The sequence below is a fragment of the Haliotis rufescens genome, unplaced genomic scaffold (genome assembly GCF_023055435.1).
Source record: "Haliotis rufescens isolate VD_foot unplaced genomic scaffold, xgHalRufe1.0.p SCAF_146, whole genome shotgun sequence".
NCBI classification, from domain to species: Eukaryota; Metazoa; Mollusca; class Gastropoda; order Lepetellida; family Haliotidae; genus Haliotis; species Haliotis rufescens.
The window spans coordinates 334,750-398,372 of record NW_025963831.1 but is presented as its reverse complement, the minus strand read 5'-3'; the positions used below and the strand labels follow the sequence as shown (position 1 = coordinate 398,372).

The 63,623-nt window shown below is 42.9% G+C and overlaps 3 protein-coding genes across 6 annotated transcripts; 2 read left to right on the top strand and 1 right to left on the bottom strand.

Annotated features, from left to right (window-relative positions):
• Window positions 1-3,435: 3,435 nt before the first annotated feature.
• LOC124148520 (nucleoporin NUP35-like) lies at window positions 3,436-46,069 on the top strand. Of its 2 annotated transcripts, none has more exons than XM_048395800.1 (11): window positions 3,436-3,454; window positions 32,575-32,663; window positions 33,383-33,480; window positions 34,053-34,152; window positions 34,789-34,867; window positions 36,788-36,896; window positions 41,587-41,640; window positions 42,129-42,198; window positions 42,837-42,965; window positions 43,781-43,930; window positions 45,001-46,069. In XM_048395800.1, the coding sequence occupies exons 2-11, from the start codon at window positions 32,580-32,582 to the stop codon at window positions 45,076-45,078; spliced, it is 951 nt and encodes a 316-aa protein (XP_048251757.1). In that variant the 5' UTR covers window positions 3,436-3,454; window positions 32,575-32,579; the 3' UTR covers window positions 45,079-46,069. The 2 variants fall into 2 exon arrangements, with proteins under 2 accessions (XP_048251757.1, XP_048251756.1); XM_048395799.1 differs by lacking the exon at window positions 3,436-3,454 and adding an exon at window positions 31,535-31,676.
• Window positions 22,158-31,270, bottom strand: LOC124148521. 3 transcript variants are annotated; one of them, XM_046519634.2, is made up of 3 exons: window positions 31,134-31,270; window positions 24,937-28,626; window positions 22,158-22,471 (listed from the first exon to the last, which is right to left on the bottom strand). In XM_046519634.2, the coding sequence occupies exon 2, from the start codon at window positions 28,593-28,595 to the stop codon at window positions 24,969-24,971; it is 3,627 nt and encodes a 1,208-aa protein (XP_046375590.2). In that variant the 5' UTR covers window positions 28,596-28,626; window positions 31,134-31,270; the 3' UTR covers window positions 22,158-22,471; window positions 24,937-24,968. The 3 variants fall into 3 exon arrangements, with proteins under 3 accessions (XP_046375590.2, XP_046375588.2, XP_046375587.2); XM_046519632.2 differs by having other exon boundaries at window positions 22,158-28,626; window positions 31,130-31,270; XM_046519631.2 differs by having other exon boundaries at window positions 22,158-28,626.
• A 6,049-nt stretch (window positions 46,070-52,118) lies between the features above and the next one.
• LOC125379755 (mucin-6-like) lies at window positions 52,119-61,966 on the top strand. The gene is made up of 6 exons (XM_048395797.1): window positions 52,119-52,402; window positions 52,485-53,961; window positions 54,161-54,271; window positions 59,370-59,473; window positions 59,696-60,202; window positions 60,343-61,966. Exons 1-6 carry the CDS (start codon window positions 52,119-52,121, stop codon window positions 61,964-61,966), a joined length of 4,107 nt encoding a protein of 1,368 aa, XP_048251754.1.
• Window positions 61,967-63,623: the final 1,657 nt, after the last annotated feature.

Below are 63,623 nucleotides of genomic sequence, written 5' to 3'. Positions count from 1 at the left end.
TTGACCTTTTATAGACGTATCATTTGACCTTTTATAGATGTATCACTTGACCTTTTATAGATGTATCACTTGACCTTTTATAGATGTATCACTTGACCTTTTATAGACGTATCACTTGACCTTTTATAGATGTATCACTTGACCTTTTATAGATGTATCACTTGGCCTTTTATAGATGTATCACATGTGTTATCAATATGCCTTCCATTTTGGATTTACGAGTGATCGTAATAGAGTTGTACACACTTGATTTGTATATACGTGTATCACGTGACCTTTGTACACCTGTATCACGTGACCTTTGTACACTTGTATCACGTGACCTTTGTACACTTGTATCACGTGACCTTTGTTCACTTGTATCACGTGACCTTTGTAAACTTGTATCACGTGACCTTTGTACACTTGTATCACGTCACCTTTGTACACTTGTATCACGTGACATTTATACACGTGTATCACTTGGCCAGTATATATTTGTATCAGTAAAAACGTCTTTATACTTGTATCACTTGACATCATCGTCATTGTTTATAAATCCGTGTCCCTTGACCTGCATACACTTGAACCTTCAGAACATTCGTCACGCGAGGACTGTTTATATGTGTGTGACTTGATGGTACGGGGCTGTATGACTCCGTGTCACTTGAACTTGATATATTGTGACCACCAGGTGTTCTGACCGACAGTGCTCTCCGCCCGTGTTTACGCAATGCACCGTGTTATTACAACCACAGACGTTCTGTCTGACACTCCCGCGTAGCGTCAATACGAAACACAGGATTGCATAAATATGAAAAGTCTTCAGCTCGGTATTCACATGATGTGAATACAAAACTATTCACGTAAACCCTCCTCCTCCTTACAACACAGTCTGTACATGTATCAACTTCTATAAACACATCACTTGTATCCAGCCAGGTCTTCCCACATCCCCACTCTCGTCACATATATTCTAGTGTCTCTACAATGTCACAATATCCTGTCTTTATCAGATTTAATCCGCTATATAATCCTTGATGCAGCAGGGAAATGGCGATCAACATCTGCTAGTCCGACTAACCTGTTGTGATGTTATTGCTATGTTAAATGTACACACTGATTTCGATTGCACATATGTCACAACAGTCACGTCACTAATCACGTTAATTACACGCAGTATGTCAAGCGTTCGTACTAGCTGTCTTCTTCCTGTATCTACGCTTCTACGTACTTACACGAAAACACTCACATACTTCCTCAAACACTTGCTCATCCTTCTTCATTATCCATCCTCATGTCACCACATTTCCATGTCATTGCCTCGTGCATGTCAATATCACACGGCCATGTGTATATAAGAAATGAACAACGTCCTTCCTGACTTTGGTTCAACGGCACATCTATTCTAAATCCACCGCCACGTAATCGGACACAATGCTCGGCCCAAAGCCGTCGCCTCCCAGTGAATCACCGCTCGATGTCTATAGCATGTACATTGCCCATGCGACAACGGGGAAATGTTATGTACAACACTACATATCCAATGTCCTACTTACGCTGTCAGTAATCCAAGCGAGAGTTGACTTTTTTCCTCGATTGTTTACATCAATGACAAAACCGAATACCGCTATGGGACGGTTGGTGTTATTTCCAGTCGCGTAGCACTCTGACCGAATTCGCTTGCCGGGAATAAGAATGAACCCGCTCGAGCTGCGGTGAGGGGCTCAATCGTTCTCTGATGCCATCCACGTGTATTGCCGATAGCTCTCTTCCAACATTGTGCTTTACCATAGGTATAAACGATTGGATCCTCCTTAACTCATTTCAGATCTTGGAACGAGCAACTGCTGCGATTAGATAACCCAGGTAAACTGCTCGAGTTGCTGATGCGCTGGTAATTGCATAATATGAAAAAGACATTGAAAAGACATTTGGGAAAATGTGTTATAGATGTATGTTTGTGAGATGTGAATGCGAGGATCTGACACATGGTATTTTACATTTGCATTTGTTTGTTGTTTAATGCCGCACTCAGCAATATTCCAGCTATATGACGGCGGTCTGTAAATAATCGAGTCTGGACCAGGCAATTCGGTGATTGACATCATGAGCATCGATCCACGCAATTTGGATACGATGACATGCATCAACCAAGTCAGCGAGTCTGACCATCCGATTCCGTTAGTCGCCTCTTACGACAAGCATAGTCGCCTTTTACGACAAGAATGGGTTACTGAAGACCTATTCTACCCTGGATCTTTACGGGTTTGGGTGACATTGTTGGCCAGTCACTGATGCTGCAGTCTGTTGCAATATTTATCTTTTTAACCACCCTACGGGATACAAAGGAGTGAAAGGACACAGTGTTGTCGAGTGAGTGAGTGAGTAAGTGAGTGAGTGAGTGAGTATGGTTTCACGGCGCTTTTAGCAATATTCCAGCAATATCACAGCGGGAGACACCAGAAATGACCTTCACTCCTTGCACCCATGTGGGGAATCGAACCGGGCATTCGGCTTGACGAGCGAACGCTTTAACCACATGGCTACCCCAGTGCCCCTCATTCTTATTCGACTGGTTATGATCGGAGGCATGACATGGCTGGATGTCATGAGGTAAACCGGCGTCGTGCTCAACCACATGATTGCCTGGCCCGAAATCGATAACTTACTGGCTTCCTCGGCCAGTATTTAACGTGTTGTTTCACTATATTACATTTTAAACCATTTACTAGTAAATATGCCATGAACATGTTTAAAGTTAATTTGAACTACATCGATGGGGCGATTTCCGGTACACTACAGATTCAACAAACACTCATGATCGTTGCTGGGTAGCTGCTCGTCGCTCTTACGACAGCATAACCCAAGAGGTATGTGTGCGTGTGCGTGCGTTCGCACGGGGGAGTGGAATGGAGAGGGGCGGCTGGTGGTGGTGGTGGTGGTGTGTGTGTGTGTGTGTGTGTGTGTGTGTGTGTGTGTGTGTGTGTGTGTTTAGGTGCAGAGGCGCGCACCTCCCCTTTTTCAAGCACATAAAAATGTATACGTGTAAAAGAAACTTAAATTATTAGGTGATATGTTTAATAACAATATTTTAATTGACTATTACTTGGAAAACAAACGCAACATGTTTCCCGTATTATGTGCTGGCATTCTCATATCTTACGCTGTGTTCTCAATGGGGTTACTGGGGACCTGTTCTCTCCGAACTCCGGGACTCGCTAACAACATTCACCCCGGCCACTCTGTTACCAGTTATGATGAGAAAATTGGTGATGGTAAAACTGCCAAGTTATCGAAGTGCATAGCGTACAATAAAAAACCACAAATACCATATGCCAAACAACGAAATTGCAACCCTCACCCACACCCGTAGCAGTCACTGGTTTGTTTCAAACGCACAGCATCTAATCCGACTGATGAAGGCTCCAGATCCCGGCTGTCGGTGCTGTTGTCGACTGTGTATATCAGGCAGGTATGTATCGTAGCTGTGTTATCCGTCCACGTGCTCAAGAACAGACAAAAACAAGGGCAGGGGCAGATCTTGCATCTGTGATATTAATGCGAGCTAAACGTCAGCTGTCAGTACTTTGTATCGTGATGGGATATTTAACGGGATCCAGATCATAGGTTCGTATAAGACATACATGACATGGTTTGTAATCTTTCTGGTAAACGGTAAAAAATTAGTAGTTGTCGATTCTTTTAGGGGAGCTGGGAGAGCGATTGTGGGTAATGGTAGGTTTGTCTGACGAATGTTACAGTTCAGTGACAGACGAGAGTGGATTGTGTGGATAAACCTATCTGTATGTCTAGAATAGTCTACGTGAAGCAGATAACTACCTACTGCAGTTGTTGATATATTTGGTTAATTAGGAATCGTTTTGCTTGTTTCTTTGAAAGAGAGAAAAAGCGACAATGTCCATTCTGAAATTCCATAACTATTTGTGAGTGAAATGTGAACTATGGACGTGATGACACGAAATGCCTTTGTGTTTCGAGGGGAGGATGGGTAGGCTTGTGATTAAAGTTTAAAATGCCAAGGTCATATATTTGACATAAAATAAAATTAGTTGATTAACTGCAATGGGAAGTTGACAAACATGCCACATCGCACACAACGCTTTGAATGTCTAGTGTAATAACTTTAAACTCGTTAAGGGCGCTAGGATAGCCTTAGCCCATGAAAATATTATGATTCTGGTCTTTTGGTTTTGCCTAAAATGACGCGACGGCGGGTCCTATTTTGAATGATTGTTTTTTGACAAGCTTATTTGCATGACGAAAAAACTTAGAATGTCCTCTTCGCTTTAAATTAATAAAAGTTTAGTAGTGTGATGCAAGGGCGGAACCAGCTTTTTTAAAAGGGAGGCTGGCCAAAATAACAAAATCCTCACTCAGTGTGCGTGTGTGTGTGTGTGTGTGTGTGTGTGTGTGTGTGTGTGTGTGTGTGTGTGTGTGTGTGACATACCGCAACAAGGGGCGGGGGGTGGTGGGATGGTGCTCCTCCCCCCTCTGGATGCGCCTAAGCTGCACTCGACAAGCCCAAAGGGTCTTATATATAGTCTTCCCGACACACACAACGGACACAAACACGAGATGGCCGCTGTGACGTGTGCAGTTTGTACGTTCGTTTGGTGGAAAGTAGGTTAGAGTTATCTGTCCTTGGTTAAAAACCGGAAATTGAAAAGCTAGATGCAGGGCTTTGAAAATGACGCAGGTGGGAACCAGAAACATAATACTTACTTTTCGGCCTTATGATTTAACTTTTGCTCTTCACTTCAAAGACCCTGTTTCGTTTTCCTCACGAGTACAATGTGTGAAGTCATTTCTGGTTTGCCCCGCCGTGATATTGTTGCTGAGAGCTGCGTTAAACCCCACTCGCTCACTCACTCACTCACTCTGCCTTTGACCTCATATGGTGTGGTGAGAATTAATATCAGAAGCGGGATTTGCTCACATCCTGCTGATGTTCTGATCGGGGGGGGGGGGGGGGGGGGGGCGGCACTGCTTCCTGGTCGATTCAGACAGAGCTTTGTCTGTGGTCAGACATACTCGTGGACCAGTGTGTTAATGATGCTTTACTGTGGAAACATCGCTCAGACTCAGTTGTCTAGACATTCATTTATCTGGACATTTACTGGAAACCGACCCAGCCAGTTACACAGGGTTCTGTAGACATGCAGTCCCTGAATTAAAGTTATTCTTTACTATATATATCCACAACATAGAACATCAAATCCAAATGGTGCCCAGAACAATACGTTACTTCCATGTGTGACCAACTCGTCCCCTTCCGTGTTGTAGGTTACGGAAACATGCGAGTGGGAACGAAAGCTGAGGCAATCTGGACTTGCCAAATGATTCATTTTATAATTCATTATCTTGGGACTGGGAGTCTGCGGATTCTGCAGATACTCGTTCAACTATATGTAATGACAAGAAAGGATAACCGCTTATCGTATGTAAATAATTATAAAACTCATTTTAGAGCTTTGTGGGTATGTTTCTTACATTTAAACATAACCAACATTTGACCCATTCCGATTTTGGTCGTAGATGCAGATAACGATATTGCCATAACACATAATACAATCCAGTGATCTGATTGGTCAATCGCCTTCTTGCAACCCCCCCCCCAAAAAAAAACAACAACAAAAAAACAACAACAAAAAAAACCCAACAAAACCATGCAAGTCTGTCTGTCGGAGGGTGCGGACATCATGACGTCATAATCTTTTAAATGACATGACTGCTTATCACGTCATAACTGACCTCGTAAACATGTTGATGAATTATACCGAACCTACCTGCGGTTGGAGGGTAGATTTAATATTGTCACACATATATAATTCACCGAGAATAAGTAAGAAAACATACAACTTTATGGATAACAACTTCTGGTTTATTGCATATAGCAACGTTTCAATGTAGATTCTAACACCGTTATCAAGCTGGAGTGACTACAACCAAGTGATGCCAAAGTGGTGAAACCTCCCACCCAGTAGATACCCGCATCGTAGAACATAAGGCCTCAACAGCCAAAGCAGACAGCAAGTCAGCTCCCTCAGACCACCAGCAAAAATTCCCTAGCCACCAAATTCAGTGTGACAAAGTCCAAATCCCCTTAACCGACCATCAGGATTTCACTACAAGAAAACTCTCCGCCGACACAAAACTTTGATCAACAGAGATCAAGGGTATACATCTCGTCTGCCTATGAAGATCTAATCAAGCAATAGATTTTTTTTAATTAGTATCCAATCAGCTTGTCACAACTCTTTCGTCCTCATCCTTACTGTACATCTGGCTTCATTACCCGTGTGCTATTTGTTATTCTTACTGTACATCTGGCTTCATTACCCGTGTGCTTTTTGTTATTCTTACTGTACATCTGGCTTCATTACCCGTGTGCTTTTTGTTATTCTTACTGTACATCTGGCTTCATTACCCGTGTGCTTTTTGTTATTCTTACTGTACATCTGGCTTCATTACCCGTGTGCTTTTTGTTATTCTTACTGTATATCTGGCTTCATTACCCGTGTGCTTTTTGTTATTCTTACTGTACATCTGGCTTTAATTTATTTCAACAAAACTTATCTTTGTCGTTGACCTACTCATTTGCTAGTCTCTCCGAAAATTTGAAAAATCACCCCTTTTCACTCATTTTAGAAGTACTAAGGTGCATGTACTTGATTACGTTTTAAGTCCAATACTTGCAAGCGTAAAAAAGAAAGGAGGCTAATTGTCACCCATAGGGACATTTCGTATAATTTTCATAACATTTTTTAAAACCTTTCTGAAACTCTAAATTTGACTCAGTGTGACAAAAAGAGCCCTAGCTTATCCCCTTGTATTTTGGTAAAACGAAACCAAATACTTTAACCTATCATATTTAAGACATCACCAGTTTATTGAACTAAAATATATTTTTAGTTCCACAAGATGTTTTATGTATTTGTAAAAAATATTATTATTAGTATGCTATTTCAGGAATGAGAAGGATAACGAAAAAGGGTAATTACTCCCGGGCGATCCGTGGCTTGCCGTGAAGTTTATAACTTCTCGTAGATAATGATATCATCACGAGAACGGGTAATCTTGATTTTCCCAACAAATAAACATGCGAACTTAAAAATAGAAGATTTTAATCGAATTTATGATCCTCTTATGCACTCTTTAAAACGTTTGCGATAACTTTTCAAAGAACTGATGGGCGTGATTGCTTGTGAAACGTGTTCTGTTGATATTGAAATATAAGTGCTGATTTGAATCATAAATCTTTTTAAGAATGCGCGTGATCTCGGAATACAGGAACGCTGCCAAGAATAAATATAGGTTATAGAGTGAGTGAGTGGGTGAGTGAGTATGGATTTACGCCGCTTTTAGCAATATTCCAGCAATATCACGGCGGGGACACCAGAAAATGGCTTCACACATTGTATCCATGTCGGGATTGAACCCGGGTCTTCGGTCTGACAAGGGAACACTTTAACCACTAGGCTACCTGACCGCCCCCTATAGGTTATAGAAGGGTGGTGTTATGACTACCCATCACAGAGGAGCTAGGTGAGTACCGTACAAGTAGCTGGGGTTACCGTAACCCCGCATCCTTTGTTTGGTTAGTTTTGTTAGTTTGTTGTTTAACGCCTCACTCAGCAATATTCCAGCTATATGAAGGCGATCTGTAAATAATCGAGTCTGGAACAGGCAATCCAGTGATTGACATCATGAGCATCACTCTTCGCAATTGGGATACGATGACATGCATCAACCAAGTCAGCAAGCCTAACCACCAGATCCCGTTAGTAGCCTCTTACAACAAGCATAGTCACCTTTTACGGCAAGCGTGGGTTGCTGAATACCTATTCTACCCCGATCCTTTGTTTGGTATTAGTTTGTCTACATGTCAGTACTAGTGAGACGAGGACAACTGATAATATCAACGATCAACCACCTCAAAATTTAGACAGAAAATAATATGAGAAAAGGCTTATCTCCCTCAGAGGACATGAACGGATGAGGACACCAAGACCACAGCAGAACGCGCTATACAGGAGTTGTGTCCCTTGACCTCGTCCGCGGTCTGGTGGACTGAGCTTCTGCCTAGAGAGCGAAAAGGTTGGTTGTTCAATCCCCGACATACACCGCTTTAATACATTTGGACTATATGTCTTTATACTAGTTTCAAGGCTTCTCATCCGTAACCTATGAATGTTTACGCCAGCAAACACCACGTGTCTACTATGATGATATCAATATCAACTGCCATATCACTTTCCACAGAACGCTCAGTACGTGCCGATCTCTACACGTGCATGACTTCAAAAGATAACTCATCGGTCAATACACGACCATCCTCTGGTCGCGTCATACTTAAAGTGGGGGGCACGGGTGGCCCAGTCGTCTGAGGCGCCGCGATTCGCTGTGCAGAGTTGCGTCCCTTGGGCACGCCAGAAACCTATGATTGTGGGCTCGAATCCCGGTTCTCTCCGATTATGTTTCTAGGTTTGTCAGCACCATACCCGTGCTCGTGGGTTTCAACGAAGTGGTAAACGTCTGAGACCTGCATCACTTCGGGCCTTCCTCCCACATTAAGCTGACACGCCGTGATATAACTGGAATACTGTTAAAAGAGGCGTTAAACTTAACTCACTCACTCATATTTAAAGACGTTAAAATATTGTAATTGTTTTTACCCTGCCGGGGTAAAACGGGGATAAAACGGCTCGGAGCCAGTGTACTGTTTCTGAGGGGTATCAATGGGATTTCCGTGCGCTAGCACAATTAAGCCGGCATTAATCTGGACCAGTACCAGTACCAGTACGAGCATCGGTGAACACACAGATAAGTGCAATAATCTTGAACGCGGGGTTATACCCCACTTCACCTCGCCTCGCTGGTCGTATGTAATACCATGGGCGGATACAGCTTTTTTTTAAAGGGGGGGGGGGGGGGGGGGGGGGGGGGGGGGTGCACAATTAAGATCTATTTATTGTCTTTAGTGGTAATTTATACAGAAATAAAGATTTTTAGGGCAGACCGTCTATCCTCTATCCTCTAGAGGGTCCTCTAGACCCTCTATCCTCTAGACCACGGAGGTGGCCAGGCATCGAACCACCGACCTTCCGCTCTCCCGGCAGACACTCTATCCTCTAGATCACGGAGGTGGCCAGGCATCGAACCACCGACCTTCCGCTCTCCCGGCAGACACTCTATCCTCTAGATCACGGAGGTGACCAGACATCGAACCACCGACCTTCCGCTCTCCCGGCAGACACTCTATCCTCTAGACCACGGAGGTGGCCGGGCATCGAACCAACGACCTTACGCTCTCCCGGCAGACACTCTATCCTCTAGACCACGGAGGTGGCCGGGCATCGAACCACCGACCTTCCGCTCTCCCGGCAGACACTCTATCCACTAGATCACGAATGCGGTCACGATCACTGGAAAGAAGACGTGACTCTGTGATGTGGTTGTGACATTGCGGGTTCCAGAGCTCCTTGTTCAGAGAGGATACTAGATTTGGTCAGGCTGGGTGACATGACGGCTTGGGGCGTTGCTCATTATGTCGACCACTGGTTTGTAGCCCCAGATTCGTGGCAGCTGTAATATAGCTGGAATATTATAAAAACCATTGTTCTAACACCATAGTGAAATATTTGGAATAATGCCGACTGCTGTGTAAAAAACAACGAAGACGATGCCGTTTACAATTAGTGAAGTTCTTACATCGACTCAACAGCGCAACGTTTTGCAAGTTCTATCACTTATACACCTGCTTGTCTAGTCTCGTTACTTGCCACAGTTGCAGTCTTAATTCGTTGTGCAGATTTGCGTCCCTTGCACAAGCCAACAACTTATGATTGCGGGTTCGAATCTCGGTTCGCCCCGATTATGTCTCTGGGTTTGTCAGCACAATGTAAGTGTTATTGGGTTTAAAGGGGTAAACGTCTGAGACGTGCATCGCTTCGGGCTTTCCTCCCACATGAGCTCACACGGCGTGATATAGCTTGAATACTGTTAAAAGCGGTGTCACAGCTAACCCAACTCGCTCACTCGCTCGCTCACTCACTCCCATTTCTTTGACCTAGACGATTGCAATATGTGTCAGCTGTATGAGCTGTCAGAGTGTGACGTTTTGATTGATAACATTCACAAAAAAAAATTCAAATGTGTTTTTTGTGTTAAACTCCAGATCAGATAGTTGTCAAATAAGGGTCACACCCTTCTGCATTTTGACGCCAGGACCTAATTTCCATGCTGTTTTTATCCGCAAAGGGAATCCGAAGTTTAGATTGTTTGTTTGTTTGTTGTTTAACACCGCACTAAGCAGTTTTCCAGTATATGGCGGCGGTCTGTAATTGACCCACTGATTGACATCATGAGCATCGATCCACGCAATTGGGAAACGATGACATGCATCAACCAAGTCAGCGAGCCTGACCACCCGATCCCTATAGTCGCCTCTCACGACTAGCATAATAAAATAATGAAAATTTATATCGTTTTCACTGTCAAGTTTACTTGCCCCACTCTATATAAATATACCAAGAATGAAATGCGACCACGAACAAGTATTCACCTCCCGAATACCCAGTGCATTATGTCTCCATTTGAAAAATACCCAAGATCCATCCGCCAGCACTGATTTGTGGCGGAAGTGACGTCACTATCTCCATTCATCGTATCACTAAATTATCGTAGAATTTCTCTCCCTCTTTAGATGTCTTTGATTGGGGTGCTATTTTTAGCGTCCTGCTGAAAAAGTTGTTCACGGTCGCACGACAGTGAAGGTAATTGGTGAAATCATTTTGGTAAAGACCAAATTTACCACAAATGTCGTGAGTATTTACTAACGGTTCTGACGCGCAAAGCACAAATCACTCGCAACTTCGTTTTGTTTATTAGCTTGTTGTATACCGCCGCACTCAGCATCGCAACTTGGTAAAACGCGCAATCAGACGACGGTTAATCAAAGCACAATGTGAAATTAGTCTTAATTGCAGTCATATGTTTTGTTTCGCGTGGCTTGTAGGAAATTGATTATTTGGCGTCGAAAGGCGGCTAATAATAGGCACTGCTCACTCAGGAATGTCCCACAAAGTTGTTGATCGCCAGCTCGGTTAAAACCATTCGGTTATAATAAGCTGATTAGCACAGAAACATCGGCAAAATAATGAGGTAAAGACCGTCGTGTGACGTAAGTACCGTATTTCCTCTATTAGACGCCGGGACTCTAATAGAAGCCGGGTCAATTGTTCAGTGCAAAAAATAGAAGCCGGGCCTCTAATAGACGCCGGGTCGATCAATTGATACAATTAATGATCCCTTTTGGGGACCTAAATTACATTCGTGGTCATAGTGAAATGGGGGTATTAATAGAAGCCGGGCCTCCAATAGATGCCGGGCCTCTAATTGACGCCGGGTCAAAGGCTTGTCCGAAATACATAGAAGCCCGGGCGTGTAATAGAGGAAATACGGTATGCGAAGATCGCAAGGACAAGGATTGTGATCCTATTCTGTGAGATGGTCATCGCGGGAACCATCTGGCATGGCGTTATGACTGGGACCTGAGGACATGGAGGAGGATCGATTGGCTGGGTGAGAGCAGGTTCTCGATTAAGCTGGTTCCCGGCTCCCTTTGAGCGTCGTCAACTTGCGCCATTTTGGGATATAGGAGACGGGGCCGATCTCAGTTCTTGTGTCACGGATACACGGTAAACTGTAAAAAAATGTGTTTTGACTGTCACAGACAAGACATGTTTAGATCTAAACAGGAATGGGTTTAAATCCTCAACGGAATACACAGTTGGTGTGTTCTGTCTAAACGCATCAAGGTCTTAACAGTAACATGAAATGTGCTATCGTCTCACAGCCTAAACACCCACCTAAACACAACATGCCCATAATCTAAACATGTAAGAATTTAAACACGTTAAAACGTGTTAAGATTTTACATGTTTGATCATGTTTAGAATTTACACATGTGTAAACGTGTGTAGAATTTAACCTGATTCAATAAAGCGCATATCATTAGGCAATAAATCAAATATGGATGAGATGTATAATATATATTGAAATTAAATGTGCAAATCAGATTCACAGGCATTTGCATAACACATATATATCCCCCTTACAACGAACTTGGCACATTATTAACAAAACAAATGTACAAATGTACCAAACTCGGTGAATGGTGACTAGGTTGGTTGGTTGGTTGGTTGGTTTGTTGTTTTTCGCCGCACTCAGCAATATTGCAGCTATTGACGGCGGTCTGTAAATAATCGAGTCTGGACAAGACAATCCAGTGACTGACATCATGAGATCCGGGGTAGAATAGGTCTTCAGCAATCCATGCTTGCCGTAAAAAGCGACTATGCTTGTCGTACGAGGCGACTAACGGGATCGGGTGGTCAGACTCGCTGACTTGGTTGATGCATGTCATCGATCCCAATTGCGTGGATCGATGCTCATGATATCAATCACTGGATTGTCTGGTCGATTGCAATATTGCTGAGTGCGGCGTTAAACAACAAACCAATCAAACAAACTCAGTGTTGCCAGTTCTCTCCTTTCCATTTTCAGGTATCTACCATTGACATTGTCCAACACATGCCTGTGGTCTGGACTATTATGTAAGCACGATAGCCCGAAATTAAAACTCCATGTTGCTGAAAATGCATCCATGAATCCTGTTTTAAAAATTCGTTACAAAAGCACCACCCCACGTCACCTGCGTACTTCGCTTATGGAAAAAGAAAATATAATATCTTACACACAAAACTGAGATACATGTGCAGTCAGTTGAATTATGATTTATATAGAATTGGTATAAAAGATCACCCGAACTGTACATGTTCGAATACATGTGAAAATGCATATCATTATCTCATGGAATGTCCATTGTTCATTCAATTCTCTCTCTCTCTCTCTCTCTCTCTCTCTCTCTCTCTCTCTCTCTCTCTCTCTCTCTCTCTCTCTCTCTCTCTCTCTCTCTCTCTCTCGTGTTTTATGTTTTATGCATATATATTGAATTTGAAATTGTGATTTTTTTGTAAATACCGGGGAGAGGGCATTCTAAGTTGGAAGAACTTGTCCCCCAATCCCGTTCACTCCTTGTGAATAAATATGTTTAAATCAAATGCATCCATGCTCTGATTAGACGTTGTCCTCAACTTCCCTTGGTACGGGGGGCAGTCAAGTGATATAACGTTAGTACGTCACGCCGAACACCAATACACAGTATCAATACACAGGTCACCATGGTGACGATATGAATATCCTACACGTGATCCTACAAATTGTACAGTCAATATCAGGCCGCCGTGATGCTTGGATGAATATTGTTTAAAGCCGCAGTCAATATTCCAGCTCCAATCACTTCGGCCTGTAAATAATCGAAATTGAAAGTTTGAGCTTATAGCTGGGATATTGCCGGGCGTGATGTTAAACAAAAAACAATACACAGAGCACAGATACTAAACACGTGTGAATTTAATAGCTTAAGAAACTTTAGAAAAGGGCGGAACCTTGCCCCAGCTAGGTGCTATAGCACCATCCTTTCACTCATTTCAGAGGACAAAAAAGAGACGACTGAAAATCAGGGTTTGGTGGGATACATAACAGACCGTTTCAGATAATCTTGACTTTCTTTTCCCAAGCAAATAAATATGCCAGCTCAAAGATACCTGTAATCAAGTATATGATTTAAGGACGGAAGTTTCAGATAACTGTTCTAAAGCTAGAACTAATGACATTATATCGAAGAGTAGATCTTGGCCCCAATGCAAGAGGAAAGCATGGTGTCTGCTCATCAGTATTTAAACCCAGCACGTTTATCATTCTCGAGCTTACGTCCTATATCGAATTCGGAACTAAAAAGCATGTTTTTGTTCAGGGCGATACTAAATGCCCCAGCAATCCTCGCAAACATTTGTGTACGTTACCACTTTGAAACCAATGGCTACAAATCGCTCAACACAATCAGTTGGGTCTGCTTCAAAACAACGTAAATTCTCACGAGAGATAAACCTGGAACGTTTCTGATCAGGAGTCAGAAGCCATGGAACCCATCGTGCTGCAACCTTTGTGATGCCAAGTTCCTTCCTCAGAATGTTCCTCTCTCTCTCATGACAGATGCCTGCTGTATTGTCTACGTGACGCGTGGGGAGTCGTCGATCACCCATAATCATCTCATGTATTTTGTCAACATTTTCCTTACTGCTGCCATTTGAAGATCTTCCTGATCATGGATCATCTCCGAGGCTCTCTCTTCCCCTCTTGAACTCCGCTGATCCCCTCTTAACTGTGGCAAAGGAAGGCGCACGATCCCCTAAAGTTGACACCATGTGGATCTTGGATCATCTTCAAGGCTCTCTCTTCCCCTCTTTTACTCCGCTAACCCCTCTTAACAGTGGCAAAGGAAGGCGCACGATCCCCTAAAGTTGACACAATGTGGATCTTGGATCATCTTCGAGGCTCTCTCTTCCCCTCTTTAACTCCGCTAACCCCCTCTTAACAGTGGCAAAGGAAGGCGCACGATCCCCTAAAGTTGACACCATGTGGATCTTGGATCATCTTCGAGGCTCTCTCTTCCCCTCTTTAACTCCGCTAACCCCCTCTTAACAGTGGCAAAGGAAGGCGCACGATCCCCTAAAGTTGACACCATGTGGATCTTGGATCATCTTCGAGGCTCTCTCTTTCCCTCTTTAACTCCGCTAACCCCCTCTTAACAGTGGCAAAGGAAGGCGCACGATCCCCTAAAGTTGACACAATGTGGATCTTGGATCATCTTCGAGGCTCTCTCTTTCCCTCTTTAACTCCGCTAACCCCCTCTTAACAGTGGCAAAGGAAGGCGCACGATCCCCTAAAGTTGACACAATGTGGATCTTGGATCATCTTCGAGGCTCTCTCTTTCCCTCTTTAACTCCGCTAACCCCCTCTTAACAGTGGCAAAGGAAGGCGCACGATCCCCTAAAGTTGACACCATGTGGATCTTGGATCATCTTCGAGGCTCTCTCTTTCCCTCTTTAACTCCGCTAACCCCCTCTTAACAGTGGCAAAGGAAGGCGCACGATCCCCTAAAGTTGACACCATGTGGATCTTGGATCATCTTCGAGGCTCTCTCTTTCCCTCTTTAACTCCGCTAACCCCCTCTTAACAGTGGCAAAGGAAGGCGCACGATCCCCTAAAGTTGACACCATGTGGATTTTGGATTATCTTCAAGGCTATCTCTTCCCCTCTTTAACTCCGCTGATCCCCTCTTAACAGTGGCAAAGGAAGGCGCACGATCCCCTAAAGTTGACACCATGTGGATTTTGGATTATCTTCAAGGCTATCTCTTCCCCTCTTTAACTCCGCTGATCCCCTCTTAACAGTGGCAAAGGAAGGCGCACGATCCCCTAAAGTTGACACCATGTGGATTTTGGATTATCTTCAAGGCTATCTCTTCCCCTCTTTAACTCCGCTGTCCACCTCTTAACAGTGGCAAAGGAAGGGGCACGATCCCCTAAAGTTGACACCATGTGGGCAAGGACGGCTGTGTGAGTGAGCCCTTTCAGTTGGAGATACTTGATGACATCGCAGTAGCCATCTTCATCAACAAAGAAAACCTAGTAACTTTGATGCAAGCAGAAAAAATGCTTATTTTGGTTCAATGCAGATTGTTAACATGGGCGCTTTTGTACTAATTCATGCAAACTGTTAAGGGTGTACTATATACCACAGTCGAACACGTAGAAATCTGAGTTATCCCTGGTTCGAGACAACCAAGAAAGCGTATTTTCGAAAACCAAACAGGTAATGAGAGATTATGACCAGTTAGGATGCAGCGCTAGATTTCAGTGCTCAGGCTGCTGGTAGTGAAGGGGGAGGCAACTCAGGCGCACCATCGACCCCACTGCCTGATCTGGATTGACGTCATTCTTTCAGTTATATCTCGATTAATACATTCACTAACATACTCTTAATCCGTTTTACTTATTTCTCAATTTCCATGTGCCATCGGTGTAAGCAGCTAGGACCGGATGATGCTAGCGCTGAATGTAAGAGCTTACGGTTACAACATAGATGACGGTTGCAACTTGCCGTAAACAGTAGTGGCGGATGTGATGCCTTCTTGGCGGCTACAACGCATTTTTAACATGACCCCCAAGCGGAAATAAGAAACAGTTTTTTTTTCGTCCTCTGTAATCAGCCCTGTGAACAAACTGAGTGAAGTGCCAGCGAATTAAGCTTATCTAGAAACCAGAAACATGCTTGTGATTATGGTAAATGTTCATTATTTTACAATAAAAGTGTTCAGACACGGTGACTCTATTTCCATTTGTTTATTTTCAGACATAATGACGGCAATTACTTGTGTGTCAAATGAGACGCACTGACTTCATTTACCACTTGGGTACGATGGTGTAGTCAAGTTGTTGAAGCGTGTGTTCGCTAGGCTGAAGGTGAGGTGAAATAGTATTACGTCGCTTTAAAGATAAAAACACTGAAAACAGCGCCATGCATGCATACCACTCTGACACAGTATGCTGACTCCGAGCCGACCAGTCCTTCTTTTAGCCCCCTTATGCGAGAGTCAGGCAGGGTAACAACAAGTACCATCTTATTATATGTATATGAAGGTATGACGCGGGCGAAGACCTGACGGTTTACGACTTACTTGAGTGAGTGAGTTTGGTTTTACGCCGCTTTTAGCAATATCCCAGCAATATCACGGCGGGGGACACCAGAAATGGGCTTCACACATTGTACCCATGTCGGGAATCGAACCCGGGTCTTCGGCGTGACGAGCGAATCGACGAACTTGAGTTCGATTTCTAACATGGCTACAATGTGTGAAGCCCGTTCTTGCCGTCCTCCTCTAGCTGATACATGGGTGGAATATTGCTGAAAGTTGCGGGGGATGGTAGGCCCAGTTGTCTTAGAAGCAGCAATTCGCTGTGCAGAGTTGCGTCCCTTAGGCGTGACAGAAACCTGTGATCTTGAATTCGAATGCCCGATTCGCCCCGATTATGTTTCTTGGTCGTCAAAATACCCGTTCGCATGGGTGTCACCAAAGTGGTAAACGTCTAATACCGGCATCACTTTGGGCTTCCCAACAAGCTGACACACCGACATATAAATGAAATACTGAAGAACTACCTCACTCATCCAATAACTCGCTAACATAATTCCATTTGCATAGTTAGACATGATGCCGGCACGTTTGTTATTAGTCGGATTTGGCACTGTGCGTTCCTTCGTCTCGGAACCAAATCTTTCATTCATGCAAGGGCATTTGAAACTGAGAAACGCCATGCCAGTGACCTGGACATATTACAATCGAACCTCTTTGTATCGAACTTGGATGTGGCGAAGTAGCTGTTTATGTCAAGGTTTTAGCTGTGAACTGTAACCTACGACCCTAGCTGTTTAAGTCAAGGCTGTAGTCGTGAAGTGTAACATCCGACCTAGCTGTTTAAGCCAAGGTTTTAGTCGTGAAATGTAACATCCGACCTTAGCTGTTTAAGCCAAGGTTTTAGTCGTGAACTGTAACATCCGGCCCTAGCTGTTTAAGTCAAGGTTTTAGTCGTGAAATGTAACATCCCACCTTAGCTGTTTAAGCCAAGGTTTTAGTCGTGAACTGTAACATCCGGCCCTAGCTGTTTAAGTCAAGGCTGTAGTCGTGAAATGTAACATCCCACCTTAGCTGGTTAAGTCAAGGTTTTAGTCGTGAACTGTAACATCCGGCTCTAGCTGTTTAAGTCAAGGTTTTAGTCGTGAACTGTAACATCCGGCTCTAGCTGGTTAAGTCAAGGTTTTAGTCGTGAACTGTAACATCCGGCCTGAGCTGTTTAAGTCAAGGTTTTAGTCGTGAACTGTAACATCCGGCTCTAGCTGTTTAAGTCAAGGTTTTAGTCGTGAACTGTAACATCCGGCTCTAGCTGTTTAAGCCAAGGCTGTAGTCGTGAACTGTAACCTACGACCCTAGCTGTTTAAGTCAAGGTTTTAGTCGTGAAATGTAACATCCGGCCCTAGCTGTTTAAGTCAAGGCTGTAGTCGTGAACTGTAACATCCGGCCCTAGCTGTTTAAGCCAAGGTTTTAGTCGTGAAATGTAACATCCCACCTTAGCTGTTTAAGCCAAGGTTTTAGTCGTGAACTGTAACATCCGGCTCTAGCTGTTTAAGTCAAGGTTTTAGTGGTGAACTGTAACATCCGGCTCTAGCTGTTTTAAGTCAAGGTTTTAGTCGTGAAATGTAACATCCCACCTTAGCTGTTTAAGCCAAGGTTTTAGTCGTGAACTGTAACATCCGACCTAGCTGTTTAAGCCAAGGTTTTAGTCGTGAACTGTAACATCCGGCTCTAGCTGTTTAAGTCAAGGCTGTAGTCGTGAACTGTAACATCCGGCCCTAGCTGTTTAAGCCAAGGTTTTAGTCGTGAAATGTAACATCCCACCTTAGCTGTTTAAGCCAAGGTTTTAGTCGTGAACTGTAACATCCGGCCCTAGCTGTTTAAGCCAAGGTTTTAGTCGTGAAATGTAACATCCGGCCCTAGCTGTTTAAGCCAAGGCTGTAGTCGTGAACTGTAACCTACGACCCTAGCTGTTTAAGTCAAGGCTGTAGTCGTGAAGTGTAACATCCGGCCCTAGCTGTTTAAGCCAAGGTTTTAGTCGTGAAATGTAACATCCGGCCCTAGCTGTTTAAGCCAAGGCTGTAGTCGTGAACTGTAACCTACGACCCTAGCTGTTTAAGTCAAGGCTGTAGTCGTGAACTGTAACATCCGGCCCTAGCTGTTTAAGCCAAGGCTGTAGTCGTGAAGTGTAACATCCGGCCCTAGCTGGTTAAGTCAAGGTTTTAGTCGTGAAATGTAACATCCCACCTTAGCTGTTTAAGCCAAGGCTGTAGTCGTGAACTGTAACCTACGACCCTAGCTGTTTAAGTCAAGGCTGTAGTCGTGAACTGTAACATCCGGCCCTAGCTGTTTAAGCCAAGGCTGTAGTCGTGAAGTGTAACATCCGGCCCTAGCTGGTTAAGTCAAGGTTTTAGTCGTGAAATGTAACATCCCACCTTAGCTGTTTAAGTCAAGGCCGTAGTCGTGAAGTGTAACATTCTCTAGTAGTATTTACCCATCACTGTATGATGGTTTAGGTGAAGACATGTGTGCCATGTGATTAAATGGTGATGAGACGTTGTTTCTATGTAATTAGGTCATTAGTCAGTTATTACTGTCGATTGAGCCATATAATCAAACATGGGTTAATAGAAGATTGAGCTAATTCTCACTTCCATGGACAGCAAATTAGTCATCCTCATGCACGTAATAAGGCAATGGCGATAATCTGGAATTGCCCAAGCTGACGACGTAACGCTTTTTTTGTTGCCGTTGATTCTGCCAGGAGTTATCTGGCCATGCATCTTGTGCAAGGTGGGGTGAAATGGAGTTTAACGTCGCGTCCAAGATTATTGCACTTATATAGCGACGTGCATGCACGTGTGTGTGTCTGCATGTTCTAGTCCGGACTGATGCCTATTTGTAGTGCAAGCTCACTGAGATACCATGCCGCAGTTTAACATAAATACCCCACTCAGACACAGCATACTGACTCCGAGCCGACCAGTCCTTGTTTTAGCCCCTTACTGCCGAGCGCCAGACAGGGTAACAACAAGTACCATCTTTAAACGTCTTTTGGTATGACGCGGCCGGGGATCGAACCCGGACCTTCCGCTTTACGGGTGGACGCTCTACCACTAAACCACGGAGGCGGTCTCTTGTGCAAGGATTAGAACTGACGCAATTATAGGACTTAAAGCAAAACTATACCGAAATTATTTAAGTCGGAGAAATCACTCGAACCCCTTGATTTCTCATGATTTCTCCATTGCGGATACAATACCCGAAAACTGGTAACGAGCAAACTCTTCACATCTTTGTATGCTTCGGTTTTGTTTTTAGTAATAATTGTACGCATTCGTGTATGCATCGATTCAAGATTAACTGCTTTTGTGAGGATTACTAAGTACTAAGGATTACTAAGTACTAACTACCCGTGAAGGTCCAGATTAGAATAGGTCTTCAGCAACCCATGCTTGTTAAAGGCGACTAAGCTTGTCAAGGCGACTAACGGGATCGGGGTCAGGCTTGCTGACTTGGTTGAAGCATGTCATCGTATCCCAATGCGTGGATCGATGCACATAATATCAGTCACTGGATTGTCTGGTCCAGGCTCGATTATTTACAGACCTCCGTCATATAGCTGGACTATTGCCGATTGCGGCGTCAAACAAAGTACTAACGAACTAGGGTTACCATGGAGACAATCTGAAGATCCGTGATCCTACAAACGGTACAGTCAAAATATCAGCCCGACGAAATGATTGGGTGAATGGGTGTGTGAATGTTTATCAAAGCCGCAGTCAGCGCGTACCAGCGTATTCCAGCTTCAATTACAGCTGTAAATACTCGTCATGAACAACAATCCACGCCATCGGGATACGATGACAAACAATCAGCAAAGTCACAGAGCATGGCCACCCGATCCCCACTTTCAGCTGTTTCTTGAGACAAGAATGAGTAAATGGGCCTCATTCTGATACACTGATTGAAACGTAGCTGACGCTGGGACACCCCCCGTCATAATACAATGCTATTCACGTCAATAGTTATGTTTTTATTATAAGTGGGGCGGTGGGTTAGCCTAGTGGTTAAAGAGTTCACCGGGTTCGATTCCACACATAGGTACAATGTGTGAAGCCAATCTCTATTGTCCCCCGCCGTGACATTGCTAGAATATTGCTAAAAGCGGCGTAAAACCATACTCTCACTCACTTGTAATATAAGATACTGGTGATAATTTGTTCGCGAACAAACGTGTAATATCACGTCTCCACGAGTATTTTACGTCCGTTTCTCTTACCCCCCTCTCTTTTATTGAAGTGTCATACATGTCGGTGGTGAGGTGAAATGGCGTTTAGCCCAGCGTTCACTGGTATTTCATTCATACCACGTGTGTGTGGCAGCCTTTTCAGTCCGGATTTATAGCACTAGCCCATTGAGATTCCAAGTCATAGTTTAATATGGATAACACCCCTACAGAAATCGGCATGCTTTGGAGTGTTCTGCAGAAAGCATGTATACGAGTGAATGAGTATGGTTTTACACCGCTTTTAGCAATATTCCAGCAATATCACGGCGTACCCCTGTCAGCAATCTAACCCGGGTCTTCGGCGTGACGAGCGAACGCTTTAACCACAGGACTACCCGACCGCCCCGCATGTATACAGTATAGTTAGAGAACGTCATGTTTTTGAGGCGAACCGAAATGGGAGTTACGTCGCGTTCAAGATTATTGCAGTTCTATAGCGACATGCATATGCGTGTGTGCGTGCGTGCGTGCGTGTGTGCGTGCGTGTGGCTGGCTGCTTGTACTATTCCATACTAATGTCGACTTTATAGTGCTGTGTCACTGAGATACCATGCCGCAGTTTAACATGGATACCCCACTCAGACACAGTATACCGACTAGGAGCCAACCAGTCCTTGTTTCAGCCCCTTAATGTCGAACGTGATAAGGGGCAGACAAGAAGAGTTGAGATTGAGATGGATATTATTATGGTGGGCACATAGTGATATATGCTGGCGTATTCCTGTTCAGGTAAACAACCTGTCACCTGTCACCATGGGAGTTACGAATCCCAGATTTGCAGAGATTATGCATAGGCGCATCCAGCACTCCCCCACCCTTTTGGAAACCAATTGTAGTAAATGTAGTATGTTGTAGGCAGTAAAATTATCTGAGAGGATTTTGATATTTTGGACCCCTCCCTTTTAAAATGCTGGATCCACCCTTGCTATGATCCTTTTCCTGGTTGTGACAACATCTTAACCTTCATCTCATAGACTCTGGGTATCCGACTCCAGATATTGTTTATTTGAACAACTGAGTGATTGTTGTTTTCCACAAAATCAGCAATATTCCAGCCATATCACGGTGGCATGTAAATATCTGTGCCTGGTCAGGCAAACAAGTGGTTGACAGCATGAGCAACTATGAAACACAAGCTCACTCTTCAGTAAGTTATGGGGTACTGGGGACATATTCTATCCTCCAAGGGACAACTAGGACATAGACTGGACAACTAAAATGATTGTATGCATGTTAGCAGTGCAAACAATGAACACAACATCATGGTCACTTTATCTATATTTATTGGCACTGAGGTATGTGTTTCACAAAAAGGCACATCATCATCATCATCATCATCATCATATCGGTTCAGAAAGAGCATCAACTACAAAACTTGTTCAGTAGCACCTGTTGATCATAGGGCCACATTTACCCAAACAGATATTGAGAAGAACAGTGTGAAAGGCAGAATTCTAGGGAATGAGACCTAAGAAAAATATAAATAAGTACAACAAATGTTGTTCATTTACATGTAAATTTACCCTGTTCAAATACTGTAGAAGGGTCAACCCTCAGTACAAATAACACTTCTTCTTTATCTGCAAATGAAGATTAAAGGAAACATTAAAATATTAGAGATCAACAAGAGAGATCTCTCAAGCTCCTCACAGCGATAGTACGTTCCCGGAGCTCTCTATACCGAAAATGTAACGAAGGTGTCACGCGCTGGGAAGGAGCTTGGAGATCTCTGAGGAAAGGGATGTAACTCCTGATTTTAAACCAAGGGAGGTAACTTCAAAATACTAAAACATGGTCTGATTGTTTCCATGTACAGTGTAGTCTTGAGACTCCCATGGACCATAATTATGATCTATTCTCTCAACTAAATCAACTTAACCATGATAACAGGCTTAATTAATATACTAATCCATTATGCCTACACATTAAATATGTTTGTTCATAGTTGAGATTCAACACACGGTAGATAAATATTCCTGCATTTACTATTATTATGACAGCAACACACCACACATATTGAATACTGCAATTCAAAGGTCATAATTTGATACAATCTTGATTCAGGACAACATGCATTCACACCCACACATGAAAACAGTATGATCAGAACCTGTCAAACATATTAACACAAAGAATCAATCTCATCAGAATCAGATCTTTACTCCGACATGAATACCGATCTGCATGAAGATCTTGGGACACCTCCACCCTTAGGAACATTAATAAAATCGGGAACTCCTGACTGCAAAAAAATAAAGCCAAGCTATAAAATTGTTGCTATTTGATACACTCCCTGTCATTTCTGAGCACCATGACATCTCCGCTTTTAGCAATATTCCAGCAATATCACAGTTGGGGACACCAGAAATGGGCTTCACACATTGTACCCATGTCGGGAATCGAACCCAGGTCTTCGGCGTGACGATCGAACGCTTTAACCACAAGGCTACCCGACCACCCCCACACCAAAAAGGACGTACTATCGTGGATATATTTATGTTCTGTGGCAGTCTTCTTTTCAAATCAAAATTTAAATGTTTGAACTGTTTTCAAAAGCTGACATCCAGAACCTAGGATTGCTTCATTTGACAGGGAGGTCAAAGTTCGATCAGGGATCCCTGACACGATGGAGGTGTCATCCGATCTTCACGCAGAGAGGTAGTATATCAAAGTAAAAGATATGATTTTAGTGAGAGTGCACAATGAGTATGGAAGAGCTGTGGTCAAATCACTATGATCACACATAAAAGAAACAATCCTTGGAGCACATAGTTGACTGCAAAATAACACAATGAAATTACACATGAAAACAAAATACTAGTATTGCACGAACATGAAATAGCATTATCAGTACTTTTACGAATATTGTGAAAATGTTGATGCTGTTGTTCCTGCCATGTGTAAATTCATACATTTGATATAAAAGATCTTTCATTGACAAAAAATATAATACATGTATAACATTCAGACTAAAATAGTCTTAGTCTTTAAGTGTTTTAGGCACTGTTGGATTTGTATTTACTACGGCAGACTTGTTTGAACGAACTTTTACACACAAACTACTCGAATTAATTTCTTAAGACCACACCATGTACTTATTTTAAAAATTCCATTGATGAACTATTGATGTGTGTGGTAGGTCAGTAGGCAGTGATTATATCTATGATAATATTTAATCTAGCAAATAACTAATCTACATATTCAAACCTAACCACAAATACCAGCTTTGTGGGAAAATAACTTAAACAACATGTTTAAATACATCTATGTACAAAAAGAATTCTTAATAAATAATTCTTGTGAAAATCTTGTAAATGTGTACATGAAAGTAACATTTGCTGAGGCTCTAACATGACATCGTAGAGAAGATGGCCTCATGTACATTAGCTAGTTCTATCATCAGCATTAGGTTAGGTGAAATGGGACTTTAAGTCACATTCAATATTATTGCACTTTATATATAGCAACTTGCATGCATACACGTCTGTGTATTCCAGTTCTAGTCCTGACTAATGTTGGTTTTCTAGTGTTAGCCCCCTATAGCATGTATAGCTGACGGTTAACATGATACCCAATTCAGCCACAGTATACTGACTCCGAGCCAGCCAATCCTTGTTTTATCCACATAAGGATCAGAGTGCTAAGTCGAACTATGAGTGTTGTGATCATCTTAGCATTAAGATCACTTTATTGAATGGGGCCCTTTAAAACAAAATTCAAGGATTATCATCATCTCAAATGGGTCCTATGGACCGGTGCTTATCATAAATGAGTTCGGGTGACTCTCCTCACTAGTCAGCAATAGTGTCACAACAATGCGAGACTATATACCTTTACATTTCTCTGCTAATGACCCTCCCAAAAATATATACCCGGGATACTATTGAAAAGAAGTTAAAGACGATCCGATCCTTACTATGGAAAATCTGTCATGTCATGAAAGAATCAGGAGTTCTTTAATTTCTTTTGAGTAGTATATATTTATAATAAGTTTGCAATCTCATCAAGATATTTGGTAGGTTGCCAACTGAAACTTCCCACCTACCCAGATAACAATGACCCAACCATATACTGAGTCTAGGTTGGTCTGAGGTTTCGTCTCTCTCCCATCATGAGCTCCTGCTCATCCTCATCCGGTTCATCCACCACCTGGCAGTTTCCCATGCTTGCATAGCACTGCTTGATGGCCTCCTGGCAGTCATTGTAGTCCTTCCAAGGCCGAAATAGGAGGGTGTCGATCAGCTTGAGATGATCAACAAGGAACGGTAATGCCACCTCCCTCTCATCTCCCTTCAGGACCTTCTCCAGGCTGCCCTGATAGAACTGCTCAGACTTTGACAGATGGAGCAGGTCTGGTGTAATGTCCAACACCTCTCTGCAGTCAGAGCATATGGCTCGAGTTGTGTGGTTGTCTGGTGGGATTCTGATTCTACCGATCTTACATTTCTTACATTTCAATACTGGATCTTCTTTTCTGATTTTGTTATACATTGGCCAGTTGCATACACAGGCATAGCAGTTGCAGCTGAAGTAATACTGTGCCTGTAGCTTCTCCTGGCGCATCTGCTTACTTGTGACTGGATACAGGACACCGTAATTGTCCAATATTTCTCCGCCTTTGGGTATGTTCCGTATTGCCCGTACGACACATTCATTTCCATATGAATGCCGGACAACTGATGGATCACAGGAGTGGTTGATCAAGCTCAATGTTGAATAGATGGCTGATCCAATTTCTACTGGCTCAGACATTTCAACACTGTATGTTTTGTACAGAAGCTCGGACACTTCATGAGCATTGCAAGGAAGCATCTGTGTATGTCTAAGGATATGTCCACCAACATAAACCTTCTCCTCATCAACATCAAAATCATCAGCCCCTTCTGCAGCAGTGAAGAATCCAGACTTCTCAATACATTTCACTAAGAACACAGCACAAAGAGCTCTTCGGAACAAATCAGGATTTGACCTGTCCTCAGCATGGTTCACAAGATTATACACCGAATGATAATCATTGGAATCATAGACGCCATCCTTATTGCAGCCAAGGAGAAGAGGGTCACTTGTCTTCTCTTCTGCTTTCTTCTGGTAATCTCGGAGGGACTTCTGTCCAGGTTTCAACACCATTCTCAGGGCTAAGTGAGCCATACCAATCTCAGATCTCTGGATAAGATCATGATACTTGCACTCTGCATAGTGGTAGGATTTCATTGCTGTGTCCAAACACTCTTCACTACAGAAGACCACACCACTGCACGTGTCACATGGCAATGGGCAGTACACTTTGTTGCAGCAGTGATGGCAATGTGTGAGGTTGTAATCTCTGAGGGTGATAGATGCGAATGGTTTCTCTACTATCAACACCTCTCCTACTTCTATGTCTCTGGTTGCAAACAGACCTCTTCCTTGACCATCTGAAGATTTCATGACAAGAGATTTCATCATACATGGGATGTGGGGACTTCGACCTTCTTGTATCATTGGGATGTCGATGTGGTTGTGGTTGTAATCACGAGCATTCTTAATCTTTCCTCCTGGAATAATTTTACTACACTTTTCCAACTGCTTCATCAAATCAGATTTCAAAGTGGCAACTTTCTTTTGATCTAGTTGGGTCTTGTCCAGAACATTAAGAGAATCGTTAAATGCACAGATCGCCTCCTCTTTCAATCGTAGTGAGTAGCAAGCTTTTCCTCTGCGTTCATACAGCTTATACTGTAAATGGTCTGGATAACTATGCTTGAAAGCTTGTCTGATGTCTTGCAAACAAAGAACATAGTTGTGCAAATGGTACATCACAGCTGATCTGTTGCCAAGCGCCAATGCTAGTTCAGTGCTTCCTTTTGAAGGGGCATTGATAATACAGTCAGAATACAGCTTGAGAGCAGCGTCATAGTCCTTCTTTTGGAAAGCCAGGTTTCCTTGGATTCTCAGATCCTTTGCTTCATCTTCACTTTTAGCCTTGTAGGTCTCTTTAACATTCAGAACCTCATGGACTTCTTCAATGTTGTACAAACAAGCAACCCTTTCTTCGTCTGTCTTACAATTTTGAAAGCTATTCAGGATTTTATCAAGCTGGCCTCGCCGACTAAGTTTTTCACGAACATTTTTCACCCATGTTGTTAAAGTAGGGGCCATAAGAGATGAGGAGAAACTGGAATATGTTGGCTTGGGCTTCTTCTTTACTTGTGGATTCTCAGATGCTGCACTCTCTGCTTCTGTAGTCGCAGCCACTGCTTCCTTAGTCTCAGTAACCTTAGATGTTTCAACTTTGGACTCAGCACACTCAGTGTCCTTCTGACCAGCAGTGTCCAGTGGCTGTTGTTTCTGTTCACTCTTTGCGTCTTCTGTCACTGGGTTCTTGGATGCAGGAGTACCCTCTGCTGCTAATTTTGATGGCATCTCTTGGGAAGATTGTAACTCATTCTTCTGTGTCTCCTTACTGCTAGACTCAGGGGTTGGTGATACTTTGTTTGATGCTTCAGTTGACTCTTTAGGAATCGTTGGGTCAGTGTCTTTAGTTGAAGATTTCACTTTCTCCTTAATGCTAGACTCTGGTGGTGATACTGGATTAGGTGCTTTAGCTGAAGATTTCTCTTCACCCTTACTGCTCAACTCTGGGGGTGATACTGGGTTCACAGGTGTTTTTACAGAAGATTTCTCTTCACCCTTACTGCTAGACTCCGGGGATGATATTGGGTGTACAGGTGCTTTAGCTGAAGATTTATCTTGACCCTTACTGCTCGACTTGGAGGGTGATACTGGATTAGGTGCTTTAGCTGAAGATTTCTCCCTCCCCTTCTTTTCTGCAGTATCTTTCTTTGAGGCAGTCACGACATTTGATGCCTGAGATTGTGAATTGGCTTCTTTTCCTTTTGAAGCAGGCTTGTTAGTAGACAAAGCACCTTTTGTCTTGCTTTCAACAGTATCTTTGCTTTTCGACCCAGGTTTATCTGCACCAGCCGATTTTGATGGTTGTGGTGTACTCTTGGTTGTATTGGTACCATTACCTTTTGAAGCAGCTTTATCAGTTTCCGGTGATGGTTGTGGCTTACCTTTGCTACTGTTTGCATCATTTCCTTTGGAAGAAACCTTTTCAGCATCTAAACTTTTTGCTTGTTGCTGCTTACCCTTACTTCCATTGGCATTATTACCTTTGGAAGCCTGCTTGTCAGTATCTGTCGAACTTTTGGCTGATTGTGTCTTCGTCTTGCTCCCATCAGCAACTTTGTCTTTAGAACTAGAGGCTGGTGTTCCTATAGCTTCACTTTTGGCTCCAGCAGAATCTTTATCTGCTGATGGAGTGGCTTTAGAAGTTTCAACTTTTGAATCTTTTCCTTCCTTGCCATCTCTTCCTTTAGGGGGGATAGATCCAGCTGGTGGCTTAGACTTGGAGTCTTTTACAGTATCCTCTTTCTTTTTGGTATCAGGACCAGTGGACTTCTGGGTTGGTGAAGATTCTATTACACCAGCTGATGCTCCCGCTCCACCAGCAGTACCTGGCTTTCCTTTGCTATCCTGAGGTTCTGCTGGCACAGACTGCGACTTCTTTCCTGATTTTCCATTCTCATCACCTCCAGGTTGACCTGAGCCGTTGCTGTTTGGTGAAGCTGTAGTAGCTGCCTGTTTTGCCGCTGCAGCTGCGGCTGTGGCTTCTGCAGCCTTCTTTGCCTCCTCTTCCTCTAAGTCGATGACTATAACCATCTTAACAGCCGGATCGTCTCCAAGCCTGTTCCTAAACCAACAGAAGGAATTAACTGTGTTAATTGAGAATAATGAGTGAGTGAGTATGGTTTTACGTCGCATTTAGAAATATTCCAGCAATATCACAGTGGGGGGTACCAGAAATGGGCTTCACACATTGTACCCATGTAGGGAATCGAACCAGGGTCTTCGGCATGACAAGCGAATGCTTTAACCACGAGGCTACCCGACTGCCCCTGACATAAATATTCACATAAAATGTAAGATACTTTTTTTTGACATAATCATGATTCAGCCATTACACATCAAAGTTTAACATGATAAATATCATGATTGTAAAGTTTTGATGTGTTACATATGAAACAAGGACAACACATTCAACATGTTCTGTGTTGGTACTGACCAAGCTGACCTTACTAGATAAAAGAAAATTTAACTAGGGTCTTGCTCTGTCTAAGATGCGTCTATTATGGCAGTTTGTGCCAAATACTTTTAAGTTTCTAGCCCAAACTTGTACCATGGCCTTATTTTCAGTAGATATTAGCCTTAATCCTCAGTCTTAGGACTAGAATACATTGATTTTACAAGAACAGAAGAGATGTTACTAGACTTGGGCTTCGGACTACTGTTTAAACAGCCTGTTATGGTGAAACTTGTACCAAAATAACAATTGCAACACTTTAGCCAGGAAATGTGCAAAACATGCCAACCACTGGCAACCACTATCTTAAAGAATTCATTATCAGAGTTGTTCAAACTTCCAATCTGCAGGAATATATACAAAACACTCTCACTGCTCATCATGATCATTATAACGTGACATTTATATGAAATTATTAATTATTAAAATGTAATTACTATGTTCAGTCAAACAGAAAAAAAATCAATTTAATCTTGACATTCACTTTATATAACCATGATAATCAGTTGGTGCTACTATTTTTGGAGCTGTGAACTAGTTGTGTATAACCAAAGGTACCCTGAACGTGCAGTTTTGAAGAAAGTATACATGTTCCAATATGTTATAGCAAACAAGTATGCGTTGGTGTGCCTGAGAAAGTCCAACATTTTGTAACTCTACAATGAATAAGCTTTAAGAACATACTAAAATCATGTTTCTAAAAATTATGCACATAGGAGAAATTTGCTTTTAAAAACCCAATATTGCTCAAATGGTGAAACATTTTACACAAAATTTGAGTATTTATTTTTTCTTTCATGTCATTCTATAACTGGTACAACTATCAATAACTGTACTTGACTATTTGTTCTTGTACTAAATAACACTTGAAGAAGTTTTTGTTCTACCGGTATATGCAGAAATGCGTTGTCCATGGACAGGCGGTCATGTGTATGAGTGACCCCCTCTCAAGTAGTCACTGGTATGTTTAACTGGGGACCCGTCTCGTACATGCTAAGTCCTCTACTGCTGAATACCCACTTATTTCTCAGTTCCTAGGGGCAGCAGGGTAGCCTAGTGGGCAAAGTGTGGCTTATCATATCGAAGGCCCAGGTTTGGGTCCCCTGTGTGAAGCCCATTGTTAACCATGTTAATGTCTCCTGTCATGATATGCATGGATTATGCTTTGCATGCTCAAAGCGGCAGTAAACTCAACTCAATTGCTCACTCACTCTTACCTCTGAAGAGGAAAGTACAGTGGGCCCATTATAGCTACTCTCTAATTCACAATACCATACAATTACAAAGACAGAGTTTTTTAGAAATTAATATACTAATTTGAGTTGGAAAAATATGAAATTTGACACATGCTTAGATCAGATATAACGGTTACCATGGTTACAGTAGATAAAATGGCAACCAGTTTGAACTTTCTGAACCTCTATGGTTAAATATTTGAAGCCTATCCAGTAAAATAATAGGAATATTTGGTTACCGGTTACAGCATACAATGAGTAAAACAAATCCTGCAGGCAATGTTATAACAATGACTGGCTTAGGATTATTTTTCATGTTTACCTTGCTGCATCCTATGCCTACAAATTCAACCAGTTATTCAACTATCCATCACACGACTGGGCAATGTTTATAGTCAAACATTACCAAAATATACAAAAACTATCAAACAGCAATGAGTAGAATCATATCCTCTGATTAACACTGACATTATGCACATAACATTATTACAGGATCATGGTTATCAGCGCATTATATAGCCTAACTGCTTCGCGAATGTTCTATCAGTGCTTGACTCAAATAGTAATATATCTACACCTGCATTAAACGTAAATTCGAAATAGTTATCAAAAGAGATACACAACATCCCACCACCACCAATAATCGTTAAACATGTGACGAAAAAACATCGACAGAATCGATGCTGGTGAACCATACAACGGTTACGAAGTATGTCCGGGAGATGATATGTTGTCTGTGGTAGAACGAATCCGGTCTGAAATTCCATGCAAGGGAAATCTTCAAAGTTACCAAAGTTTAGTCAACTTGGAACTGGCACTAAAGTCAAGTGTGCCCTAACTTCAGTATTTCAGGTAGATATCGTTGAAGATAAACTTACTTACTTTTAATTTCCACGGAATATTGCTCAAAGTGAAGAATGCACCGTCGGTGATGATCTGCCACAAGCGCCGCGTGCAGGGAGCGTTAAGAACACATGTCTGTAATCTGATGCCGTTCACTATTTTGGGCATCGGCTGCTACAGATAGATTTCTGAGAGCTATTATCCTAACAACATTTTAAAATCATGTAGTTTAAACTCGTTATAATGTTATTATTTAATTATATGCTTTACGTGAAATTACATTTGTGTCTACAATGACTCCAACCAGTCATAAACATAAGAATCCTCTTTTAAAGAAAATGCATGAAAATACAAATTTGGGTATGTAGTACGCAAATGTGAACAGTTATTACGATAATAGTACCTTACAATTCCGGAAACAGGGTGAATTATTTTGTGGCACATGCGCAGATTGGACTCTCGAACTTCCGCCAATTTCGAAAATCGAGTTGTCTCATTCTAACATTCGGATCATATTAGTTTCCTACATTCTATTAAATTGTTCGTATTTAATCATGTTCTCCGCATCAGCAGATTTACATGGTAATTATATTATTGCCTTCTTAGAACAGGTTGTGTAATACGTTTAGCAATAGCAGACAAATGAGGAATTTTCACTTGTACCAGACGAGTGAACATGTGACTTTCCAGCTGTTCTATTTTTGTTTATATTAAATAAGAAACAATTTCTGCTTGATGGTATTCCCGCGCGAAGCAAATTTATCATTAAAAGTAGGTCAAGTCAATCGCTAAATTTCTTCAGAAAAAATAAACATTATGATTTAGAAATCTAAATGTCACCATTAGTTTAGATCTATTCATTCAGTTAAATTATATATATTTTGCCTTTTCAAACTAATGTTGTCCCTGTAACAGATACATGATATCATATAGATGATATAGAACAAGAGACTTTTCTGCGTTTTACAGATGAACTAATTGTGTAGATCTCGTTGTCAGGCCTGTAATGTCAAAGTTACATGGCTTCTTGTGGTGTGTAGTAAATTACATATCTAGTTATTTGTCACAATAACGTGCAGTTTAATAAATGAGGACCTGAAAAGTTTAGTCAGGCTCTGCAGCTTGTAAAATCTGTTGGTCCTGACGGCAGCCTGGCAATGTTTTTATTTCGAAACACTGACTGATAGTTTGATTTCTGATTTCATGTACTCTATAAGCTGCTTTGTATGTCTGGCAGGCAACTCACATCTTATGATATCAATTAACCTCCTACCCTAATTACACAGAGAAAATGTCTCACTATCACAGATCTGGTCTGGTAAAATTACACAATAGCCAAGACAGGAATGGGCACCAGACCATGGAACATTGTCTCTTATTAAGTTAATTACCTTCCCAAGCATGCTAAGTCATGTTCTATTCTAGAGTAACAGGCTATCTTAATGATATAATATTGACTCAATAAAACTCTTTACTTCAGAACCAATGTTAGCGTCTCCCAGCAGTCCTGGGACCCACCAATATCTTCCAGGATACCTACTGGGAGAAAGTGTTCAACATGGAATATCGGTATGTTGTTTCTTGACATACATGCATCACATGACATAATTTTTGTGTAGAAGATTAATTGTTTCATTTAGACTTTTGAATTTTCTCATCTGCTTGGTGTTTCTGTGGTTATGTATAAAATGTTTGCAAGAATTTATTTATTCAGGATAAAGAGATAAATGAGGAAATTCAATTTGTTCAATGAATACGTGATTCAAAGAATGGGGTTATCCTTCTTTATTCTAATTTGAGATAATTGTGAGCTTTGGTAACACCAATACATATTTTAAAAATCTTTTTATTTTCTTGTCAAGTTTTCCAAAAGGCATGAGAAATATAAACTAAAAATGAATTTTAAAAAAGGTCAGTTATAATTTTAAGTGCAATGGCATGAAATGAACAATTATATGTTCTAGTGCTTCAAATTTACAGGGCTGATCATAATAGTCATGTAGCTCTGTTCATATCAGAATGCATGCAAAGTCAGTAAAGTACTGGTAAAATAGGCCATGTGCATGTAAAATTTAACCCTATCTGTTCAAAATATGGAAGGTACAAGTATTTTTTAAAAGCTATCGGTCCAGTGAAGCAGTAAGTTTATTAGTGAATCATGCCCCTGAATGGCAACAATGCTGATGCCTTTCTCTTGCAAAATCACTGGAATCATCATTGAATTTGATTACCAACATTTGATTTAATGTCCAGCATTCTTGGTATTAGATAACAGTTCTCTATTGCAGCCAGCTGGTCCCCGACTTTGGTCCACAGGGGGTCACAGTCCCCAGAAGAATCCTTCATTCACCTCCCCCACTGGGGGTGCTGCAGCTGGGACCCCCAGGTTAGTCCTGCTGATGCTTGCTGACTCTGACTGGGTGGTGGTGGTTGTGCCAGGATGGATTTCATTACTTTCATACATTGAGTTGAAATTGGATAGTTCTTTTGGAACAAGTTTAACAGAAATCCTTCTTCTAGTTAATCTGTGATGCCATGACATAATGTTTGGCTCGTGTTCTTTGACTTCTTTTGTGTAGTACATATAGTAAAACGGCACAAAATGTCCAACTTAGAACACCTTCTCCATAATGAGAAACTTACCCAGTGTCATTGTGGCAATATGTTGTTGGACACGCATCTGTATATAAATGTATTGCTACACACTTGATACAAATATCTCTTCCTCTAGCATGCTTACTCATGTCTTCTCCAGAGGGCGGTGGGGTAGCCTAGTGATTATAGCTTTCACTCGTCAAAACTGAAGACCTGGGTTCGATTCCCCACATGTACAATGTGTGGAGCCTATTTCTAGTGCCCCTCGATGTGATATTGCTGTAATATTACTAAAAGCAGTGTAAAACCATACTCGCTCACACACTTTTTCCCCCAAAGTTCATTGCTTCCTCTTGATTACAGAGATTTATCCCGAACAAAAGACAAGGGCGGTGCACCTCCTGTCAAAAGTTTATTCCTGAGCCCCGGGGCTGACACGAGCTATATGTCTCCTGGCCATCAGGTAAATCAGGCTGCAAGTACATGGTGTAGGAAATCATGTTGGAAGGATTCTTTTTCAAATTCTTCTTAATCCTTAATAATCTTAAAAATTCTTAATCCTGTTGGTTTACAGCTTGTATTGCATTGATGTAAGTTAGCCGTTTAATTTGTTATTGATTGATTAACGAACATTTTGGTCTAAAATTCAATGTAGGTGCTTGGGGGTTAAATGAAAAAAAAAAGAATTTAATTTCCACATTAGTACTGATACTAATGAATGAAAAAGAAACTTGTAAAATGATACCGAGAGATAGTTGATTGGTTTTTGTTGTTAAAAATATTTTTAAAAGTTCATGAATTATTCACCATTTCTTAGAACAGCGGTGATAACATCTTGTGTTTTTTTTGTGTGTTTTTTTTTTTCATTTCCCCTAGGGGCGGTCGGGTAGCCCAGTGGTTAAAGCGTTCGCTTGTCACGCCGAAGGCCCGGGTGCGATTCCCGACGTGGGTACAATGTGTGAAGCCCATTTCTGGTGTCCCCCGCCGTGATATTGCTGGAATATTGCTAAAAGCGGCGTAAAATGAAACTCACTCATTCATTTCCCCTAATTGAGTAAAATACTTGCATCTGTTGCAACAATGTGTTGTTTTGTTCCAGTCTTTCGCATCTCAGGTGCCGTCTAGGAGCACGGCCACGCCGGCTTCCCGGGGCGTGTCACCAGGACCACCCACCTCAGGTAAACAAAGAAACTTGTTTCAACAATCACCCAGACAGTGAAACCCTGATAATTGGACATCCTGGGGACCATGTCGAATATTGAGTGATACATAGTTCTGAACAAGTAGAGTGTTTTTATGCGATCAGAATCCTTATCTTTTTTTTTCATACAAACTTTTAAGATTTATTTTAGGGGATGTTTCACATTTTGACCATGTACTTGAAGTGTGCTCGGGGATGGGGATGGTGGGTGTTATTGGCAATCAGACAGTGATAAACCAGGTGCATAAGTATTTCGACCTGTGAAGATTCCGTGGTAGAATAGGTCTTCAGCAACCCATGCTTGCCGCAAAAGGTGACTATGCTTGTCCTAAAAGGCGACTAACGGGATTGGGTGGTCTGGCTCGCTGACTTGGTTGATGCATGTCATCGATCCCAATTGCGTGGATCGATGCTCATGACATTAATCACTGGATTGTCTGGTCCAGACCCGATTATTTACAGACCGCCGTCATATAGCTGGAATACTGCTGATTGCAGCGTTAAACAACAAACCAACCAACCAACCAGCACAAGTATTTCAATAATGGGAAGGTACTGATCGGTTAGCCTTTTCTGTGTTGTCATAATTGATTTACAGTCAAACCTCTTGTGTTGACCATAGGGGCCTGGAAAGTGTATGAGTTATCCGGGGTTCGAGACAACCAACAAAGGGAATTTTCAAACCAATCATCATAGTCATGAGAGATTACCAGTTCTCAACAAAAATCCAAGGTGTACATAAATTTCAATGCTGCTGTTGGTTGGTTGGTTTGTTGTTTAACGCTGCACTCAGCAATATTCCAGCTATATGACGGTGGTCTGTTGACCAGACAATCCAGTGATTGATGTCATGCCTCAACCAATTCAGCGAGCCTGACCACCCGATCTCGTTCGTTGCCTTTTACAACAAGCATAGTTGCCTTTGCTGCTGGTAGTGAAGGGGTGGCAACTCAGGTGTGTCATTGATCTCACTCTCCTTATGTGGATTGGTGTTATTGTTTTAGTCCTTTCTCGAATAATTGATTCACTAACATATTCTTAATCCATATTACTCATTTGTCAAAAAATACTTATACCCTGCTTCGAAGCAAATAGCTTCAAGCTTTTCCGAGTTAGTGAAAGTCGCGTGACAGCAGAAGCTAACCTCCGCTCCGCTAACAGCTGTTTTCTATCAATTTTGAATTTGTTTTAAATCTTTTACAATGTCATATTAAAACATGTCACAAGGACTGGGAGGTAAGTTTGAGACAGCCGGGAATTCAACACTTCCAATTTCGACACTACAAGGTTGGACTGTAATTGATAGATGATAAAGATATAAAATGCATGTAATTTTAATCAAGGTTTGAACCTGTTAAATGGCGACTTGGTTGATTGCGTGTTATCGTACCACGATGGCATGGAACGCTGCTCACAATATCAATCACTGGATTAATGTTTTACAGGCCACTGTCATATCGGTGGAACAGTGCTGAGTGCGACATTAAATAACAAACAAACAAACATTTGAACCTGTTGGAAGGTTAATGGCTGGCATTATCTATTAGTGTTCGACACTGACCAAGATTTGTCCGTGGTCCAAGAGACCATCTCATAGGAAAATTTACTGGTCCTGTTAGATCTCTACTAGACACAATGGTCCTGACCAAAAAAGGTTATGAAAGGTATTACTTCACTGCACAATTAGAATGAAAACAAGCCAAGGAGGCTACCACTGTACCACGCAGGCTGCTGGTTTTGGAGTTGTTGATTTCAAAAGCCGTACAAACTTACATAACTTTGTTCATCCCCAAATTAACACTAGACCTGCGGACTAGCATTACTGGCCTTGAGAAAATATGAGGGACTTGGACCAGTGCTAGTGTCGAACACTGTCTATATCTAGGGTTACTTTCAGGTTTATTTCCTGGTGCCACAACACCGAGAACTGCTGGGGATAGTTTCATCGTCCCTCCCTCCAAGATCCCCACATCCCCGGCACAGATGGACCCATTCTACACACAAGGGTAGGTAGCTGGACCAGTCCATTCAGGAAGTTATAATTATCTTTCATTGCGTGAAATCGTAATTACATTGTTTTTTGCTTCAGTCTGATTGGTTTGAAAATGTTAATTGTCATTTGGAAGATCCGAAACCTTATGATGACTCTCCTTTCTCTGATATGCATATACATGTACATGTATAAGCTGAAAGAACAAAGACAGTGAATATTTTATGGATAACAACCTCCTTATTGGTGGTACAATGTGTCAGGGCTGCTCCCTTCCCTTCATCAGGTGATTCGTCAGTATTAAGGAGAAAGAAGTAGCCACAAAACATGATGTCTTCACACTGCCACTATCGCCCTGTTTCACCTGCTAACTTTAAGGACTGCACAGTATTACCAGTATATCACTAGACTGCAATATGCTTTTCAAACGATACGTATTGCAATATTATTTTCTGTGTTCCCGTATGTTGGGTAAAAAATATATAACAAGTTTGTTATTATTTGTATCTAAAATCTTCACAGAAGTTCATTCACAAATGATATTTCCCTTCAAAATACATTGAAGAATAAAGTGGAAGTGTGATTCTTCTCTTACATCGTTATCTCCCCTGTATCCTTGACTACAAAGTGGCGTCGACTGGCCATGCTGAGTAATATTTACTTTAGTATGTAGAAAATAGGATCTGCATGAACAATTAGTGCCAGTCACTGTCTAATACTTTACCTCCCAATATATTGTCATACATATTGCAATTTATTACAAACGTGGTGAAGATACAGGTGGTAAGATACATAAATCTGAATGTCACATGTGTCGTACAAGGTTGACCTCGTTTAATTAGTTTTGTTGGATAACTGTGACCTCTGTCACGTCAGAACTACTTATTTCATTCATAAATAAATCACGAGACGTCATTCACATTTACAACTACAAGCAGAGACCATATAATAGAGGGACGGCCCTCTAGCCTATGCGCGAAACCATCAGTGCTACGGCTTGTACTGCGCAGCCTGTCCGGAAGCGAGCAGAAACGCGTTCACTGCAGTCATCGTTGTTGCCTTTGTTTCCCATGCAAAAGATATATTTCACAATACATAATTACACTCATGTATTTCTTAACATTGTTAACATTACAACTGAGATTTGTTGGTGCCCTAAAGCATGTCGTTGTCACTGTATTTGATGACTGTGATCACGCTTTGTCTTTGTCCGAGAGAACAAAATGGCGCACATGTAAAATCGGCAAAAGTGCAGATTTTGATTTTCAATAACGGCCTCTATTTTGCAATGAAAGTCCTTGGTTACGTAGGTGTATAAAAAGGAGATATGTTAAAAATTGGCTTAGTGCCATTAACAAATTTAGGGCGGATCCGAAATTTCAGATTTTGACTCCAGAAATGGGACTAAATCTGAATTAATCCGAAATAATTACATCACAACTCCTAATTTTCGCATGCTTTCAGACGAATGTGTTCCTATTATCGGTCCTGAATTTAATAGTTTTACATTCATCACGATTTCCCCTATGGCTTGGTACCAACGTTATTTAGATACGATCGGTAGTTTCTTTGGTATGATTTTTGACGCAAGGCCATATTTTACGTCACATATTTTAAGTTAAATTACCATATAGCAGACGACATAACATGCATTTTGTCTGTGATTATCATCCGCATATATCCTTTGAAACATTCTACAAAGTGACTTATATTGTATGATATTAGAATTGTTTTTGTAAAACGCGTATTTTTTTTTACCATTGCTTCGCCATTTCTTCGTAAGTTTAACTTTGTTTCAGTTAGGCCTTATCACATATCGCGCATATACTACATACTACAATACTACATATTTGTTATCTTCTGTAGATTTTGTCTGTATAAATCATGACTACATTTAATCAATTATTTATTTTATGCCGTGTAAATATTGATTATGAGCAAAATGATATTGGCCTAAACCCAATCATAATAATGTAAATATGATGAAGGTACTACTTACTTTGTGTATTTACACAACTATGAAAACATCATACAAAAATAAAAATCCGTTACATGAAATATTTGTATAATAAAATAATCATTTGCTTTGTAAATGCCAAGAAAGAAGAAGGATTATATCGGCAGTCGTCGGGAGAGAAGTTCCAGACAACAAGGTCGAAGGTGTCATTCAGTAAAATATATAGATGGTCTATTGTCCTTTTCTGTGAAAAATACATTTACATATTTGTCAGAGTTTGTGATGTTTTGTTTTGTTTTAATAGTAACACATGTGTAGTTGCATGCTTTGTTCCAGGTTAGAGTTTAAAGTTTGTTTTTCATTGATCAGATATAGAAAACTATGATGAAAGAATTTTGAAAACAACAAACGTTACTACAGTTTACGATATACTAGTAGATATCTGGTACCATGCTCGTTGAAGCTATATTGTTATACCTGAAATACCTAATTATTTGTATGCTGAAATATCAATCTAATCGGGTAATATCGGAATATTTGGACTTTAACAGTAGCCTCCCTTTGAAAAAAAACTTACCTCGCTCCGGCAAACCCCTTTATCACTGCTAGCCCCAAACTGGCATTAACCAATAACGTTTGATTCTTTCGAAGCCCATTGTCGGACACATCGAAAATTCATTTAACGCCATTAATATGGCGTCATTTTTTTCTAGCTAATAGTAAAGCATTTACACCAGTCGGTGATCATGCATTTTTGCAAGTAAATCTAGTCTGGACTTATTATAAGATATGAAGTTAATATGGAGACATATTTTGTGAACATCGGGAATATGGTGATATGTTACAAGTGTCTTCCCTGCTTCTGGATGAGTTTTATTTACACTTCCTGAGTTCCTGTGCAATTTACCGGATCGTAGTTTTCTGTGGCGTTCGTAGTAGATTTGGTATATTTGTTTATTTATAATAGTTAACAATTGCAGCATAAAATGAGATATATTAACTGATTTTTAAAACAAACAGAATGCGTTATAAAATACTTTTGATATCGGAACGGCTTTTTCTTCACACGCCCTCGAAAACTTACGCTTGTGGACAGACGTCATATTTTCATTTCCTATCTTTTTCTTTGAGTGAATCTTTTTGGGAGGTATTTACCAACGGCTTGGTAGCAGTAACATCACTGTCATTCTATTTAGACCAGGAAAATCTTTGTGATCCGCTAAGAGACGTCCTTTTATTGGATTGTCGCTGGTCGTAGTCGGAGAAATCTCGGCTAAGGGAATTAACTCTAGCCCCGGATATTATATAATATTGTTTACGTGGTTACCAGAATGGTCAGTCGTGAATGTCTGCGCATCTATTGCGCATCTGCAGCGGTACAGAGAGGTTAACAGCAGGGTGTCGGGGTGTATCAGTTACATGCCAGACCGTAGCGCTGATGGTTTATGATAAACTGTTGGGGAGGGCCGTCCCTCTATTATATGGTCTCTGCTACAAGGCAGAACTGAAGGAATCTCACGAAAGCGAGAGACATTTACACATACTTTATTAAACCAAACAAGATCGTCAAACGCATTAAATTCTATATTAGTTATGTATAGTGCTACTGCAGACATTATATAATCGAGCTATATCCATATGATATGCAATGTCTACCGATGGATCGAGGGTCCCTATGAGCGACTTTCAATTTGATTTAACATATCGTAGGTTAAGTGTGGTGAAATGAAGTCAGTTTAAAACAGATATCTAGACTTACGTTTGATACTCCGGTTGTGCCATCAATCCTCCATTCAAAGCATATTTTGTGACATTGCTTCCGAAGGTGTTTGTTCATGAATGAACATACACGACTGCACGACCAGATCACTCAAAGTGAACAGTTCTGATACAAATCATTCAAAAACTCTGTTGCAGTGTGCCTGACTTCTGTTTTTGTGGCCCAAACATCCCAAATGTGACAAGAACATTCCACTGATCTCTAGTGTAAAACGCTGTGAGTAGGTCACAGTTGTCATTCCTTATTCCAATGGTGACCATGCCCTTTGTTCAAAGTTGACACTGACATGTAAGCAGACTTGAGTTTGTTGACTTTCACGTCTTCATTATAGGGTCGTACAGTTAACATAAACGTCTTTGGCGAGCACCTCTGATTTCCCTCTTCCAAAATGGTACTGATAGGTTATAAATTCAGCCGATAGATCAAGGAAACCGAAGCATTTTGATTGCACAGCCGGGACCCCGTCGATGCGAGTGTTGGCCCAAGATTCAAAGCGTGGCGCTAATTGACTTTTTAAGTTTTCTTTCAGTTGCCCTGCGTACTAACAACAATGCGCTTGGATTACCATGAGTTGAATAAATATTTAAAATATGATCTTGACCGTTGATGGTGTCATGTTTGCACACACAACAGCAGGTACACGTTTATGCGTATGCATAGAAATGTCAACAATGCCCATATTTGGGCACATATCAATATACATGCGCAACCAGATTTGCAACCGGTTTCAGTTTGGTCTGTTATGTATTAACACTTAAATACATATTTGATGTGGGAAATAAATAAAATACCACACTCATTCTCGCTTTCGCTCGGTCAGATACCATAGGAAGTCCACTCATTTCATAAAAATAGTATATAACAAGAATCAGTGTAGTATTCTCAATATAGACATCTGTATCACAAAATGTTGTAATACATTTGTGGCCAAGACACAGCCCTACTAACTTTAATCATTGTTTTTTGTAGGGATAGTCTGAAGGCAGAGGACATCCTTGATGAAACATGGGTGACAGTTTTTGGGTATGACTCTCAGATTATACGCGTAGTAATGGTTGTATTTCTGTATTATAGATATCAACATTGTGTTGACTTCTTCCCTTGTTGGGGCGGTCGGCTAGCCTAGTGGTTAAAGCGTTAGCTCGTCACGCCGAAGACCTGGGTTCGATTCCTGACATGGGTACAACATGTACAATGTGTGAAGCCCATTTGTGGTGTCTCCCACCGTGATACTGCTGGAATATTGCTAAAAGTGGCGTAAAACCATACTCACTCACTCTTCCCTTGTTACTGTTTTGGCAGTTGGGTAGATGCAACGTTACTTGCCGTGTCATCAGTATTTTCCTCTTTATTAACTAGAAATTCAATCAGGGCAAATGTTTTTTTTATCTTATTCATTTGTCTTTGTGTAAGCGGGTTTAAAAAAACAAACAATTTGAACCCTTAAGCTTTGTTAAGGAGATATATTACAGGTTTTCATGTGCACATCTTTGTATATGTTTGTTCTGCAGGTTCCCACCGGCTGCTACGTCTTTCATTGTACAGCAGTTCTCACAGTATGGCAACATCATGAAGCATTCGGTAAGGAAACTAGCCTCATGTTGACCTCAGTTCATGTTTCAGTTAGGGATACTCATATATGTGACCGTCTCCGTGAAATTACGTGGTTTTGGGGAAAGAGCATCTGCCCAGGGAGTGGAAGGTAGAGTGTTCGATCCCTGGACGTGTCATACCAAAAGATGGTACTTCTTGTTACCCTGTTGGTGCTCGCTCTTTAGGGCTAAAACAAGGACTGGTCGGCTCGTAGTCAGTATACAGTGTCTGTGTGGGGTGTCCATGTTAAACTGCGGTATCTCATTTGGCTAGCACTATGAGACCAGCATTAGTCTGGACTAGTGCAAGCAGCCACACTCACATGAATGCGCGTTGTTATGTACCGGTAAGTCGCATGTTGTGTTGCTGACTGTAAACATAAACAAACAGATGAAGAGTTCAGTGATCTGTTGTGTTGCTGACTGTAAACATAAGTAAACAGATTAAGAATTCCAGTGATATGTTGTGTTGCTGTCTGAAGCATTAGTAAACAGATTTAAAGTTCAGTGACATGTTGTGTTCTGGACTGTAAACATAAACAGATTAAGAGTTCAGTGACATGTTGTGTTGCTGACTGTAAACATAAGTAAACAGATTAAGAATTCCAGTGACCTGTTGTGTTGCAGTCATCTATGGAGGGCAACTGGATGCACATTCACTACCAGTCCAAGATACAGGCCAAGAAGGCCCTCAGTAAGAACGGCAAGGTGTTCGGCAACAGCATGATGGTCGGGGTACTGCCCTGCATAGACAAGGTATAGTGGTCAGCTGTCTTAATGTAGTTTCACTAAACAGTTCAACAGTATGGATTTTTGAAAGGTTTCTTAATTCAAACCATGTATCAATAATTTATTTCATTATGATCTATGGCGTTGCAATTCAATGTGCAGAGTTGCGTCCCTTTGGCACGTCAGAAACCTATGATTGTGGGTCCGCCCCAATTATTTTTCTAGGTTTGTCAGCACCATACCCGTGCTCATGGGTTTCACCGAAGTGGTAAACCTGCATCACTTTCCTCCCACATTAAGCTGACACGCTGTGATATAACTGGAATACTCTTAAAAGCGGCGTTAAACCCAACTTACTCACATAATGATCCTTGGATCTCACCACCATAACCATGCTTGGAGGATTACTTTGTTCAACAGGGGCGGTCGGGTAGCCTTGTGCGTTCGCTCTTCACGTCGAAGACCTGGGTTCGATTCCCGACATGGGTACAATGTGTGAAGCCCATTTCTGGTGTCCCCCGCCGTGATATTGCTGGAATATTGCTAAAAGCGGCATAAAACCATACTCACTCACTCACTTTGTTCAACAAAAAGCTAACACGCCATATGTCTGAAGTAATGTTCAAAGCAGCATTAAACTATAATCCAGTTTGATGTTGTCATGTGATCATTGGTCATGGAAGCTCAGTTTGCCACTGCAACCATAGACTGGAGTCATGGAAATAGCATCCATTGGGACCTGTGACTGACATCTTGGCTCATGAAGAGTCATACTTCAGAGTTGAACAATTAAATCAAAGTCAGACGGAATGAGTGCTTGTGAATCAGTTTGTCTACTTCAGAGTGTAATGGACGACAACAAGGAGAACGAAGACATGATGGCCACACCCACGATGAACCTGTCTCGACTCGGGGACACGAGCACCTCCTCCAAACACACACCCATCCGGCCCCTCACTTCCGCCTACCAGGCATCTAGGACAGACTATGAGGTATGATGGGAGGGGATAGCCAACTGGTCTGAACATCTGGGAACTATAGCTACTGGGAGAGGTGACCTTGGAGGTCCTACTCTCTGCTGGGACACTGGGTCCATCGCTGTGGGAAGGGCTTCAGATCGGTTCATATTCTAGGATATTGACTGATTAGTGTCTAAAATGTTTGACAGATGTTTTTTTAAAATTTGGTAGTGCTATAGAAGAATGTCCCTTTAAAAAGTTCTGAAAGTCATGAAGATGTCCCAATGCCACCTGTCTCAAGTAATATTACTGTATGTGTCGACCTTACTCTGTCAGAGGTGTACCATGTTACCACTTGGTCTATCTGAATTCCCTTGCCTTAGTATCGACAAACAAGATAATATGAGTTCCTGTGCCTCAGCATGGGCCTACAAGATTATCTGAATTTCTGTGTCATAGCTTGGGCCTACCAGATTATCTGAATTTCTGTGTCATAGCTTGGGCCTACAAGATTATCTGAATTCTTGTGCCTTAACATAGGACTACAAGATTATCTAATATCTCATGTCTTAGCACAGGTCTATAAGATTATCTGAATTCTTGTGCCTTAGCATAGGACTACAAGATTATCTAATTTCTCATGTCTTAGCACAGGTCTATAAGATTATCTGAATTCACGTGCCTTAGCATAGGAATACAAGATTATCTAATTTCTTATGTCTTAGCACAGGTCTATAAGATTATCTGAATTCACGTGCCTTAGCATAGGACTACAAGATTATCTATTTCGCAACAAATGGATATTTAACCTAGAAAAAGACAAGGGTAAAAACCCTGATGGTTATAAACAAGCTGACTTTGTTCGAAAAATGTACTTATATAAATATCACCGATGTTTTGTTCAACAACAAGGTTTTATAAGTCACTTTATTTTCCGGTCCACAGGGACTGGCAGTCACATGAATTACCGGTCCACGCTTAATTTTACTGGGGAAAAAATGGTAATTACTGGTAAACAGGAACACTGATAGTGAATGAACTGGTGAAGTACTGACAATAGTCCTTTCTTCAAGAGGATGATGTTGTTTCATTGCTATTTTCAGGTTTTAAAAGGCAACCAACCACCACAAAAAGATAACAGTTTTATATCTAAGGTCAAAGAGTACATGTTGGGATGGTAGTCGACTCCTAGAATTATGTTTTCCTCTATGCTGTGGGACAGATGGTGCAAAATGATGCTTGTGTGCTCTTTGTCAACACTTGGTGAGTTACACTTTATAAACCTAACAAGGTTGTGTGGACCACAAGTGTTGACTTTGTTGATGGGATGACCAAAAGTTAACAAAGCTGTTTGTGATAACCTGGACTCCATTATCTCCAAGAGAAAGATTTGGAGACAACCAGTTTCAAGATCAGTGTTCCAGGTTCGAGAGGTCAAGAGGGAAGAATGGACATAGGAACACTGGAAGCGAAACAAATGAATACTTGTCAAGAAACTATTCTTTACTGTTCGTCTAAGGAGCAATGCTACAGAGAAGAGACATAAGATATAGATTTTTGGTTGATTACATTAAAGATAAATATTACTGAATACGATAATTTCACAATTCTCATTCACTTCAATGGAGCATTATTATTACAGTTATTGAGAGCATGCTGGTGATTTCAGATAAAGATTGATTGGTCAAGGCAAGTTTTTGAGGCTAATCTGAAGAGATAATAATTGTTCAACAGTTTTCTAAACCGACTCTGATAATGTAGTTCAATCTGGCAGTACCTAAGTGATCATTTTGAAGATGTTCAGTCTCACTGTTACTGGAAAATTCTGTGGGGTTTTCATGAGACTGTAGCCTGACTGGGCAAGGTCAAGATTGTAGAGATGGTCCATCACTGACATGACTTTGTTCAGGGATGTGTTTTGAGACTTGGCTGTGACTTGTTATAAATGAAATATATTCTAGAATGTCACTTATGCTGTACAGTCTGAATAGAAGCAACTCAATGAAAGCAGAATCATTGTGGAATATTCACATTATTCTTCATCAGGGTTATGTAACACAGACAATGTCAGAGTATTGGTATTTTAATAAAATCATACATTGCATACTCCTCCTATTCCATATCTATTTTACACTTGCTTGTACAAAGTCTGAAATAAAGTCTTAACACTTACTTCTCTTTTTTTCTGATGTGAGGTTGGTTGGTTGTTTAACTCCACACTCAGCAATATTACAGCTATATGATGGCAGTCTGTAAATAATCGAGTCTAGACCAGACAATCCAGCGATTGATATCATGAACATCTATCCACGCAATTGGGATGGATGACATGCATCAACCAAGTCAGGGAGCCTGACCACCCGATGCCGTTAGTCCCCTCTTCCAACAAGCATAGTCGCCTTTTACGGCAAGCATGGGTTGCTAAAGAGACCTGTTGTACCCCCGTAGTAGGTCCCCGTGCGCATAAATTGGCCCCCAAATGTAGAATTCTGTCTCAGCACTACATGTTCTTTAGAATGGGAGGAGGACCTTGCTTGTGCTTATAGATTCAGTTGAGGATGCACAAGCCCCTTACCTGGGTGTGTTATGCCTGTCGTGCTGGCCGGTAGATTCCCCATGTCCAGATACACTCTGGATCTCCAAGTTCCTGTCCATCAAGCCGTCATTGTCCGAGTCCATGAGGCACAGTTCCATCGTCCTCAGCAGAAATCAACTGATCATTCACCTCCAAACAAACCTACCTATAGAGGTGAATGATCAGTTGATTTCTGCTGTCGACGATGGAACTGTGCCTCATGGACTCGGACAACAAACCTGACTATAGGACCCGTGAAGATCCGGGGTAGAATAGGTCTTCAGCAACCCATGCTTGCCGTAAAAGGCGAATATGCTTGTCGTAAGAGGCGACTAACGGGATCGGGTGAGCAGGCTCACTGACTTGGTTGATGCATATCATCGATCCCAATTGCGTGGATCGATGCTCATGATGTCAATCACTGGATTGTCTGGTCCAGACTCGATTATTTACCGACCGCTGTCATATAGCTGGAATATTGCTGAGTGCGGTGTTAAACAACAAACCAACCAACCAACCAACCAACCAACCTACCTATAGCTAGTAGTGAATGTTGTTGTTGGTGTGTTGTTTAATGCTGCACTCGGCAATATTCCAGCTATATGACGGCGGTCTGTAAATAATCGAGTCTGGACCAGACAATCCAGTGATTGACATCCTGAGCATCGGGCCACGCAATTGGGATACGATTGCATGCATCAACCAAGTCAGCTAGCCTGACCACCCAATCCGTTAGACGCCTCCTACGATAAGCATAGTCGTCTTTTACGGCAAGCATGGGTTCCTAAAGACCTATTCTACCCCAGCTCTTCACGGGTCTAGTGGTGAATGGGTGACAGAGCTGGGCTCGTTCGATGACGAGTTTTTTTAATCTTTTCCTAAGATCGGAAAAGTGAACCGTGTGCGAGAATTGCGCTCACGCGGAACTGTCGCTACCTTCGGCTATAAAATTACTCAGCCCTAGATGTAGAATATTAAATTTCCTATCGGATGGTGTAAATGTAACTGCAAATATAAAACCGGTTTGAAAAAAAATACACTGCTAAGTGTTGTCCGAGAAGTTATTCTGCGTTGAAAAACAGGAAATTTCTCCGCTTTTTATCGTACACCGATAAAAGTACTGTGCGACGATTTGTTTTATTTAGCAGCTTTACGGAGACTGCCTAATACCTGGACGACATAAATATACTCTTCAAAAAAAGAAACTTGACATAGATGTAAAACCACTTTTTGCCAAATATCTAAAATAATTACATTAAATGAGAACCAAATAAGTCAAACAGAAAGATGATGTGTCTATAATTCGCGAACACACATGCAAAGCACATAAACGTAGCGTTTGGGGATCAATTTTACAGCTTCATCCAAATTTAGGCATGCAGGCCCCCCTGCTAAATGGGTATAAAAATCCACATCAACGGCTGGTCATACAGTCCTTTTAACGGCAGTAGAGGCGGTGACAGAATGCCAAGACTGAATGCAGCTCAACCGAACAACGCCATTGGGAGATTACAAGCTGGAGCAACTCAGCAAGAAGTGGCCAGGCACTTTGGCGTATCCAGACAGACAATCTCCGCACTGTGGACCCGATACAACAACACCAACAGAGTTGACGACAGACCAAGGTCAAGAAGACCAAGGGTGACAACCCAAGCACAAGATCGATACATCCGGCTGCGACACCTCCGATACCGCACTATCACAGCCACGTCTACAACCACACAGATCCCTGGGGTACGCAGAATATCAGATTAAACGGTACGCAACAGACTGATGGAGGCTGGACTTTTGGCACGAAGACCTGTTCGACGTCATGCCAACAGAGGGTTAGATGGGCACGTGCAAGGTGGAGAAATGTACTGTTTACTGACGAGTCCCGTTTCCTACTCACACGTGCTGATGGGCGCACACGTGTCTACAGACGTCGGGGTGAATGTTACGCCCCCAACAGTATGCAGCAGGTTGTCCCATTTGGCGGCGGGAGTGTCATGGTATGGGCCGGAATTCATCACGGTGGTAGGACGCCTCTCGTGCATGTGGCAGGTGCATTGACAGGTGTGCGTTACAGAGACTTGATCCTACAGCCTTACGTTCTTCCTCACGTCAACGTTCATGGCGGACAGTTCCAGCAGGACAACGCTCGACCGCATATTGCACGTGTTTGTCAGGACTTCTTACAGCACAACAACATCCAGACATTACCTTGGCCAGCCCGGTCACCAGATTTGTCCCCGATTGAGTATCTGTGGGACGAGTTGGATCGACGCGTTCGCAGAAGGAATCCACCGCCCCAAACACTTCCGGCGCTTCTTGATGCACTTCAGCATGAATGGCAGCACATCCAACAGCGTGTTATTGACAACTTGATTGCATCGATGGGTCGTCGGTGTCAAGCGGTGATTGATGCACGTGGTGGGCACAACCGATACTGACATTTTCTGTACCCCTGTGACATTAACTGTATCGTGTACGTGTGTCTGTCTAGGTGACACGATTAATGTTTTGAACATTGTGAACATTGATCTTCAAACAGTGTTTCAATATGGTTTCTGTGTCCTATTTTGAAACAATCGCATTTTGAAAGTCAGTGTCAAGTTTCTTTTTTTGAAGACTATATATATATATATATATCAAATTGAGTTATATGCGTATGTATAACGACATAAATTCAATGCAAAACATTGCTCGCCGTGAATGACGAAAACTAATTCTCCGCTATGACGTGAAAAGGCGACAAAGAGGTTACGCACGTACAAAGAAAAGGGGGAATAACTCCGCTATGCTTAGAAAGAATTAGCTGTGGGTAAGAACAATATATTTTCGTGGTGTTCAGTTCACAAGAAACCAAACTATTCCAACACAAATATCGATATTAAAACTGCATACGTTTAGGTATATACAAAAAAAACCAACCCAAAAGGCTGAAATCGTACTTCATAAAAAAAGACGTAATAGCGAAATTGATGGCCCTATCTTGCCAATAAATTACTCCTTAGATTCCAAAAGATCTAAAGAGACGCAACTCTGAACAGTGATTTCGGCTCCTTAGACGACTGGGACACAGTGTCCCTCAATAGGTAGTCGGTGCAGTAGGTATAAGATACTAGTATATGATTGCTACAGAATATCACAGATTCATTGGTTATGTATCAATGCATGCATCTTGTATGAATGTTTATAAAATCGAGCTAGGGAGGGACGCCCAGTGCTCAAATCCGAGTTCGACTCCCAATGTACGCGTGACATGGTAGCAGATATATTCATAGTCGACTCCTATGACACCCTTTGGGTTCTAGGGACCTGTATGCTCTTCTCCGGAATGTTGACGAGTAGATTAGACGCGTGCATTGGTATTAAGTGTGAAAACCGCAATTTGGGTCCTAGGCCGTCATATTGCTGGAATAATATTACATGCGTGCATAATCCATTCCAAACTGATTCCTGTCGCCTCCGCCTAGAGGGTTGATGTGGCCCACCCCCCTCCATAGGAAGTTGGGTTTACATGGATGTGGAACATGGCACTATTTGGGATTCGATCCTGATATGGCCTGCACCAACAACAGTACTAAAAGCAGTCTAAAAAGGAAATGAAAAGTATTGCATTACTTCTATAGAAGACGCTCACGTTTTACTTTACAAGCACAGGGTCGACTTTCATGGCAGTAGGTGGGTGGATTGGGTTGTTGCTATGTTACTCGCTGGAGGTAAGTCTTTGAAAGGCATTCAGAAGTAATACACATAAGGAAGAGGATTTATGGATGTCAGCTTCTTTATTATGAGGAACACAACATTTCGGTGAATGATGACGGAGTAAGCATATACTCCGAAACATTATGTTCCTCATAATACAGAGTGAGTGAGTATGGTTCTACGCCGCTTTTAGAAATATTCAATCAATATCACGGCCCATGTACCAATGTCGGGAATCGAACCCGGGTCTTCGGCGTGACGAGCGAACGCTTTAACCACTAGGCTACCTGACCGCCCCTCATAATAAAGAAGTTGACTTCCATAAATCCTCTTCCTTAACTGTTTGATTGTTGTTTTACGCCGTACTGACGGCGACCCCAGATATAGGCAATATTGAGTTTATTTAAAGTCAAAATGATTCCTTAAGAACGTGTATCGGTATCCAATGTCCACCATGCTTTTGGTGAAAAATCACATGTCTATGCGTTCTGTGATTATGCCACGCTTTTTTTGCTAAAATGTATATCTCGTACCAGAAGCCAAAAACGTTTTTTGAATATCACATGCTACGCTATTGGTTAATAACACCACTGAGTATTTGGCATGAAGATCACCACTGAGTATTTGGCATGAAGATCACCACTGAATACTTGGCATGAAGATCACCACTGCGTATTTGGCATGAAGATCACCACTGCGTATTTGGCATGAAGATCATCACCGCATGTTTTACGTAAATAAATAACGTCCAAGTAACTCTCCATTCCTTAGAAATAATGGAGCCGTGTCCCCGAGTTACGAGGATATTCCCCTACTTAAAACACATCCCTATTTTAACTCTATGAAAAAACATTCTCTTGTGGAAAATATTTTAAAAATAAAGCAGAACTCTTTGTTGCGTGTATTTAAGCTGTGTGAGTCGCAATCCAGTGATTTATATCATGAGCATCGATCCATGCAATTGGGATCGATGACATGCATCAACCAAGTCGGCGAGCCTGACCACCCGATCCCGTTAGTCGCCTTTTACGACAAGCATAGTCGCCTTTTACGGCAAGCATGGGTATCTGAAGACCCATTCTACCCCGGAATCTTCACGGGTCTTATAATTTCGGTGGATCCGAGTACCTACCATTGTGGGGAATCGAACCCGGGTCTTCGGCGTGAAGAGCGAACGCTTAAACCACTAACCTAACCTGCTGTAACACAACATTATATGCATTTTATTTTTGTTTCTTTGTTGTTTGACGCCGCACTATTCCAGCTATATGACAACGGTCTGTAAATAATTGAGTCTGGACCAGACATTTCAATGACTGACATCATGAGCATCGATCCACGTAATTGGAACAGTATGACATGCATCAGTCAAGTCAGCGATCCCATTAGTCGCCTCTAACGACAAGCACAGTCGCAATCATGGGTTGCTGAAGACCTATTCTATCCCGGATAACAATGATGACCAAACTCTTTGGATACATTTTATATTTTGGTCTGTAATTCGTGTCATACGTGAAATCTTACGGTAAACAGAGACAGACCTAAGGTTCTCATATTTGGTTCCAAACAAATGTCTGTAAATAATCGTATCTGGACCAGACAATCCAGTGATCGACATCATGAGCATCGATTCACGCAAATGAGAAACGATGACATGCATCAACCAGGTCAGCGAGTCTGACCGCCTTACAACAAGTATGGATTGCTGAAGACCTATTCTGACACAGATTTGCACGAGACGACTTTCACCTCACTGGTCACAGCATATGTTCTGTACGTCTCGCTGCAACTCGGTACACACTCCCAGGACAAAGTTAGCACATAAAATACAAGAACAAGAACATTTGTGGGTTCATGTTGCCTGTCTACGCGAAGCGGTTGTAAAATATCAGTCAACTGTGTGTTACCACAAAGAGTCGAGGTTGTCTCTGATAATCTTTGATGTCACTATACCATATGTCACCTCCACCATCTGCTGCAGTCCTCCACCCAGCCTCCACCATTTGCTGCAGTCCTCCACCCAGCCTCCACCATCTGCTGCTGTCCTCCACCCAGTCTCCACCATCTGCTGCAGCCCTCCACCAAGTCTCCACCATCTGCTGCAGTCCTCCACCTAACCTCCACCATCTGCTGCAGTACTCCACCCAACCTCCACCATCTGCTGCAGTCCTCCACCCAACCTCCACCATCTGCTGCTGTCCTCCACCCAGTCTCCACCATCTGCTGCAGCCCTCCACCAAGTCTCCACCATCTGCTGCAGTCCTTCACCTAACCTCCACCATCTGCTGCAGTACTCCACCCAACCTCCACCATCTGCTGCAGTCCTCCACCCAACCTCCACCATCTGCTGCAGCCCTCCACCCAGTTTCCACCATCTGCTGCAGCCCTCCACCAAGTCTCCACCATCTGCTGCAGTCCTCCACCTAACCTCCACCATCTGCTGCAGTCCTCCACCCAACCTCCACCATCTGCTGCAGTCCTCCACCCAACCTCCACTATCTGCTGCAGCCCTCCACCCAGTCTCCACCATCTGCTGCAGTCCTCCACCCAGCCTCCACCATCTGCTGCAGTCCTCCACCCAGTCTCCACCATCTGCTGCAGTCCTCCACCTAACCTCCACCATCTGCTGCAGTCCTCCACCCAGTCTCCACTATCTCCTGCAGTCCTCCACCCAGCCTCCACCATCTGCTGCAGTCCTCCACCTAACCTCCACCATCTGCTGCAGTCCTCCCCCCAACCTCCACCATCTGCTGCAGTCCTCCACCCAACCTCAACCATCTGCTGCAGCCCTTCACCCAGTCTCCACCATCTGCTGCAGTCCTCCCCCCCCAACCTCCACCATCTGCTGCAGTCCTCCCCCCAACCTCCACCATCTGCTGCAGTCCTCCACCCAACCTCCACCATCTGCTGCAGTCCTCCCCCCAACCTCCACCATCTGCTGCAGCCCTCCACCCAGCCTCCACCATCTGCTGCAGTCCTCCACCTAACCTCCACCATCTGCTGCAGTCCTCCACCCAACCTCCACCATCTGCTGCAGTCCTCCACCCAGCCTCCACCATCTGCTGCATCCTTCAACCCAGCCTTCACCATCTGCTGCAGCCTTCCACCGAGTCTCCACCATCTGCTGCAGTCCTCCACCCAGCCTCCACCATCTGCTGCAGTCCTCTACCCAGTCTCCACCATCTGCTGCAGTCCTCCACCCTGCCTCCACCATCTGCTGCAGTCCTCCACTCAGTCTCCACCATCTGCTGCAGTCCTCCACCCAGCCTCCACAATCTGCTGCAGTCCTCCACCCAGCCTCGGCCCAGTCTCCACCATCTGCTGCAGCCTTCCACCCAGTCTCCACCATCTCCTGCAGTCCTCCACTCAGCCTCCACCATCTGCTGCAGTCCTCCACCCAGCCTCCACCATCTGCTGCAGTCCTCCACCCAACCTCCACCATCTGCTGCAGTCCTCCACCCAGCCTCCACCATCTGCTGCAGTCCTCCACCCAGCCTCAACCATCTGCTGCAGACCTCCACTCAGCCTCCACCATCTGCTGCAGTCCTCCACCCAACCTCAACCATCTGCTGCAGTCCTCCACCCAGCCTCCACCATCTGCTGCAGTCCTCCACCCAACCTCAACCATCTGCTGCAGTCCTCCACCCAACCTCAACCATCTGCTGCAGTCCTCCACCCAACCTCAACCATCTGCTGCAGTCCTCCACCCAGTCTCCACCATCTGCTGCAGTCATCCACCCAGCCTCCACCATCTGCTGCACTCCTCCAACCATATATACTACTTCAACCACCTTCAAGGGTACAGCAACTCAGTTATCAAATTTATTCTACCAATTCTAAAAGATATTATGTATTGATTACACAGCATATGTTTCAAAATGTATGATACAATTCTATTTGATATAAAAAGCTAATAAAGTGAGAACTTATATTTTTGAAACGTTCCTTTGCGGATGAAAATTTGATTCTTTGCTTGACTGTAATTCTCTCATCACAAGGGATGCAGAGCGGATGATCCTCATCTTTTAAAAACAATTTGTGAATATAGCGTGAATAGCCAATACGACATCATCACATATGACCTCTACAACTCTGAGCTGACAATCCAGGTAGGTGTAGCCGATAGTAGATTTTATAGGTAATTTATTTACACCTACTTGGATGTCCCACTTCGTTACCCAGAAATCTCTGATTTAACATCTCATTACAGGTTTATTATCACTGTATTGGATTAGAAGTTGTGTCACAGATTTGTTGAGTGCGGTCTTCACAGGAGTAACGGCCATTGTGTTACCAATGATTCCAACATGGCTTGTTAACCGATGAAAGACGATGTCATATTGGCCAGGAGCACGATCATTATGTAATTCTATAATTTCACTTAAAAACGGATGTTGATTTGAAATATCCTTAATGGCCTGAAGACAGGAAGGGGAATTTGAAAATATCATGCATTATTTAAGTTTAGATTGAGTATATATAGTCTATAGCTGTTGAAATTGCCTTTGATTCTGCTGTAAACATAAGACTATCGTCTGGTTACTTGATTATTTGGTTTTTGATCCAATGACAGTGGCGCTAGCAGCTGAGTCACCATCCTTGGATCTAAACTGGGCGGCAATAGAAAGTATAGGTCGAGTTTCATGATCGATAGAAAAAATAACAAGAAGAGGTTTTGTTGTGAATTATAATATAATCTAGGGAGGGGTAACAAATGATTGATCATCCACAGTTTGAATGAAATTGTGCAATCACAGGTAATGTAAGCTCAAGGTAAACAATGGTGGGGTAAAAAATTTCATTTTCAAAAGTTGTCTTAAATGTCACCAAAAAATTGCCAGACACACTACAAGTTCATTGTCGACAAAGTTGCCGTCAATAGCGTGTTGGGGGCACGGGTGGCCAAGTCATCTAAGGCGCCGCGATTCGCTGTGCAGAGTTGCGTCCCTTTGGCACGCCAGAAACCTATGATTGTGGGTTCGAATCCCGGTTCGCCCGATTATGTTTCTAGGTTTGTCAGCACCATACCCGTGCTCTTGGGTTTCACCGAAGTGGTAAACGTCTGAGACCTGCATCACTTCGGGCTTTCCTCCCACATTCAGCTGGCACGCCGTGATATAACTGTAATAGTGTTAATGGCGGCGTTAAACCCAACTCACTCACTCACTCAATAGCGTGTATTACCTCCAGCTGCTTCAATGCATGCTGTGATACGCCGCCTCATCGATGACATCAGTCTTCTGATGACGTGGACTGGAATCCGTTGCCACTCGTCTCTCAGGGCTTGCTGCAATTCTTGTCTGTTGACGGGAGGCTGATGGCGTGCCCTAATCTGTCTGTGAAGATGGTCCCACAGATGTTCAATAGGATTCATATCGGTTGAGTGGGCAGGCCAGGGAAAACGTCAACGTTCTGCTGGTTTAGAAAGTTCCGAGTCAGTCTTGCAGTATTGGGCCTGGCATTGTTGTGTTGAAACAATGTCCCCTGCTGTTGGTTTTGTAAGAACGGAAGCACAACTGGCTGCAACACTTGGTCTCTGTACTGCACAGCGTTCAGGTTTTCCTGTAAAATCACCAAATCAGTCTTCTGATCTCCACAAATACCGCCCCACATCATGACACCTGCCCCGCCGAATGGATGGACCTCTCGAATACACGCCGGAGCTAAACGTTCCCCTCTGCGTCGATAAATTCGTTCTCTGCCGTCATTTCGAAACAAGTTAAGCCGACTTTCATCAGTAAACAGCACTCGACGCCAATTTCTCACTTGCCAGCGTCGAACCTGCCTCGCCCATCGCAGCCTCAGGCGTTGATGTTGATCAGTCAGTACCATTCCTCGGAAAGGACGATACGCTCGGATTCCAGCAGCACGAAGTCGTCGTAGTACTGTACGTTGGCTAATGGGATGTCCCAACGCTGTTGCTGCCGTCGCCGTCGCCGTCGCCGTCGCCGTTACGAATCTGTTTCGCAGGTGAATGAGCCGTATCTGACCGTCACTCGGTGTGTTGTCACTCGGGGTCGTCCGGTTCTAGGCCTGTCCTGTGTCCTCCCTGTCTGCTTGTACCGTTGAATCAGCCAGGCTACTGTCAATGATGTACAACCAAACCTTCTGGCAATTTGGACCTGTGTTACCCCCATTTCGGCCATATCGATGGCTCTCTCTCTCTCTTTGCTCCTGTGACAGTCGTGGCATTTCTTTTGTGTGCTTTCATCACGTGTGGTTATACCCCGCAGACGAACGCATTTATACAGCTAACATGCACGTGCAGCTTATGCCATAGGCAGGAAACCTGTTTCACCATTCTTTTGTCACCGCACGAGCGCCCTCAAAGGTGGTGAGGTGAGGTGTTTTTTGATACCTTTTCCTTGGCAGTCATATTCCCAATACCCACTTTCCACTAGTTATCGCTGTTTTTAGGAAAATTACAAATTGCCAACCTATACTTTCTTTTGCCGCTTAGTTTATATGTAAATATAAATTTGAAAAAAAATTGAAATAAATTTAAAAAAAGTAGACACTGTACGTTGGTTACTAATAACTGAAATTTTACTCTAACCGGACTACATGGTCAACAGTAATTTGACTTTTTCGAAATCCTCACTGAATATTTGTAATTGAATTATTAGATTTGTGTTGTGAAATACTGGTTGAAAAGTTTGTTTGTTTGTTTGTTGTTTAACGCCTCACTTAGCAATATTACACCTATGACGGCGGTCTGTAAATAATCGAGTCTGGACCAGACAATCCAGTGATTGACATCATAAACATCAATCCACGCTATTGGGATACGATGACATGCATCAACCAAGACAGCGAGCCTGAACACCCGATCCCGTTGGTCGTTAGTCTTAACGACAAGCATAGTCACCTTTTACGGCAAGCATGGGTTGCTTAAGATCTATTCTACCCCGGACCTTCGCGGGTCCCTTAGTATTCTACATTTGTTGACATTGATCGTTCACACATTGTCTGGTGGGAGGGTCTCCTCAGCAGGTGAGGTAGAAGCCACACAATACACGTGGATTGAAATAGACTTCAGGGTGCTGAAGAGTCTGACCTATTCTCATGGGTCCATGGATATTTGTGGCGAACCGGGTGATGCGTCTCTGACCTTCACTTTGTGTGAGTTCATTAGAGTATGAACCTTCATTGAGTGAGCGCCAATCATTGTATGAACGTCGGAGCTTCCGTACGGATGCACAACTTGATCTTCAGGAACATCTTACGCAACACATGTGTTCAAATAATATCACCATTAGATGAGAAAGGTATGTAAAGAACTACCTCAGTAAATCAGTTACAATGACAGCGCGTCGTAATACATTTACATCAAGTACAAGACGTCAAAATGGCTGACAAGATAAACGTGACGGGAGAAGTTGTTAATGAACCTGTGGCGGTTACACGTGTTAGTCATCATTGATCAACTGGCCGATCATTGAGAGGTGATAATAAGATGTGTCAAACAGACACTAGGGTAAATTCATAGATTGGAGACAGTCACTGTAAGCGTAGACACGGATCGAGTCGATACTAGGATAGTTTGGATGTGCTTTCTTTCGTTTGTTCATTAGGATGGGCCGCAGCGAGGATATTCGTCAACAATCATGCAGTCACGCTCTCTGACATTTCTCAATGTATACTGAAACTCTGAGACCAAGACTAAAGGTTCTAAATGATCAGAAATAATGTTTATGTATGTTTTCGTGCTAGGGAATGTGGAAGAAGTCCGTCAGTGTTTACGTCATTTCAAGAACATGGTCTCGTGAGGACGTCGTATGAACGTCAAATTGTGTCGTTCATACACCTATGAACGTCAATTTCGCGGTCATGTGACCGACCTCTTGTCCAATGGAAAAGCCGTATATCGTGTAAACGTCAAATTAAAAATTTATTTAACATTAATTGATGAGGGTCATTGGCCTGGTTATTTTGTGGGTTGGGAAGGGGGATGAAGTAACAATCTGTCCATGCTACAAACATGCGAATAATGTGTATTTATTATTATTTTGTATTTTGGCCTTTGGTCAAAATGGAATAAACTATCATGACCGGACAGAAACAGTTTGTTGGGTATTTAGCGGGAAAGGGTTGTGGATAATGCCCTGCCTCACTGATATTGAAGAATCGCCAGTGATTTTATCCCCTGAAGCAGAATGAAATGTATTGTCTTCTGCTGATATGATCAGTATCTTTTCTGAAAACATGATGCTTATGATTTAAAATATTGTATAAGTAACTGTAAATCATTGTATTGCGTAGCCCTCGGCAATTTAATTGAGTGGTATCACATGAGCCGCCCACAGAGGCTCAACATCTTGAGCGAGAGGTCTACTCCCAAAGAAGTGCTGACCTCCATCTCCAGAGGCTCAAAAGTATGTTGAACCTCTTCAAAGATTGCAACAGGAGAAGGCACTCCAAATGTTAGAGTGTTCTGGCTTTTCTCCACATTTGCTTTTTATTATCGACCTTAAATGTTTGTTTCTTTTCTAGGGCCTGGTTCTGAATGTTGATTTTGATCTGAATGTTCTCTGAAAGTCCTCAGAATGTTCTCTGCTTGGGTGGAAGATGTCGATATCTTTGGGTGGTTTTGAGATATCTGAATGGTGTCATCGAGGGTAATTTGGTCATCCTTTAACCAAAAGTCTGGCATTGTGTATAAGCCGTAGTTACCGTGGTAACTGGACCTGGGGAAGAGGCGGCAGCTGAATAATCTTTCTTAGAACGGGTTTGCTTCAGTGTAAGATACGTTATTGGTTTGCTTGATTTTCAATATGTTTGATTCTGGATGAAAAACATTTCTGACTCTCCATCGCAGTTGGCACCCTTCATCTCATGAGTTCCACTGCAACGGAAGCACCTTGCCTTGCCCGTGCAAGTGTTGGCCCAATGACCGAATGTCTGACACTGGTGAGGGTTTGTGATATAAACTTATACTCCGATGTTAAGAAACCAGCTTTTATGGACTTTGGAAGAGTTTGAAAAAGTGAATAGGTAAGATTGGGTATTGACAATGTTTTCATCTGCTTTTTCTGGTGAATCTGTTAACTGCGGTGATACCTTGATTTTTTAATTCAGCTGCTTTCTCTTCTTCAGTCATGTTCGACAGACAGCGAGCTCGATCATCAACGATGTTTCTACTTGATTCAGTGTCTTGTGCACTGAGACAACAACCTGAGTGTTTACAAACTGCTGACGACCCTGCAGCAGATTAACGGATTGCCGTCTTCGTGCATATTCCACAAGGATGGATCCACCGAGGAGACGTGTGACGTTCTTAACCTCACCACAGGTACTCTGAATGCCCTTTGGTATCGCAAACGGGTTTTAAAGGACTTCAGTCCACAGTGAAATGACCAAGAATCTATGCCACGGTCCTTTAACTATTGGAGATGTTTCTTCATCGGATGACGAAGGAGGGTGCCTTCTTTTGTTAGCTAGTGTTTTGAGCCATGATATGATAAAATAATTCAGCACGCCTGCTTCCCAAGCTTCAAAGGTTAGGCCACGGGAAAACTTGTTCCTGGCTCCAGTGTCATCAACTACCATACTCCCATCCTCAACTACCATACTCCCGTCCTCAACTACCACACTCCCGTCCTCAACTACCATACTTCCGCCCTCAACTACCATACTCCCGTCCTCAACTACCACACTCCCGTCCTCAACTACCATACTCCCATCCTCAACTACCATACTCCCGTCCTCAACTACCACACTCCCGTCCTCAACTACCATACTCCCGTCCTCAACTACCATACTCCCGTCCTCAACTACCACACTCCCGTCCTCAACTACCATACTCCCATCCTCAACTACCATACTCCCGTCCTCAACTACCATACTCCCGTCCTCAACTACCATACTCCCGTCCTCAACTACCATACTCCCGTCCTCAACTACCATACTCCCGTCCTCAACTACCACACTCCCGTCCTCAACTACCATACTCCAGTGCCCTCAACTACCATACTCCCGTCCTCAACTACCATACTCCCGTCCTCAACTACCATACTCCCGTCCTCAACTACCACACTCCCGTCCTCAACTACCATACTCCCGTCCTCAACTACCATACTCCCATCCTCAACTACCATACTCCCGCCCTCAACTACCATACTCCCGTCCTCAACTACCATACTCCCGTCCTCAACTATCACACTCCCGTCCTCAACTACAGTACTCCCGCCCTCAACTACCATACTCCCGTCCTCAACTACCATACTCCCGTCCTCAACTACCACACTCCCGTCCTCAACTACCACACTCCCGTCCACAACTACCATACTCCCGTCCTCAACTACCATACTCCCGTCCTCAACTACCATACTCCCGTCCTCAACTACCATACTCCCGTCCTCAACTACCATACTCCCGTCCTCAACTACAGTACTCCCGTCCTCAACTACCACACTGCCGTCCTCAACTACCATACTCCCGTCCTCAACTACCATACTCCCGTCCTCAACTACCACACTCCCGTCCACAACTACCATACTCCCGTCCTCAACTACCATAGTCCCGTCCTCAACTACCATACTCCCGTCCTCAACTACCATACTCCCGTCCTCAACTACCATACTCCCGTCCTCAACTTCCATACTCCGGTGCCCTCAACTACCATACTCCCGTCCTCAACTACCATACTCCCGTCCTCAACTACCACACTCCCGTCCTCAACTACCATACTCCCGTCCTCAACTACCACACTCCCGTCCTCAACTACCATAGTCCCGTCCTCAACTACCATAGTCCCGTCCTCAACTACAGTACTCCCGTCCTCAACTACCACACTCCCGTCCTCAACTACCATACTCCCGTCCTCAACTACCACACTTCCGTCCTCAACTACCATACTCCCGTCCTCAACTACCACACTCCCGTCCTCAACTACCATACTCCCGCCCTCAACTACCACACTCCCGTCCTCAACTACCATAGTCCCGTCCTCAACTACAGTACTCCCGTCCTCAACTACCACACTCCCGTCCTCAACTACCATACTCCCGTCCTCAACTACCATAGTCCAGTGCCCTCAACTTCCATACTCCCGTCCTCAACTACCATACTCCCGTCCTCAACTTCCATACTCCAGTGCCCTCAACTACCATACTCCCGTCCTCAACTACCATACTCCCGTCCTCAACTACCATACTCCAGTCCTCAACTACCACACTCCCGTCCTCAACTACCATAGTCCCGTCCTCAACTACCATAGTCCCGTCCTCAACTACAGTACTCCCGTCCTCAACTACCACACTCCCGTCCTCAACTACCATACTCCCGTCCTCAACTACCACACTCCCGTCCTCAACTACCATACTCCCGTCCTCAACTACCACACTCCCGTCCTCAACTACCATACTCCCGCCCTCAACTACCACACTCCCGTCCTCAACTACAGTACTCCCGTCCTCAACTACCATAGTCCCGTCCTCAACTACAGTACTCCCGTCCTCAACTACCACACTCCCGTCCTCAACTACCATACTCCCGTCCTCAACTACCATAGTCCAGTGCCCTCAACTTCCATACTCCCGTCCTCTACTACCATACTCCCGTCCTCAACTTCCATACTCCAGTGCCCTCAACTACCATACTCCCGTCCTCAACTACCATACTCCCGTCCTCAACTACCATACTCCAGTCCTCAACTACCACACTCCCGTCCTCAACTACCATACTCCAGTGCCCTCAACTACCATACTCCCGTCCTCAACTACCATACTCCCGTCCTCAACTACCATACTCCCGTCCTCAAATATCATACTCCAGTGCCCTCAACTTCCATACACCCGTCCTAAACTTCCATATTCCTGTGTGGCTGCTTGTACTAGTCCGGACTAATGCCTATTTCATAGTTCTAGCCCACTGAGATACCATGCCGCAGTTTAACATGAATACCCCTCTCAGACACAGTATACTGACTCCGAGCCGACCAGTCCTTGTTTTAGCCCCTTAATGCCGAGCGCCAGGCAGGGTAACAACAAGTACCATCTTTTGTTATGACGCGGTCGGGATTGGAATACGATGACATGCATCTTCCAAATCAGCGAGCCTGACCACCCGATCCCTGTTAATCGCCTCTTAAAATCGACTCGGTAACACTGTGACACTGTAACACTCAATCATCACAGTATGCTGCCACATAAACACTGTAATTTAGTAGTGAGTGAGTTTAACGCCGCTTTTAACAGTATTCCAGTTATATTGCGGCGTGTCAGCTTAATGTGGGAGGAAAGCCCGAAGTGATACAGGTCTTAGACGTTTACCACTTCAGTGAAAACCACGAGCACGGATAAGGTGCTGACAAAACTTGAAACATAATCGGGGCGAACCGGGATTCGAACCCACAATCATAGGTTTCTGGCGTGCCCAAAGGGACGCAACTCTGCACAGCGACTCTCGGCGCCTTAGACAACAGGACCACCCATGCCCCCTGTAACTTCGTAGACTGAAGCGATCTGCTGAAAGACAAAAAAAACAGTAACATGGTTGACAGACAATAGGCTGACATTGTAGACTGACATTGTAGGCCGACAATGTGAACGTCGCAGACACGTGGCAGACAAAGAACAGGAGACGGACACCGGAGATTATGAGATAGAGTGGATCGAAAAGAAACAAATTATATCGCCACAGAAATTGAACACACAAGTTCTTCGATTATAAAACACATCATTATCAGATTTTAAATGGCAAGTAAGACCATGCCGTGTGTGCTTTTTTAAACTTTAATCACAGGCTTAGACATAAAGGATATAAAAATATAACAGTTACGTCATATATCGTCAGAAAGTTTAATTCGGTAGTTTCATTTCCTAATTCCGTGACATGATGCAGAATGTGTTACTTCTTGATAGCGTTTAACAACTTGTGATGCTTCTCTGTCTATAAATACCCAGCTAACAGTAATTACCCGAGCCAAGTGGACAACCATAACCTTCCATACAAAATGGTAAACAAAGGAACAACTGATGTCACTTCCGTATCGAGTCTATTTCAATCCACGTGTATTGTGTGGCTTCTACCTCACCTGCGGAGGAGACCCGTGAAGATCTGGGATAGAATAGGTCTTCAGCAACCCATGCTTACCGTAAAAGGTGACTATGCTTGTTGTAAGAGGCGACTAACGGGATCGGGTTGTTAGGGCTCGGTGACTTGGTTGATGCATGTCATTGATCCAAATAGCGTGGATAGATGCTCATGGTGTCAATCACTGGATTGTCTGGTCCAGACTCGAATATTTACAGTTTACAACTGTTTACACGAATGTCGCATATACTGACGATCGATGTTTATATATTTACCATGTATGACGCGGGTGGTTGATGTCGATGTATTAAGATTAGTGTTCATCAGTATCAATACAAGGACTTTGAAGCGGGGTATAAAGGATGTATTCTGTCTCTCAGACATCCACGTGCAGCCTGTTGTCCTCGTGGCGGGGTATAAAATATT

Bases quoted from the DNA above. Each gene is read 5' to 3' on its own strand.
- LOC124148521 (XM_046519632.2), bottom strand. From the start codon at position 28,595: ATGGTTATAGTCATCGACTTAGAGGAAGAGGAGGCAAAGAAGGCTGCA.
- LOC124148520 (XM_048395799.1), top strand. From the start codon at position 31,649: ATGTTCTCCGCATCAGCAGATTTACATG. The intron at 32,664-33,382 runs GTATGTTGTTTC...TCTCTATTGCAG, and splicing joins GTGTTCAACATGGAATATCG to CCAGCTGGTCCCCGACTTTG. The intron at 34,868-36,787 runs GTAAACAAAGAA...GGTTACTTTCAG, and splicing joins ACCAGGACCACCCACCTCAG to GTTTATTTCCTGGTGCCACA.
- LOC125379755 (XM_048395797.1), top strand. From the start codon at position 52,119: ATGTCACCTCCACCATCTGCTGCAGTCCTCCACCCAGCCTCCACCATT. The intron at 53,962-54,160 runs GTACAGCAACTC...TCTCATCACAAG, and splicing joins TACTTCAACCACCTTCAAGG to GGATGCAGAGCGGATGATCC. The intron at 59,474-59,695 runs GTATCGCAAACG...TCCTGGCTCCAG, and splicing joins GGTACTCTGAATGCCCTTTG to TGTCATCAACTACCATACTC.